Source organism: Leucopleurus acutus (genome assembly GCF_964270905.1).
Source record: "Leucopleurus acutus genome assembly, chromosome: 14".
Lineage (NCBI taxonomy): Eukaryota > Metazoa > Chordata > Mammalia > Artiodactyla > Delphinidae > Leucopleurus > Leucopleurus acutus.
The window spans coordinates 26,356,656-26,425,483 of record NC_139156.1 but is presented as its reverse complement, the minus strand read 5'-3'; the positions used below and the strand labels follow the sequence as shown (position 1 = coordinate 26,425,483).

Below are 68,828 nucleotides of genomic sequence, written 5' to 3'. Positions count from 1 at the left end.
GTTCATGGCACCAGTGTCCTCCCAGTTCCTCCAAACCTTAACATTGCCTTCCATCCTTCCCACCTACTCACTCCCCATATTCAATAAACTGCCAAATGGTATCTATACTCCTGCTTCTCTCCCCAGGCCCACCACAAACACCCTAATTCAGGTCTTTACTACTTCCCACCAGGATTTTGTCTCTCTTATGGTTAGTATTGGTTGTTATAAATGTAGTGTGAGTACATTAAAGGAAGTTTGAAAAATGGCAAAGAGAAGAAAAATCCACCCAGAATCCAATCATCTTATTCCCACCATTGTACTTTCTTCCCATGTATTGATACTTTTTCCCCAGGCAAAGACCTTTTACATAATTGCAGACATTTTGTATGATAATTTATCATCCTACTTTTTCAGTTAACATTGATCGTAAGTGTATTTTTCACATTCTTTTAACCTCTTGGTAAATATCTTTTTTTTTTTTCTTTTTTTCTCACTGTACGCGGGTCTCTCACTGTTGTGGCCTCTCCCGTTGCGGAGCACAGGCTCCGGACGCGCAGGCCCAGCGGCCATGGCTCATGGGCCCAGCCGCGCCGCGGCATGTGGGATCTTCCCGGACTGGGGCACAAACCCACGTCCCCTGAATTGGCAGGCGGACTCTCAACCACTGCACCACCAGGGAAGCCTGGTAAATGTCATTTTGATGGCTGTATAGCATTCCATTCTTAGAATGTCCCATAGTCAACCAAGCCATTCTCCTATCCATCACTTTCAGGAGTTTCCAAATTTTCTGTATTATAAGTAATGCTGTGATTCCCAGAAATGAAATTAGTGGGTCAAATGTTGTGCACCTTAATACAAGTTGCTTTTCTGAGAGATTAGTTTACTTAAAGTGTATGAGATTCTAGTCTCTTCACATCCTTTTCAGCATTGAGTAGGATCATTGAAAATCTTTGCCGCTTTAGTATGATTTTATTTACATACTTCAAAAACCAGGCAAAATCAATCATGGTGTTAAAAATTAGGACAGTGCTTACCCTTGCAGGGGAAAAATGATTGGGAAGGGTCATGAGAAGACTTCAGGGTGCTGGTAATGTTCTACTTCTTGATCTCAGTGCTGGTTCAGTTTGTGTGTTCAGTTGGAGAAAATTCGTCAAGTTGTATTTCTATGATATGTGTACTTTTCTGTATGTTACACTTCAAAGCATAGTTTACCAAGCGCACCAAAAGCATAAGCAACAAAAGAAAAAATAGATAATTTGGACTTCATCAAAGTTTAAAACTTTTGTGCTTCAAAAGACACTCTCTGTATTTAAAATTGGCAAAAAAAAAAGAAAAAAAAAAAAAAGACACTCTCGGGCTTCCCTGGTGGCGCAGTGGTTGAGAGTCTGCCTGCCGATGCAGGGGACACAGGTTCGTGCCCCGGTCCAGGAAGATCCCACATGCCGCGGAGCAGCTAGGCCCATAAGCCATGGCTGCTGAGCCTGCGCATCCGGAGCCTCTGCTCCGCAACGGGAGAGGCCACAATAGTGAGAGGCCTGCGTACCGCAAAAAAAAAAAAAAAAAAAAAGACACTATCATAAAAGCAAAAAGACAACCCACAGAATGGGAGAAAACATTTGCAAACCATACATCTGATAAAAGACTTGCATCTACAATGTATAAATAACTCTTAAAACACAGTAAAAAATATGAAAAAGAAAATATATATAATTGAATCACTTTGCTGTACACTTGAAACACAACATTGTACATTAACTATACCTCAAAAAAAACAAAACAATAAAAAGACAATTAAAAAATGGGCAAAGGATCTGCAGAGACATTTTTCCAAAGAAGGTATACGAATGGCTAATAAAAGATGCTCAGTGGGGACTTCCCTGGTGGCGCAGTGGTTAAGAATCCACCTGCCAATGCAGGGGACATGGGTTCAAGCTCTGGTCCAGGAAGATCCCACATGCCGCGGAGCAGCTAAGTCCGTGTGCCACAACTACTGAGCCTGCGCTCTAGAGCCTGTGAGCCACAACTACTGAGCCCGCGCGCCTAGAGCCCATGCTCCACAACAAGAGAAACCACCGCAATGAGAGGCCTGCACACCACAACAAAGAGTAGCTCCTGATCGCCGCAACTAGAGAAAGCCTCGCACAGCAATGAAGACCCAATGCAGCCAAAAATAAAAATTAATTAATTAATTAAAAGAAAAAAGATGCTCAATGTCATTAGTCATCAGGGAAATGTAGATCAAAACCATGATGAGATACTACTTTGCACACTCTAAGATGGCTATGATAAAAAAAAAAACAGATGATAACAAGTGTTGGGGAGGATATAGAGAAATTAGAACCTTCATATATTGCTCATGGGACTGTAAAGTGGTGCAGTCACTTTGGAAAACAGTCTGGCAGTTGCTCAAAAGGTTAAACATAGAGTTACCATATGACCCAGCAATTCCACTTGTAAGATTTTAAATACCATAGAAGAAATCAGAAAGGAAAAGAGTGAACAATAAAAAAAGAAAAAAAATGAAGAGTGATCAAGTTAACCACATATAGACTAAATTTATAACTTTGGTATATGTCTGTGTAAATAAAAAGGTAGATCCTGACTCCCTACCCCCTACATCCGCCAAAAAAAAATGCAGGTGTGCTGGGAAATACATTTGCGTAAATATGATGAGTTACAATCTTTTTGTACAATTAAGGTATATACCCAAGAGAAATCAAAATATGTATCTAATCAAATATGTGTACCCAAATGTTCATAGCACCATTATTCATAGCAGACAGAAAGTAGAAACAATCCAAATGTCCCTCAACTGCTGAATGGTTAAATAAGATGTAGTATATTCATACAATGGAAAATTATACTTGGCAATAAAAAGAAATGAAATACTGATACATGGGGTGACATGGATGAAACTTGAAAATATGCTGCTAAGTGATAGAAGCTAGGCACAAAAGGCCATATACTGTATGAATCCATTTATATGACATGTCTAAAATAGGCAAATTAATAAAGATATAAAGTAGTGGTGCAGTGGTTAAAACTCCACACTCCCAATGCAGTGAGCCGGGGTTTGATCCCCGGTCAGGGAACTAGATCCCACATGCATGCCACAAGTAAGACTTCGCATGCCATAACTAAGAAGCCTGCAAGCCTCAACTAAGACCCAGCGCAACCAAATAAATAAATAAATAAACATAAAAAAAAAAAGACAAAGTAGGTTAGTAGTTGCCTGGGGCTGGGATAGTGGGGGAAAATGTTGCATGACTGCTGCTGGGTATGGGTTTTCTTTTCTAAGTGATGAAAATGTTTTAAAATAGGTTTAGGAGATGTTTGCACAACACTTAAGAAATATACTAAAAGCCACTGAAATGTACACTTTAAATGGGTGAATTGTATGGTGTGTAAATTATATCTCAATAAAGCTGTTACATATTTTTTTAATTTACTAAAAGAAATCTTTGTTTAATAGACAAAAAAGAGCCATATTATTATTTTTTAATTTTTTTTAAATTTATTTTATTTTTGGCTGCATTGGGTCTTCGTTGCTGTGCGGGCTTTCTCTAGTTGCAGTGAGCAGGGGCTACTCTTTGTTGCGGTGCTTGGGCTTTTCATTGCGGTGGCTGCTCTTGTTACGGAGCACAGGCTCTAGATGCACAGGCTTCAGTAGTTGTGGCTCGTGGGTTCTAGAGCGCAGGCTCAGTAGTTGTGGCACATGGGCTTAGTTGCTCCACGGCTTGTGGTATCTTCCCGGACCTGGGCTTGAACCCGTGTCCCCTGCATTGGCTGGCGGATTCTTAACCATTGTGCCACCAGGGAAGCCCAAGAGCCATATTATTTAAATATACATTCGATTACTATATTTCTATGTATTTTAGTCTTAGTGCTTCCTCCTCTGAAATTGTCCTTTACCCTTTTATCTAGTGAGGAGTCTCTTTATTAAACTTATTTTGCATTAATTAATTGTACAGAAAGATTGTAACTCATCATATTTGTTACAAATATATTTCCCAGCACACCTGCTTTTTTTTTTTTTTTTTTGTGGCCGGTATAAGGGGTAGAGAGTCAGGATCTACTTTTTTATTTACACACACATATACCAAAGTTATAAACTCAGTCTATATGTAGCAAAATTGATCACTCTTTTTGGGTTTTTTTCTTTTTTTATTATTCACTCTTTTCCTTTCTGATTTCTTCTATGGTATTTAAAATCTTACAAGTTTATCCTATCCACACATACTTCTAGAAAGGTGATGAATAGTATTTCATCTTATTTTCATCTAATTTTATTTGCTTACATTTAATTCTTTAATCTTATACAATTTATTTTATGATAAGATAGGATCTTTTTGTTTTGGTTTTTTAAGTTGCTAGTAGCATGGGCTTCTCGGCCCCGTACTTGGTCCCCCTTCTCTAGTTCTATACACCACACTAAACCAATCTCACTTTAAAAGAAGTATCTAACTAGGTCACTTCTCTGTTCAAAAACAGTTGGTGGCTTCCCACTCCCTATAAAATTAAGTCTAAACTTATCAGCTTGGGAATTCCCTGGCCGTCTAGTGGTTAGGACTCCAAGCTTGCACTGCAGAGGGCCTGGGTTTGATCCCTGGTCAGGGAACTAAGATCCCACAAGCCGCGCAGTGCGGCCAAAAAAAATAAAATAAACAAACTTCTCAGCTTGTCATTCAAAACTCTCTACAATCTAGAAAGACTATGGAGGGCAGTTTTGCTGATTCCTTCTCTCCTATCCAGCAAAGTACCCACCATTCCTTCCCTTGACCATCCCATTTCAGTACCTTTCCTAAAGCCATCCCTCTACTAAGAATGTCTGTCGATCCTTGACAAAATTACCTGTCACAGGTCCACCTCCATTCCACAATCACAACCAATTTCACCTTCAGCAAGAAGTGTTCCCAGATCACTTTGGTCAAAACGAATTTCTCTCCCTGTAAGTCTAAAGCACTTCGCAGGTTTCTAATCCTGCTCCCTGATGTGTGCTTTTACTCAACATGTGGCTATGTCTGGCTTTCCCGTTTGGGGAGTTTCAGGAGGGCAGGGACCAGGTCTTAACCATGACCGCCTTAGACCCTGCAGTGACAGTCCATTACATTTGGATGAAATTCAAACACCTTGCTATCTTTGTGATCTTAGGCAAGTTGCTTGGCCTCTCTGGCACTTAGTTTCTTCATATTAATGGGAGATAATAACAGGACCCACAACACAGAGCTGTGCTCAGCTTTCGATGAGATAATAATTGATATAAAGCATTTCTCACAATACCTGGTGCAGAATGAATATTAATTGCTATTGTCATCATCGTTATTGACACCATGGCATTGTCCCATCTAGCCTCAGCCTCTCTCCTGCCACCACTTTCCTTTGCTCACCAGGCCCAGAACCCACTGGTGTTCTATTCTTCCAACCCACTAAGCACTTCCCAGCATCAGGACCTATTTCCTCCCCATGAAATCCCCCTCCCCATGCACATTATCTGGTGGAGTCCTCCTAATCCTTCAAGTCTCAGCCGATACATCACTCCCTTAGAGAGGCCTTCTTTAACACACCAGTTTAAATTAGGTCTCTCTCTGGGACTTCCCGGGCAGTCCAGTGGTTAAGACTCTGCGCTTCCATTGCAGGGGGCATGGGTTTGATCCCTGGTTGGGGAACCAAGATCCCCGCACGCTGTGTGGCACAGCCAAAAAAAAAAAAAGGTCTCTATTATATATCTAACCTGCACTATTCAGTTATATATAAATTGTAATTGCATATATATGTAACTGTTTGTTTAACATCTATTTCCCTACCCAACTCTATAAGTCATGTTTTCTTATCTACTGTTCCATCTCCAGTTCCTGGCATGTTGTAGATGCTCACTAAATGTAGCTTGACTGGCTGAATGAATGAATGGACAGAGTACTTTATATAGCAGGTACTCAATGAATGTTTGGATTTTTTTTTTTTTTTTTTTTTTTTTTTGGGCTACGTGGCTTGCGGGATCTTAGTTTCCCCGATCAGGGATAGAACCTGGACCCTTCACAGCGAAAGTGCCGAGTCCTAACCATTGGACCGCCAGGGAATTCACAATAAATGTTTGAACTTTAATTCAAGTTAACCCTAGATCCTCTGCCATAGTAAACGCACTCAGACCTGGGCTTCAGAGGTGGGAACATCAGTTTGCAGAGATCACACCGAAATATAAAACCAAGAAAAACTCTGCTCACATAAAATAGGGGAAAGGAATAAAAATGTTCATAGGAAGGCTCTTCAAGAGAGCAGAAACCATGATAGAAACAACCCAGATGTCCAGTGACAGGAGAATAAAGAACTGTGGTATAGTCACATAGTGGAATACTACACAGCCCTCAAAATGCATGAACTGCAGCAATATGAATCTTAGTAATATTAAGTAAAAATAATAAGCAGCCAAAAACTACATACAGCAGTATTCCTCTATAATAAGGTTAAAAAAAACTAAAAAAAAAAATTGGAAATACATAAAGCTAAGATAAATTTATAAAAAGGAAAAGAGAATGGTGGATACCTCAGGAGGAGGATGCATTTCAGTTATTGCCAAGGTCCTAGCTTTCATGTGATAAGTTCTATGACAGTACTATAATTAAATAAATGTGTCCTGTGCACAGGGCAATGAAAAGAGTGTGCCATGAAACAAGGGTATGATTAATCTAATTCTGTGCACCTGACATCCATTAACAGCAAGGGAGAGAAATTATGCCTACTTTCTCCAGGTAGCCTTATTTGTTTGGGGGAGAGGGGGAAAAGTTTCTTCCTTCCCAACCCTCTCTGGGACTTTTCTCTAGGTTCTCCTCCTGGAGAGGTGAGCTGGTGGCAGGTGCAGCAGCAGGGAGAGGAGTAATCCAGGGTTTAGCTACTTCAGGAAAAGTGTCCTGGAATTGGTGGAGTAGGAACCTGGAGGTGGGTCAGCTTCCATTACCATTCAGCTCCCCCCATTCCCTAGGCTAAGAACTACAGGGTGTGTTGTCTGTCGTTCATTTCCTGCTCTTCATTGAAGACCTCCGGATGGAGTGGAAAGAAGCCTAAGAGGTGCGTCCTGAGAGAATGGTACTGTGACCACATGGTAGAGTGTTGTAAGCATTCTGGGTACTGGAGAGCTGGGTCCAGTGGAGGTCAAAACCACCATCTTCAAACTTCAGTTTGGGGACTTCCCTGGTGACGCAATGCTTAAGAATCTGCCTGCAAATGCAGGGGACACGGGTTCGAGCCCTGGTTCGGGAAGATCCCACATGCCGCGGAGCAACTAAACCCGTGTGCTACAACTACTGAGCCTGCACTTTAGAGCCCACGAGCCACAACTACTGAAGCAGGTGCGCCGAGAGCCCATGCTCCGCAACAAGAGAAGCCACCGCAATGAGAAGCCCGCGCACCACAACCGAGAGTAGCCCCCGCTCGCCACAACTAGAGAAAGCCCGCACACAGCAACGAAGACCCAACGCAGCCAAAAATAAATTAATTAAAAAAAAATTCCGTTTGGAACTACGGGGCAGCTGACTCACAACTTTTTACACATTCCCTCTTTTCAGCCTGGCCCAGGACACGCCTGGGCCATCCTAAGCACCCTCTGCCCCTCATCTCCCAGTCTTCCCTGCCCTTTCCTTCTTCATCCTAACTGTAGCTCCTAATCCTGTACTCTCACCTCTACTTCTACCAATCCCCAAAATGAGACCCTACTTTGTGAAAAAAGGGATTGGGGGGAAGCTCTGGGAGGGCAGCTTCAAACTTTCCACCTTAGGGGAAGGGGCTTAAGGTCAGACTGAACTGGGCTGGGCTTGCTGTGCTGGCCTCTTACCTTTAGGAAAGGGGTTAGAGGTTAGGCTGGACTGGGCTACTGGTATAAAAGGGGCTGGAGATTGTGCAGGACTAGACTAGCAGTCCTAAGAAAGGGGCTAGAAACCAGGCTGGATTGGACTGGGTTAGGAAACATGGGGAAGGAGCTGGGTTCAGGATGAGCTGGGGGCCTGGAGGTCAAGGCCTGGACCTCTGCAGTGGGGCCTGGCTGGCATACACAGTTGGGCTGAAACAAGTTTCTCAGCATCATGCTGGGCCTGGGACTGGGCCCTCCCCTGCACCCGGAAACAGAGGACATGAGGGCTTTGAAGGGTTTACTTCCCCCACCCCAGCAATTCCTCCTGAACAAGGGCCTTCCCCAGAGGGGCCACTGGGGCAAACAGGGAGGAGCCAGATCTGGGGCTTCAGAGGAAGTCACTGGCCACCAGGTTTCCTGAGTTCAAAAAGTGGGTTCCCCTGTCTCTCTGGCCCATTCATTTCCCCCAGGGCAGAGTCCAGGCTTAGCAATCTACCTCTCCCCTGGACCCCCACCTCCCTTTCAGAAACATACACACACACACAATGTGAACCTGCAAATGCTGAAACCCAGTCACATGCCCGCCCTGGCAGCCCCATAACCCAACACAATCGTACTGCCAAGCCTTGCATTCAACAACACATCCTCATTTATGTACCTTTCGCTGCCAACTCACACCCAGTGGTCATGCCTCCTCTGCCTTGTTCAGCACCGCATCCCTAGCACATGGAATTGGGGCTGGCACCTGGAGAGGGCTCAATGAATATTAGCTGAATGAATGAATCCACCAAGACATACATCATAAACAAATGCATATACAAGCCCCCATGCCTATTAATACATGTATACGTCCCTTATATACACATATCCAAGCCCTCTCTGAGGTCAGAAGTTACTACATACACAAGCTCACACCCAGGCAAAAAGGTCAGTTGTACACCTAGCGCCAGACACAAACACACTGCAGATAGGTGTTACGTACGACTTCCAGGGCAAATTAGTGGTCACAGCTGGCTGGTAAATGTCCTTCAGTCAGATCAGGCCTGCAGAGGGGTGGGATATGTGTGTGTGTACAAATGCAGGCCTTGGAGTTCTGAGGTCCTGGAGCAACGAGGAGCTGGGCTGGCAGCAGGGCACGGCCGAGGTAACTGCATGGACTGGAAAGGGTGTGGGGTGGGCCATGCAGTCCTTTCCTCTGGTTTCTTCCTGCCAGCTTGGGAGGTGGGGGCAGAGGTGCAGGTCTATGAGGCCTTACTTGAGATCCAGAGACCTTAGTGAGGGAACAGTCTGAGGCCTCAGATTCCCCTGTCTGGGATGAAAATGAGGGAGACTTGGAATTCCCTGACGCTTTTACTGCCGTGGCCCGGGTTCAATCCCTGGTCAGGGAACTAAGATCCTGAAAGATGTGCGGCACAACCAAAAATAAAGAAGAAAAGAAAAAAAGAAAATGAGGGAGACTGGGTAGGGGTTTTTGCAGGTGCTAATACCCCTCCCCAACCCACTGCAGTATCTCCCTATCTTGCCAATCTTCTATAATAGTGGGGAAGGAGGGGAATCAAAGAGAATACCTGGAAAGGAGTCTGAAAAGTGCCCTATTCGTCCTACCATCTCTCTGTGGAGCTTCAGGCTGTCCCCTAGCAATAGTGCTTAAGCATCCTCCTCTCTCTGTGCCTCAGCCCAAAGTCAGCAAGGAGACAACCCCACTACTCTCCCACTTCCCCACCCAGGGACCTAACACCAGAGGAGACTAGTTCAGATCTCAGCTGGGCTGGTAAGCTAGAGGCCAGGTAGGGGTAGGAATCTGACAAAAACAGGACTGAGTCTCCCAAGAATTCTAACCACCCAAAGCTCCGCCAATCCAGTCCCCTCCTAGGCAAGGACCCCTTCCTCCACCCCTCCCCCAACAGCTTAATCCAGGTCTATCTATCCCAGGAACCCAGCCTGCAGAGGGCCACCACCTGTCTGGCAGCCCCATGACAGGGGTGAGGAACAATAGTCCTGGGAGGGGCTGGGAAGTCAACTTTTGAGGAATACAGGGCAGCCTGGGACACATCAAGAACACCACCAGAAGAGTGAGGGGAAATGTGAGATGGGAGTGAGGGGGAATTCACAAGCCCAATTCATGCCTCTTCCCCAATGACTGGTGTTAGGGACTGCAGGAAGGAGGGGAAAAAGACTGCCTTGGACTGAGTCATTATAGGCATCAATGACCAACCAAGACACTCTCAAACCAAAAAGTCTCTTTATTGAGCGGTACCATACATGACTCAAATGGCCCAAAAAAAAAAAAAAAAAAAAAAAGGCATTACAGCGGGCGGGGTGGGACATCCACCTTCCCTACCCCTTCCCTCAGCTCCTGACACAATATCCTTCCAAAAGTGGCAGCTGGAGTAGAGGAAACAGGATGTGGGGGACCCCAGAATCCAGAAGGAAGAGTGGGGAGAGAGGTGGTGCTAACACTTCTGGAACTGGCCACAGGAGAAGGCAGCGAAGCCACAGAGCTGCGTCCAGACTCATGGGACCCTGCTCTCGGCCTCACCCTGGGCCTGGAGCCTCCACATGTCCAATTGTGAAACAGAGCTGAGGATCCTGGCTGCCTCCCCTGTCCTTCTATGAAGAAGGGGAGAGAGGAGATACTGGGAGATGAAGAGCCTTTACTTCAGCTGGAGGACAAAAGCCTATTGCTCCCTGGTGGGCTCAGAGCTGGGACACCCTCAGTGGCTTCTCCCCCTCCTTGAAGGGCAGGGGAGGACTAGATATGCAGTCTGAGGAGTTGGGGAAAGAGAGTACTGGAGAGTGGATGAACCCCTCCTCCACCCATGCCTGCCCAACTGAGACAAAACAAAAACACAGTGACAAACAAGGCTGCTCCCTTCCCTCCACACTCCCTAAGGCAGGGAGCCTCCCCCTCACCCCATCCAAGACAGCTGCTCTAGTGGAGGACTTGTAAAGAATATACACACCGTGGAGGGAGGGGGTTGGGGGCTGGGATAGAAGGAGTCACAAGCACTAGGAGGGCAGGCCAGAGTCCTAGAGGATGGGGAGACAGAGACAACAGCAGGGGGCTGTCACAAAAGTGAGGCCATCAATGGCGCCCTACCCCCATGGCATGCCTTCCCCAACTCCAGTCACCCCAGAGGAAAAGAGAAGAGAGATGGCAAAGTGTCTCCTTGGTCTGAAGCTCTCCAAACTGTGTAAAATGGTGATGCACACCCCACTACCTCCACATAGGCCCTAAGCTCTCCATCTGCCAGGCATAGGGAGGTAGCTGGACCTTTAATAAGGGGAAATAGGGGACATGAGTGATTTTTTTTTAAACTTACATCTTTAATAATATTATTTTTTAAAAAACTTGGAGCTGGGATAGGTGGCAGAAGGGAGGAGCCCAAAGCTTTACCCCTCTACTACCAGCCACCTAAGGGGAGGGTCTGGAGGAGGGGCATTCAATCAAGCCCCATAACTTTTAAGTCCCTAAGGGCTGTGGGCATAGACAACCCCAGGCTTGAAGAGGGTGGAGTCAGGAGGATGAGGGAACCCAGAACCTGGGGTGAGGATGGAGGCAAATGCCCTGGGAGGTGGTCAGGACATTTCTCAGAGGCCCAGGGTCCACACAGGCATCCACATGAGTACCCCCTTCCCCAAAAGGCTCTGCAGAGGCCAGCCCCAGCCCAGGGCCACTGGGGGGGCAAATCTTGGCACCTGCCCCCAGTGAGTCCAGTTCCTCCCTGAAGCGGGTGGATGAGGCTGCCCATTTTAGATGCTCAGTCTCTTCATTCTGTCTTCTGCTCCCTGGGGCTTCGAGGGGTGGGGCAGACAGGCAGAGCGCTGGGTGGCGGTGGCCATGGCAAAGCCTTTACTGGGAGGCCTGTGACGTGGGGTTCTCCGATTTGCTCTCTTGGCTGGACGGAGGCTTGCTGTTCCAGGGGCTGTTGGCGCCCAGGGCAGGGGAGTTGTTAAAGCTGTCCTCGTCGTCAATGCCGTTGGCCGCGTCAAACTGGGTGTTCTCCAGACGGGTGATGAGCCTCTCGTCCTCGTCCCCGAACTCCCCGCCCATCAGGGTGGGCTCCCCCACCACCATCACATCCTGAGAGTGGCGGAGGTCCCCAAACATAATCGGGGCAGGGGCTCGCCCAGCCCAGGGCAGCAGATACCCCCAGAACCCCAACACCCAGCTGGGAAACTCAACCCCACACCCCCCAGCTTATACCCCAATTTAAAACCCCAACTCCTCTGATACCCTCCACCCCTGGAATACTTCCCACTGAATGACTGCAAAGCATCACAGCCTTTAACCTATATCCACTGGATTCTGGGAGAAGTCAGTCTACTCCTCTAGCTCCCTAGTCCATCTCTCCAAAATTTTAGGGGGCTCCTGAACTTCTGTCCAATGTAAGAGAGAAGGAGCAGATCAGAAACACCGGTGGGGAAACGTATGTGCATGTATGTATTCTAGATTTGCACACATTCAAGTCTGTGTGTCCCTCTGTCAGCGTGTGTGTCTCTCTGGTAGTCTGTGGGCCCCTAAGCTGTCTGTCCTTTATGTCCATACGTTCCCATGGCTGTCTCCGTCCCTTGATGTCGTACGTTGCTACGTCTGAGTCTGTGTGATCACAATCATGCACGTGACTGACAAGGACTGTCATCAGGGACAAGAGTCAGCCCACGATGGCAAAGTACACTGGGAAAAACTGTCTTTGTTTCTACGTCTGCTAGTGAGCTCAGGATGGGACAGGGTCAAGGGTCAGGGGCCAGCAGTGGGGCAGCCCAGAAGAGAGAAGAAAGCCGAGATGCTTACAGGTACCTGGCTGGAGAGGGCGAAGGTGCTGGCTGGGCTTTTCTTCTTGCTGTTGCTGTTGTTGGTGTTGCCACCCCCCGAGCTCATGGTGCTGCCCCCTGACATCTTCCTTTTCCGCCGCTTGCTGGGCTGCTGCCGTGCAGGCTCCGCTGTGCAAGGGAAAGGAGACTCAGGTGGGGTAGCGCCCTGGGACCCTTATTCCCCATTCTGGCTCCTAAGGAGCCTGAGCCTACCCTGATCCCAGTCTCGCAGACCCAGGAAAGAGGAAAGGGCTTTGTGAGGAGACAGCGATACAGCCTTGGGGAAGCAGCATCAGATACTGGTAAGAGCAGGTGCAGGTGCAAGGCACTCACCAGGGGGTGCTACCATGCGCTGCCACTTCTGGAAGAGGCAGGTCTTGAGACAGTCACGGGGGCTGAGGCTGTAGGTCTTGTGGCGGGACATGAGCTCCTGCATGGGCTCGAGTATCACACAGAGCTGGGGAGAGACCAGTTAGTGGCTTGTCAGGGGACAGACGTGGAGTGGAGACCAAATGGGATGGGGCAGAAATTGGGTGATCAGAGACTCACTCGGAGGTAGTTAAGAGTGGAATTGGACAGCCCACACCGGGTGATGTTTTTGGAGAGCTGATCCAACATCTGGGGGTCCTGGGCCTAGAGGAGGAGAAAAGTAAGAATACTAGCACCTGGGTTGCATCTGCTCACCTGCCCTATCATCTTAGCCTCGTGACACCCAAGAGAAGAGGGACTACTATATAAAAACCCATTTTTCAGATGGATAAACTTCAACCCTCTGTCTAGGGCCACTGGCGGGTAATGGCAGACCTCGTTCCACCCTTCCCGCTGCCTGCCCTCAGCCTTGTGGCTTAGGTTCTGTGCACAACTCACATGCATGGCAAGGATGCTGCGGGGGATGAGCTCTCGGTGCTGCCGGATGCTGAAGTGCCACGTCTTTATCCGCATCATGTCATCAAACATGAACTCCAGGTACAACCGGCCCTCCACACAAACCTGGAAACAAGCTTGTCACAAGTCTGCTCACCTCCCCACATACGCAAAAGTATACCGGTTCCCCTGTTTCCTCATGATTCTCCCACTACATACACTCCTGCCACCTGAACAGAAATCTGGGTGCATAACTGACATGGACCATCTCCTCATATACCTGCCACACCGGCACACACACACACACAGACACACGCACACACACAGACACACACACACACACACAGTAGAAACGCTTAACAGATTCTTGTCCTCTCCTCTTGTAGCTAGTAAAACACTCGTCAGCCATAAGCTCCATGAGGACAGGCTCTTGTTCACTGGTGTCTCCCTGCAGCCCAGAAAACTGTCATGTACAAACTCAATACATGTCTGCTGAATACTGGAGCATGCCTGCCATCCCTGTGCATCCTGCCACTTCCCATTATGTCTCCCTGGGGAAAAGCCAAGTACATTTTTGGGAGCCAGAAGGGGAATCAAACCCAGGTACTTCAGTGCTCCACATCCAGCTGGGTGCTAACCTGGGTGAACATAGGTTTGCCATGCTGGGTCACCATGCTGCCCTGGTCACAGTCAAGGGAAACAAAGTTGCTGTGGAATGCCTCCTTGGGGTGCTTAAGTACATAGTAGAGCTCCGTAGCACCCCCCTCAAAGATGCTGCGGAAGTAGCGTGGGATCAGGGTCCGGCCAATGGCTGCAGAGATGGGACAAACTCTTCAGAACAGAAGGATCTCAAAAGTGGTCAGGCAGATACCATCCCTGCCAAGACAGATCCCCTGGGACAAATACCCACGCCCAGATCTTAGAAGGACACAGGAGATGTACGCTCTTACGGCAGCACTGGCAGGACCCCCAGAGGTCACTCACTATATCTCTTTGGTCCATCCTCCAGGCAGAAAGTGATGGTTAACATGGCATCATCCTCAAAGAACTCAGTCGTGAAAGCATCCCACCAGAGATTGTCACACTCCTAAGAAGCACAGGGAGGGGTGTGTGTGTCAGAAGACATACCACAGGGGTGCCCAGATGGCCCTCTCCCTCCAAGCTCCTTTCCCTTGGCTATACCTCTGTCCAGTTTTGAAGCCGTTTGTTAAGCTCGAATATCCTGTAGTCAGTTTGGTTGCCATATGGTGTGTGCCTCCTGGGGGAAGTGAAGAAGGGAGATCAGTAGGAGCAGAGCCTCCCCCCACCACCCCCGCCTTCACCCCTGTAATGGAAAGCACCAACCTCCCCACTGGGCTCCACTTACCCAATCCCAGGCTCCAGGTAGGTAGGCGGGTACATGGGAGTTGGGCTGTGTAAGGGAAGAGGCTATGAGAATGGGGGTGGAAGACAGGAATTATTGGGGGGTGTCACTCCTTCCCCTTTTCAGGCAGGATGCCATCTGGGGAAGGAACAGGAAGTGGACAAGAAACTCACCCCACATCCCGATCTAGCATGGTGCCGGGATGGAAGGGGGGGAAGGCGTTGCCGTTCGGGGGCTCCTTGGGTGAGTACAGCTTGAATGACTTTGAGGAACAACCTAGAAGGGAAAGAAAGAAGGGGTCTCCTGAGTCCCTCTTGGCAGTGCTCCTGTAAGTCTGCTAGACTGTATGCACAGGGACTGGTCTTCTGGAGCCCCCGAGGGCACTAGGGGAGGGAGACTACCCTACGGAGCACCTATCCCAGTTTTTATTAAGAAACTAGAAGTTCTCAGCCCTAATACCCAAGACCCCATTTCTTCATGTGGCTGAGCCCTGGATGACAGAATTGAACCTGGGAAGAAATGTCAGTACCACAGGATAAATAAATATCTAAATATCAGAATCTAAAATTTTGATAAACTCCCTTTTCATCTACATTATTTTGTTTAATCATCATCACAACCTTGTGAGGTAGCAGGGTCGAGTGTAACATTCCCATTTTATAAATGAAGCAACTAAAAGTTCAAAGGGACTTACCAAGATCGTACAGCTACTAACTGGCAGAGTTAGAACTCAAGTCCTAGGGCTCAAGCCTAGTCTTCCGATTCCCATATCCTATAGTATTTACCCCTCTATTGCCCTCTGGAGACCAGGTTGGGGGAGGGTAAAGGGGGATTTTGCCAACTCCCTGCTCCTTCTCCACCCCCAGGGTCTCAGGAGGGCAGGGGATAGAAAGATAAAGGGGGGGGTAGTGCCTGCTGGGTGCCGCCCACCAGATAACCAGTTGGGCCTTCTGCCTCTCACACCAACGGCCACTCCCTTATCAGCCCAGCCCCCCCCCCACACACACACCATGGGTCTAGTATTGTCTGCAAACCAGAAACCCAAAGCCTCAACCCCTTTTCTCTCCTTAGACTTGCAGTGAGGGAGGGAGGTAGACGGGCCTCCAATGGGTCCCACTCTAGTTACATATAGAAAATAAGAAGCCCCAGGGAAGGAGCCTAGGTTTCAGGGGCTCAGTCTAGGAGGCAAGTGGTAACTAGACAGGGTCTCTGCTTGTGTGTATCTGTGCATGTGCTCATGTGTCCCCTCTCCACCTCACTCAGAAGCATACACAGTTCTACTCCTGCTCTACTATTACCTGACTGGAAGAAGTGTTACTTTCATAGCTAGGTAAGAGCCAGGTACCCTCACAATGCCACTTATCCCCTCCGCACCAGAGAGGAGGAGATCGTGAAGCAGAGTCCTAGTCACAGCTGCTTCCTCATGTCCCCCAAACTTGACTGCATTTGGAAGGGTAGCTGTATCGGCTGTATCTGAGCCCCATCTCCAATTTAGATACAAAATCTATTTTGTTCCTTGGGAGGAAGAGACAAAGGAAGACCCTGTACCAACATGTATCATTTAATTCTCTCCCCTGGGCCCCCTCCTCACAATATGGGCCAAACGAGGGTCCCAGAGAGGCCTACCCTCCACCATCCCCAAAGACTCAGTGCCAAGACTCAGAGCCTGTGTGTACCTGCACACGCGTGTGCCTCATCCTGCCTAGCAGGCTTGCACCCTCAGCTCGCCCCAACATGTCTACCAAGGGCTGGAACCCAGCAGCCCCAGGCAGGATCAGGGTGCCTGCAACAGGCCCTTGCCCCACGCATGAGCTCTCACAGGCCACATCCAAATGCTCCCAGCACGACATACACAGCCTTCACATGCCAGTCAGAACTGAATGAGGAGCATGTGTCCTCAGGAAAGAGGCAGTCCCACCCAACCCCAAGTCCCCCCACTCCACAGACAGGTGGACAAGGCCATGTAGGAAGTCAAAGCTCACATTAGCAACCAGAAGCCAGGCCTGGGCAATGCACCCAGTAGTCTAGATTATTAGACCTGGCTCTCATCCCCTACCTAGGCCCTCCTTTCCCCAAAAGCATTACTGCCCCTGCCCCTCAGTTTCAGGACCACTTGAAATGTATCAGCTCAAGACCCTAAAGAGAAGGGAGGCAAAACACCAGGGTTCCTCTCTAACTCTGAAAAAAGTTTCAGAGCTTCAATTTCTCACTTGAGAAATGACAGGCATTGCCTGGGGCTAGGTAACAGTACTGAGGAGCTAAAGCCCAAAGCTTTGGGGCCTCTATTTACACGACCAGTGAATGGACACAAATAAACTCAGCATCTCTCCAGAGCCACAGCAACTCCCAGTAGCCCCAGCACAAGGGCTGGGGAGTGAGAAGAGAAGGGGAGGGAACATCACCCAGACCATCTGTCCCTGCTGCTGCCTGTCCCCAGCAGCAGGGGTAGAGGGAGCAACGTGGGGGTGGGGGTGAGGGGATGGATGTGTCATCCAGTCTTGGAGTCAGGCAGAGTCCCGTCTCCCACCTCTAGCAACCTAGGAGCCCTTAGGAAGGGGGAGGAGAGAGGAAGAGCCCAGAACTAGTAAAGTTTTCTCAGAATGGAAGCTGCATCCTGTGGCCTAGGGGGGCACCTCCAGCTGGGTATTTCCATGGTAACCAGCCTGACCCGAGGGCAGGCCCCCTCCCTTTGGGGGCTGACCAGAGGTCAGCAGGCCCGAGAGCCCTCTCCTCTATGAGCTGGGTCACCTCTTTCACAGCCAGCATACCAGGCCCGGGCCAGATGGAGGACCTTCCACCCACCCCCAACAGGCTTGCAGGGTGCCCAGACTTACTTACCTGGGAGAACTGAGGGGGCCAGGAGAGGTGCGGGGAGCGGCTGCGAGCCCAGAGGGGCCCTGGCAGGGGTGAGGCCTGAGGGGGGGCCAACTTCAGCCGCTCATGTCCCGAGTGGGACAGTCAGGCCTGGCTGGGAGTTCCACTCCGCGGGCTGCACAAAGACTCGCACGCACGGCCTCGGCCCGCCCCACGGCGGCCACAGCCCCGGGAGAAAGTTACAATGGCCACTGGGCTGGGGACCCGGGGCCAGGGGGCCGGCCTGGGGGGCGGGGGGCCGCGGGGAGTCCGGAGCCTTCTTTGTTTGCAAGGTTTCCCTCAACAATGGCTGCTCCGCTCTTTCCTCCTCCTCCTCCTCCTCCTCCTCTGCTCTCCCCGCTGCCGCCTCTGCCTCTGCCTCCAAGCAGCCCGCCCGCCCTCCCCAGGCCAGCAGGCCCCTCCGCCGGGGCACCAGCAGAGGCAGGGCCCGGCACTCACACTCACTCACACTCGCTCACGCACAGACACACACAGCGCCCCGCCGGCTCCCTTCTTTTTCTCCCTTTCTCTCCCTCCCTCCCCGCTGGCTCTCTCAGAGCCTCTCTCAGAATGAGGCCCCAGGGCGGGCGGAGGGTGGAGCTGCCCCCACCGGCCCCGCCCCCTCCCTGCGAGGAAAGAGGAAGAGGGAGAGAGGGGAGGGAGAGAGCTTGAGAGAGGGAGGCAGGCAGGGAGGACTGCTGAGAAAAACAAAAGAGAGACAGAGACTGGGAGAGACAGGGGACAGGCCGGAGAGAGGGATACAGAGAGACTGGGTCTGGAGAGACCGGGATGGAGGGGAGGGCTGTGGGAGCCAGGAACTGGAATGCCGCTCCCAAGCCCCAAGCGGGGTGCTCAGGGGTGAGCTGGGGAGTCTAAGCCACAGGCAGGGATGGAGGAGGGCACTCGTCCTCTCTGGAGACTCCCAGTATCTTCTAACGGTCTCCCAAACATCCCCCAAATCTCTCTTCCTCTCCCTAGTGATCTCCGGTTGAAGGCTGGCCTGAGCAGCCACCCGTGGCTGGTGAAATCCCAGAGCAGCTGGGGGGAAGGCTCCAGGGGGTTATTTTTGACAGAGACACACTCAGACTTCAGCCTGTAAACACTGATTGGAAGGAGGGGGACACTCCAGGTTCCCTGCCCCAACCCAGCTTAGTTCCAAATGCTGACTACCTTTGCAGGAAGCCCCCTTTCCCCCACCCACCCATCATCATCACCACCACCACCACCACCACCACCACCACCACCACCACCACCACCACCGGAGGCACGTGGGTGCAAGGGAAAGGGGCTCTGTTAGAGCTCAGGAAGGCAAACTTGCCCATCTGAGGGTCCCCAGAAGGGGTCTAGTCTGCTGCTGAATCCTCCCCCAAACCCTAGGAAAAAATGGTATATGGTTACCAGGGTAGGAACCTGTTCTCCAATGCAAGGGGGGAAGCCCAAGAGAGGGGGCTTTTCTAAAACTTGGATAGTGGTCCAGGCCCTACTACCTTGACAGAAACACACACACACACACACACACACACACACACACACACAGTCTCTCTCTCTCTCTCTCTCTCTCTCTCTCTCTCTCTCTCTCACATGGGAAGTGGGGGGCAGTAAGGACTTCCTCCTTCTTTGCAATTTGAGTCTCAGCTTTGTATTCCCACCCCCCCAACCAGATTCACACACAGCCCCACAACAGGATGGCATACACACCAGCTGACTGTGCAATAATAATACTATTGCATCTGGCTCTGTGAACATCCTCCACACACAATTAACACAGCTCACTCTCACACAAATCCGTACCTGATACACACTTCAACCTGTGATATACCTCAAACCTCAAATAAACCCAAACCCAGGACACACACACATACACAGTGGGACCTGTGACGCACATGCCCCAAGCCCCAAGACACACCCCAAAACTGCATTATACCTCCTGAACCTTTGACAGACTGCTACACACATACCCTGACCATTTGTTACCCAGGGACTAACCCCACCCCCCTCTGAAATCTGCACACATTCTCCATCATGGCCTGGCCATATGATACGTCCTGGCTTTCATAAACCTATCGAAATCTATACTATTCAGCCAGAATGCCTACCATCATATTGCCTACCACCAGGACTTGAGATACTTGTCCTGACTCCCAAATTGACAGCCCAACTCTGGGATAACTACATTCCTCCCCCACTGACAGGACAATTCCTGTCATTTGTTTTGTGCCTTTAAACTTTCCAAAGCACATTCACAGGCAGTACCTCAAGAGATCCTAATAGCATCCAGGGCCTATTATCCTAACTTGCACAGATTACAGTGAGACAGGAGGGCCTGAGGCTGGAACCCTGGTTCTAACCCCACTCACACAAGCCCAGCCCTGGGGCACTGCAGCCATTCCTACTGCCTGCCCCCTCCAAGGAATGGTCACTCCAGGCCCCAAATGACTATCTACTTGGGGAGGGGAGATGGTTGTGTGCTCTGGCTTCAGCATCCAGTTCAGAACTCAGAACCCCCACCCAGTCTGTCTCCTCAAATTTCAGGGAGAAGGGCCCCTAAATACCCAGATGTATCTAGACCCTGGCATATCATTCAAAACGGGCCCTCTCCTAGTTCCCCTTCTCCAGCAAGTCCTCTCTCAGTTCGGACTTAATTCTCCCACTTGCACAGAGGCAGATGAGGTCCAACTAAAGAGAGCAACTCAGAGTTAGAAGGCTCTAAAATTGGTGGGAGGTGGGGTGGGGAGAAAGCAGGGAGCAGCAAAGACTGACAAAGGTGATGAGGGAGGGAAGAGCAAGAGCACCCCTGCTGGAGGTGGGAATTCTGAAGGGGAGCAGCCCGCCCCAGCCCACAGGATAAGGTACCAGCACTGCCCCCTGCCCGGGCCCCTGGGGCTCCCTGACCCAGGCCTCCAGTGTGCCTGCCCCCCTTCCTTTGTCTGTGCCCGGCCTCCCGTTGGCCTGGCGCTCTGCCATCCTCCTCTCCTGGCTCCCAGCCGCCACCACTGCTGCCTCCTCCCCGCCCCCTACTCCTCCCTACCTTAACCCTTCTGAGTCACATGCTGCCCCAGACAGGCCCTGGCCCCCTCAGCAACCTGCCCTGACCAGGATGATGTCCCTTAGCAGAGGTCCTCCCTGCTCCTGACCAAAGCCCCAGAAGCTACTACACACCCCAGGAGCACTATGAGAGCTAGATGTGTGTATGTGTGTATCTTGTAGTGTTTCCTTCTGCATGTGCATGTGTGTGGGTCTGCGTGTGCTCTGGCTTCCCTCAGTCACATGTGTGGGGCATGTGCTGTCTCTGCCGGGCTGGGGGAGGAGGAGCCGGGAGACAGCAGAGCACAAAGGAGAGACTCAGGCAGGCAGGCAGGCAGGCAGGCGGCAGGCAGGCAGCCTGCCAGGGCGCCTGGGCCCCCACCCCAGGGCTGCTCAGGTTGCGGGGGGTGGTCTTTAGGCCTGGACTGGACATGCTGCCACGGGGTCCCTGTGTTCAGCCATGTGCTCACACACACCCATGCAAGCGTGGTGCCCTCCCTTACCCCGAATCCTACCATTTCTCACCCCCAGGCCACTCTCATGCCCCTCCCCAAGTGGTTCTCTTGAAGACTAACCTCCATCCATCCTCTGTGGCACCAATCCGTAAGACTTCCTCACATTCAGGAAAAAGATTCCCCACTCTCGGCCATCTTAGGCCCCCTCTTCCCCAACCAGATCACCAGACACACAAAAGGAACATACCTTTTAGGGCACTGCCTTAAGTTGTCCCCCCTCACACATACAGGTCCTCTTCTGTACCCATGCTGCTCCCTGAGAGACTGAGAGGGAAACTTTCTCCCTTCTCCTACAGGACCAGGCACCCTACCTCAACTTCAAGATCAACCTCCCATCTACCTCCAGCCTGACAACCTTTCCATACTCACCTCCTGCTCGCTATTTGTAGGCACTAATAATCATATTTAAGACTCAGCCCTTTAGCTATGCTTATGTAGGGTGATGGAGGATCAAGGCCATGGGATGGACTCAGAGAATGGATGGATCTGAACAGGGTACTCAGCATGGGGCAATTGTAAAGAAAATACACAAACACACACACCAAGCTGGTAGGAGGAGGAATGATGGGGCCAGGAAGGATTCCAGCTTGGCAGGCTCTTCCCTCTCCTCCTCTCCCCGACCCTCTGCAGCAGGAGCCAGGGGTTCCCACACCTGGATATCCCAGGATTCTTAGGCTCTACTAGCCCTCCCTCTGGGCCCCATGCCCCTTAAACGTCAGCCTCAGCAGGCACTTTAATGTGTGCCCAGCCCAGCAGAGCTTTGGCCCGGGTCACATGATTTTCAAGGAAGCGTCCGCACTGGCAGCTTCCCTTGGGGATGTGTGTTGGGGGGAGGGGGGTTTCCAGTTGTGAGGTATGGGCCTCCCAGAGAACAGGGCATTTGGAGGGGCTAAGGATCCAAACCAGGCTAGATTCAGGAATACCTGACTTTCCAGAGAAAGCTAACTCCTGCCTGGGACAGAAGGGGGTCCTGCAGATAATTCAAGAACCCAGAGTCCTGGGGATGGATATAAACCGTGTTCTGAGGCCCTCTGAAGACCACCTCTCCAGTCACACGGCCCCTCTCCTTCTCCCTGGCAGCAGGTAGGAACTCAGACCCAGGCCTTCCTCCTCCCTAGGAAAGAACTCAGACCCAAGCCTTCCTCCTCCCTAGGAAAGAACTCAGACCCAGGCTGTCTGTCACTGGCAAGAGCTGATGTGTCTGGGGGAGGCAGGTATCTGAACCTAAGTCCTCTCATTGGGATCAAGCATCGCTCCCCTCAATTCAACTCTCACAAGTCACTCTTATTTCCTAGCTTGCCTGGGGCTGCCACATTCCCCCTCCCACTAGGGCGAAGATGCCAGACCCAAGGGCCGAATTATCTGCCCCCCACACCCCAGGAGGACCTCGTGTCCCTCAGGAGGGCCAACCTTCCCTGGCAACAGGCAGGATAATTTGGAGAGGGACAAGACGGCCCCCAATCAATCCCTCCCCCCAAACAGGGTCCTCAGAAACAGCCTGGAGGGAGGTGTCACAGAATAGGTAAGAGGGAATAGGCAGCAGGGAAGGGGGGGCAACCCCAACCAGCCAATCACAACTGTATGATGACCTGAGGGGGGGGGTCGAAAGTCCAGACTCACTTCTGATTGGCTAACACCCTGGAATTCTGGGAATTTCAGCCCCCCCAAAACCCCTCCCTAAGTAGCCTCCTCCACCAAAAAACACACACAAGCTAACCCCAGCGCCCCTTACCCGTGCCTCTGGGCTGCTGCGCATTTACAGTTGGGGAAAACCTTCCCCCGACTGAGGCCCCACACACCCCTCAAGCCTCCGACCACAGCCATGCCATCGACGCCCCACACACAAGTTCTCACCAAACAAGGGGTGAAGGATCGGCAGGGAGGGTTCGGGGAGGGGCCGGGCGGCAGCGCGCCCCACTCACCAGGACAGGCACAGCCCACTGACATCTTCACATCGCCCGCCGCTGGGGGCCCAGCCAAGTCACGGTGCCCGCCCCGCGCGGGGACAGGCCGGGCATGAGCCGCCGCCGCCGCCCGCGGCCCCCGCTGTCCTCGCCGCCGGCCCGGCCCGGCCTCGGCCCGGTGCAGGCGGCCCCTGGCTGCAGTGAGGGGCCTGTCAGGCGTGGAGCAGACAGGAAGGAAGCCAGGCAGGAAGGCGAGCTGTCTCTGCGTGTGTGCGCGCGGGTGTGCGTCCCCGGAGTGTGTGTCTGTGTGTGCGCGTGTGCGTGTGCGTGTCTGTGCGCTCCCGCCGCCCTCCCCGCCGCCAACGCCGCCGCCGCTGCCGCTCGCCCCCTCTAGCTCTCGCGCTCCCTCTCGCTCTCGCTCTCCCTCTCGTAGGCGCCCGCTCACCAGCCCTAGTCGGGCTGGGCCGGGCTTTATTAATATGCTAATTGCCTGCTAGTGGGCGGGGAGAGCAGTGTCAAAGTGACCCGGGCGAGGGCGCAGCTGGCGGCGACTTCCGTGCGCCGCGCGGCGGCGGACGGCGAGGGGCCGGCAGCGCTCCGAGTTCGGCGTGCTTGTGACGCAGCTTTTAAAAAAGGAGACCGAGGCAGAGACCCGGGAGAGGGCGGGCGAGGGGAAGGGAGAGGAAGCGAAGCCTCACGCTGGGTGTCCGTCCTGCGGGCGCCGCTGGGTTGGGAGCTTAGAGGAGCCGAAGCGGGAGCCGGGACTGGGGGAGGCGGGGCCAGGGTGGGCTTTGAGATGTAGCGCTCTCTCCACCCCCGGCCGCGCTCTGGGAGGGAAACGCGACTGCCGACCCCCCGCCCATGCTCTCTGCTGAAACCCCAATCTTAATCTGGAGGCCCCTGGTTATGCGCTCCCACCCCAACGTGGGTGGGGAAAGCAGCACTATCTTAATTCTAGTAGCAACCCCTGAATTCACCTCCCCCCTAAATTAATTACCCCTCCCTTGCCTGCTAAACCAGTTGGGACTGGCCCTAAAAGGGTTAATTAGGTGAGGTCCCGGCCCTCCCTCGCCTAATTGCCTGCGATCTGTGTTTTGCTGGGAGAAGGGCGGGCAGCGAAATGACCGCCAGGTTGGTCTGGGGAGGGAGAATCCGTACGCTGTCCTTTACCCTTGCAGACTCTTGACTCATCAGTCAAGATGCTCACCTCCCTTCCCCCTTTCTCCATCCAGTTTCAGCCTCCCTCCCCCCGCTCCCCCCCCCCCCCAATCGCCTGGAAGCTGCTTTCCTTTGAGGGCCTCAGAGACTGGGAAGAACAGGAAGCAAACCCCTCCAGTGCCCCCTACCCGCAGGGGCTGTGGCCTCAGTTGGAGGGGGTGGGGTGGAAGGGAGGATGATGTGGATGGTCAACGTAAGGAACACTCCTTCCCCAGGGAGGAGCTTCCCAACCTTCAGGCGCTCCTCAAGGATTCCCTAACCCAGACGGGGTGGGGGGCAACATCTCCATCTCCATCCCTTCCCAAAAGCCTAGCCTTAGCTGCCTCATAAACAGGAAATACCTATTAGCTGGGAGGAGGGAGGGGAGGGGAGAAGTCTGGAAGAGAGAGTTGGACCCCTCCCTTCTGGGGGGTCCCCAGCTGCTAGCTGCTCTTCTTTAAGCTTCAGGGTGGGCTACAGGAGTAGATGCTGGGGACCTGGCCTGGTGTCCCCTTCCTAGGGCGTCTGCCCCAGACTGGGTGAAGGGTCCTCCTTCCCTTTGTTACTTAGGTGGGGATTGATTGTGAAGGTTCCCTCACCCCTGCCCAGAGTCTGCACAGCTGGCTTGACTGGCTGGGGGAGGGCTACAGATGTGGAAGCTTAAGTGTTTATGAGACCCCTTAAGCTTTTGCTGAGGGAGCAAGAAACGAAGGGCAGATGCAGAGTCTGGGAGTTGAAAAGAGGGCCTGCCCAGGGATGCGCATCCCTCCCTTATGCTCAGGAGAGGGTGGGGGAAGGGAACTGTAAGCATAGCCTCTCACTAACTCCAGCATTCCGTCCACATTGTGGATTCCCCCACCCCTAGCTTTCCCTACCTCCACCCTCTGGGGGGCGGGGGGGGGGGGCGAGATAGAAGCCTGCAGAGGGATGTGACTGAAGCCATCCACACTTACACAGTTATTTCCTTGGCAGCATCCCCTGCCTGTGTCCACCTCCTCCCCACATTCCGCAGGGCAGAGGTCAGCACTACAGGGAGTAAAGGGAACCTAAAGCAATGGAAACTTAGCCTGGAATTTTGGATACCTCAGTTTGAATTCCAGCTTTGCCCCTCACTAGCAAATTACGTGGGACAACTGAAATGAGTTCCCCATTCTGAACTCTAGCTTTACCCTCTGTAATTGGTACCTGCAGCTTGATGAGAGTCAAATGAGACAATGTATGCCCAGTCGCCTAGCCCAATGCGAGCCATGTAGTCAGTACTCAATATACATTAGCTCCTTTCTGCTTTCTTTGAGGTTATCGGTTATTTCAAAAGTTTCAGGGGCTTCCCTGGTGGTGCAGTGGTTGAGAGTCTGCCTGCTGATGCAGGGGACACGGGTTCGTGCCCCGGTCCGGGAAGATCCCACATGCCGCGGAGCGGCTGGGCCCGTGAGCCATGGCCGCTGAGCCTGCGCATCCGGAGCCTGTGCTCCGCAATGGGAGAGGCCATGAACAGTGAGAGGCCCGCGTACAGCAAAAAAAAAAAAAAAAAATTTCAGAAGTGGGCTGAATTGGCTGGACCCCTTTCACTCTCTACTGTGTACGAATTTGCCTTCCCCCAATCCTGTAACCACTCACCCCTAAGGCCACTCATTCCAAATAACTAGCTTGGCCAGATTCCACGGTGATCACCAATCACTTGAGTGGACAAAGGGGCTTATAACCCACCCTATAGGGGACTTTGCCTCCTCTCAATCTAAGGCTCCCTTCTCCTAGATTACACATGTGGAAGGTGGAAGGCTGGGAAGAAGAAAAACAGCATTTGTTGAGTATACACTATGTGCCTGGTACTGCGCAAGGTGTTTCACACCTGAGATCTCATTTACTTTTAATAATGACCTTTGGAAGAAGGTGCTGTTACCTCCATTAAACAAACAAGAAAACAGATTCAGGAAGGCTAATAAATTCAAACTTTCTGTAAAACATTCTTCTCTGTCTTCTTGCCTACTAACTAGTTAATGCCTTTTAAACCTCAGTTACACCTTCACCTCCTCTGGGGAGGTACTCCTCTCACTCCCACCCCAGCTAATCTATTGGTCCTGTTTCCTTTAAGGAAATATTATCTCAGTACTGTTGAATGGGTGATTAAGTTAAGTGGATTCATCTCCCTGAACTTGCCCAAGGTCACACAGCTAACAAGTACTTGACCCAGTGCTCTTTTCTGCCTTACTTCTAGTTTGGACTAGGCCTGGGGAAGAAGAGGAAACCATCATTGGAGCAGCTCTGGAAACTGTGCTGCAGGCAAAAATGGGAGAAGTCACAGATGCCTGGCAGATAGCCCTGGGGTGTGGTAGGAAGGCAATGAGTCTATGTGGAAGGTCTTTAATGACAAGGTCCTGGAGGGTGGCAGGCTTAGCTGATGTGGATGGATGGATTTGAGCACCCAGTATTTTCTTTTTTTATGGCTGCGTTGGGTCTTCGTTGCTGTGTGCAGAGTTTCTCCAGTTGCGGCGAGCGGGCGCTACTCTTTGTTGAGGTGAGCAGGCTTCTCATTGCGGTGGCTCCTAGCTGCAGAGCACGGGCTCCAGCAGTGTGGGTTTCAGTAGTTGCAGCATGCAGGCTTAGTAGCTGTGGCTCACAGGCTCTAGAGCGCAGGCTCAGTAGCTGTTGCGCATGGGCTTAGTTGCTCCGCAGCATGTGGGATCTTCCCGGACCAGGGCTCGAACCCGTGTCCCCTGGCATTGGCAGGCGGATTCTTAACCACTGCACCACCAGGGAAGTCCAATATTTTCTTTTTTGAGGTGAAATCACATGACATAAATTAACCATTTTAAAGTGAATAATTCAGGGACTTCCCTGGGGGACCAGTGGTTAAGACTCTGCACTTCCACTGCAGGGGGCGTGGGTTCAATCCCTGGCCAGGGAACTAAGGTCCTGCATGCCATGTGACGTGGCAAAAAAAAAAAGTGAATAATTCAGGGGCATTCCAATATTTTTAAATACAGTCATTAGTGCAAGATGGACTCTAGACATGGGGATGAAGCAAAATGGGAAGTGAGAAGAGGTGAGGTGGTAAGGAAAGGAGAAGGGAAGAGGAGCCCCACAGAGAGGCAGACAGCAGAAGCAATGGGCTAGACTGCTTTAGGACAGGTGGGTTCCCTGCTTCTTCCAGCTCCTAGAACCTGTCCCATCCAACTTCTTCTCCTGACCTTGACCTTGGCCTTCTCTATTTTCTCCCACATTTCTCTTAGCCCTGAAACTCCCTCAAATACTCATTGGTATTGCTCTTTCTTTCAAGGACGAATCTTCTTTTTCCATCAAGATGGCAAATATGTCTTATTGATGGCTCTGTCCCCAGCACCTAAGAAGGTGCCTAGAACCTGATATGTGTCCTATAACACTTACTAAATGATTATAAGAATTCTGATAGGATTTATCTTTCCCTGCTCCAACAAGTGCTCCTTCCCTTCTTGTCCATTTACCATCACCATCACCATCACCATTTACCATTACCATCCTCTCTCTGTCATGTGCAGATTTGGCCAAATAAATATGTAGACGGCCCCATCCTTGTGTGGAGGAAACATTACGTCTGGAGGAAAGGGATCTAGGAATCTGCATTTTAAAGAAGTGCCTCAGTTGGTTCTTACACATGCCAATATTTGGGAATAGTTCCTTCTAAAAGGGTCCATGCCCCTTCAGAGCATGCCACCAAATGGGATGAAACCTATTCATTCATTCCATAAGCAACTGCTTAGTACAGTGGGGGATACACTGCTAAGAACAGAGGAACCAAAGAAAACAGTCTACTCTATTCACTGTGTGCCCCTGGGCATATTGTTTAACCCTCCCTTAGCCTCAATTTCTTCCTCAGTAGAATGTGGACAATAATCCCTACTTTTCTAATTCTTCTAGGGATATTGCAAGGAGACAGCAAGCTCAAGACTGTAAACCATTCCTCAACTGTGGGTTGTTTGGGGCTAAAAATAAAGCACTAAAAGGAATATTGCCTGAAAGTTTGCATCTCCCTGAAAGAATAACTGTAAACCAGGTATATTTATTACTATGCAACAAGATACCCTCAAATTCAGCACCTTAGACAACAAACTTTTGTTATCTCCCTTGGTTTCTTTTTATTTTTTATCTTTTTTCCCTCAGTTTCTGAGGGTCAGGAATCCAGGAGTGGGTAAGCTGTTGGTTCTGGCTCATAGTCTCTCGCAAGGTTGTAGTCAAACTGTTGTCCAGGTCTTCAGTCATCTTGACTGGGGCTAGAGAATAAGCTTCCATGTCCACTCTAGTGGTTATTGGCAGGCCTTAGTTCTTCAATGGCTGTTGGACAGAGGCTTCAATTTTTTGCCACATGGGACTCTCCATGGGGCTGCTCACAATATGGCACGCTGCTGTCACTAGAGTAAGAGATCAGAGAGAGAGAGAGAGAAACAAAAACACCTGGGCTAAAGCCTCAGTCGTTTTATCATCTAATCTTGGAAGTGACATATCATCACTTCTGCCTTATCTTATTGGTTACACAGACCAACCCTGGTACAAATGGGGAGAGAACTACATAAGAGTGTGAATAACAGGAGGCAGAGGTTATTGGGACCCATCCTGGGGGTTTTCAATGACAACAGGTCTGGTCCTTAGTGTTGCAGGTCTGGAGGTTTAATTTAGGAAGTTAATCAGAATTCATCAGATTCAGGAAACTGATTCACACAAATTAAATACACATGAAACATTATCTTGGTACTACTCTGCCTCTTTTCTAGAACTCCTTAGTTAAACTAGTCTTCCTTTTGAACACAAAAAAAGTGTTGTCGAACTTCCCTGGTGGTGCGGTGGTTAAGAATCCACCTGCCAATGCAGGGGACACAGGTTTGAGCCCTGGTCCGGGAAGATCCCACATGCCGTGGAGCAACTAAGCCCATGCGTCACAACTACTGAGCCTGCTCACCTAGAGCCCGTGCTCTACAACAAGAGAAGCCACCGCAGTGAGAAGCCCGCACACCACAACAAAGAGTAGCCCCCGCTCACCGCAACTAGAGAAAGCCAGTAACGAAGACCCAATGCCGCCAAAAAATAAATAATAAATAAATAAAATAAATTTATTTTAAAAAATGTGTTGTCACTTGAGAGCCAATGCACTGGCTGTTCTTCTTACCATAGAATGCTCTTTAGAATGCTCTTTGAATGGCTAGGTCTTCCTTGTGATTCAGGTCTTACTTCAAATATCTCCTCCTCCTTACCTGATCACACCGTATAAAATAAAATTGTCCCCTCTTACCTTTTACAGTCTCCATCCCATTTATTTTCTTTTTTTTCCCCATGCAGGATTTTAGTTCCCCAACCAGAGATTGAACCCGTGCCCCTGAATTGGGAGCACAGAGTCTTAACCACTGGACCGCCAGGGAAGTCCCATCCCATTTCTTTTTTCTTATTAATTAATTCATTTATTTTTGGCTGTGTTGGGTCTTCGTTGCTGCACGTGGGCATTCTCTACTTGCAGCGCGCAGACTTATTGCGGTGGCTTCTTGTTGCACAGCACAAGCTCTAGGCGTGCGGCCTTCCATAATTGCAGCACGCAGGCTCAGTAATTGTGGCATGCGAGCAGGCGGATTCTTAACCCCTGTGCCACCAGGGAAGTCCCCCATTTATTTTCTGATAGCCCTTCTGGTGCTCTGAAATTATTTTGACTCTTTGTTTACTTGGAGATTGTCTCCCCACTAGAATGTGAGCTCTGTTAGGGAGGGATTTTTGTTTCTGTGTGTTTGTTGGTCTGTTTTGCCACTGCTGTATCTTCAGTGCCTAAAACATTGCCTGGTGCATAGTAGGCACTCAATAAGTAAACCAGAATGTTGATTTGTTAATTCACACTGAGAAATATATGTCATGTGAACTGGGCATTTTGTCTCACTTGATCATCTCACTCTCCCCATAGAAAATGATATGGGAAATCAGTTATTATAATCAGATGAGTCCTTGGTGAATGTGGAGTCAGGCAAAGATGTGATTGACACCCAATATTTGGTGGCCTGTGTCTCTGAGGTTTTCCTTCCTAGCCCTTAGGAATGCACCAGCCAAGGAGACTAGTAGCCACAACACTCCTGTCTAGGTGGCAGTGGAGACCTAGAGATATATTCGTATCTTTTTTAGTAGATTCCATGCAGACACCACATGTAGGTGAATATTTTTTTATCATATGCTGAATAAAGAAAAAAGGGCACAGCTTTCTGCTTTCTTTAACATTAATCTTCTTCCCAGAGTCTAATCCTTATAATAATGACCATAATTAGTGCCCAAATCACCAGCATTTACAGAGCATCTCTTAGAGAATGTTTCTTCAACAGAGGAAGAATTGTGCCACCCTGTATTGGTTCTTACTGATTTCTCACTGGCAAATTATTTCTAAGTTTATTGGAAATAAACTTTATTGTTGCCCTCTCTATTTTATAGGGAGAATTGTGAACAGATTCACTTCACCCAAAAGGTTAGTAAGGTACTTCCCTGGTGGTCCAGAGGTTAACACCCTGTGCTTCCACTGCAAGGGGCATGGGTTTGATCCTTGGTCAGGGAACCAAGATCCCCCATGCCTCGGGGCAACTAAGCCAGGGTGCCACAACTACTGAGCTCGCGGGCCTCAACTAGAGAGTCTGTGTGCCACAAACTAGAGAGTCCACGCACTCTGGAAGCGGAACGCCACAACTACAGAGCCCATGCGTGCTGCGCCACAACTAGAGAGAAGCCCTCACACCATAACGAAGGGCCAGGGTGCCGCAATGAAAGATCCCGCATGCCTCAACAAAGATCCCACGTGCTGCAACTAAGACCCAACGCAGCCAAAAAAAATAAATTAAATAAATAATAAATTTTTAAAAAAATTAGAAAAAAGAAACTAACTAAAAGAAAGTTGTATTAGTCTTCCCAGGCTTCCTTAACAGAATACCACAGACTAAGTGGCTTAAAGAACAGAAATTTATTTTCTCACAGCTCTGGAGTTTGGAAGATTAAGATCAAGGAGCTGGCAGGGCTGGTTTCTAGTGAGACCTCTTTCCTTGGCTTGCAGGTGTCTCTTCCTCTTCTGCAACCATTCCTAGTGGATTAGACCCCTTGCCTTTATTATGTCATTTACCCTTAATTACCTTCTTAAAGGCTCTATCTCCAAATATAGTCATATTGGGTGTGGAGCCCTTCAACATATGAATTTTGCCCATGGTGAAGGGGGGACGACACACACAATTCAGTCCATAACAAGAGGTCCTCTCTTCTCATGAATTTTTGTGGGAATGTGTATTATTTTTTATTTTTTTAATACTTTGTGCCACACGGCATGTAAAATCTTAGTTCCCTGATCAGGGATTGAACCTGTGTCCCCTGCAGTGGAAGCGCAGTGTCCCAACCACTGGACCACCAGGGAATTCCCTGGGAATGTGTATTAATACAACCTTCCTGAAGGGCAATTTGGCATTGTCCACCGAAATTTCAAATGTACATACATATATACCCTTTAACTCAGCAATCTCCTTTTGAGGAAAGTATTCCATAGAAAGAGTGTACAAAAAGGCAAAGATTAAAAAAAAAAAAAAAGGGTATTCCTTGGGAGTCCAGTGGTTAGGACTCAGTGCTTCCACTGCAGGGGGTGTGAGTTCCATTCCTGGTCAGGGAACTAAGATCTCACGGCAAAAAAAAGGAAAGATACATGTACAAGAGTGTTCACTGTAGGGCTTCCCTGGTGGCGCAGTGGTTGAGAGTCCGCTTGTCGATGCAGGGGACACGGGTTCGTGCCCCGGTCCAGGAAGATCCCACATGCCATGGAGCGGCTAGGCCCGTGAGCCATGGCCACTGAGCCTGCGCATCTGGAGCCTGTGCTGCGCAACGGGAGAGGCCACAACAGTGAGAGGCCCGCATACCGCAAAAAAAAAAAAAAGAATGTTCACTGTAACTTAATTTGTAATAGTGAAAAACTAGAAATCACAAATATAATTTAAATAATGATAATGATATTAAATTATATATTCATTTAAATAATGATATATTCCTTTAATGGAACTGGTACTCACCAAGATCTCAGTATATATTGGTTAATGAATAGACAAACATATTGTTACATGAAAAAAAAGCAAGTTATAGAACCATACATGTGGGATGGTCCCATTTTTGAACAAAGGTCAATGTCTGTCCCTATACATTTTTTTTAAGGTTAAAAAAAACACTTCTGGGAATTCCCTGGTGGTCCAGTGGTTAGGACTCCACGCTCTCACTGCCGAGGGCCTGGGTTCAGTCCCTGGTCAGAGAACTAAAATCCCACAAGTCACGCGCGGAGCGGCCAAAAGAAAAACAAAATAAAACAAAACTTTTTTATTTAGAGGGGTTGGAATGATTGTATGCTAATTAAAACAGCTAGGTTGTATAACAAATAACTTGAAAATTCCCTATTGATATTCTCCAAGAGTTAGATTCCATTACACGTGACTTGTTCTTTCTTTGGGCCTGGAAAAAATATACACAACTGCTCCCGTTGCGGAGTACTGGCTCCGGACGCGCAGGCTCAGCGGCCATGGCTCACGGGCCCAGCCGCTCTGAGGCATGTGGGATCTTCCTGGACCGGGGCACGAACCCGTGTGCCCTGCATCGGCAGGCGGACTCTCAACAACTGAGCCACCAGGGAAGCCCTACACAACTGATTTTTGACGAATAATTTATTCCTCCCTTTCCCATGTTTTGAAATCCTTATGATCCCTCAGTTCCTTCTGGAACAAATTTTCCTCTTCTTCTCCAGCCAGCCCCAGTGGGTTCACCTTTACAAGCTCTGGGACTAGGACAGGAAGTAATGTTTGAATGTTTCTTCACTGGGACCTATACGTTTTTATATACATAGAAAAAGTGTGGCTGAATACACACCAAAGGTGACAAGGGTTAAATCTGGGGACTGGAATTTGTAGGCCAAGTATATTTCTTACTTAAATAGTTTTGTATTCTTTGAAGTGATTTTTAAATTTTTCTAATACAAAACTTTTTTTAAAAATAAGGAAACGGGAAAAAAATTGTCATGAAGAACCTAGGTGTAAGACAGGAATAAAGACGCAGACCTACTGGAGAACGGACTTGAGGATATGGGGACGGAGAAGGGTGAGCTGTGACAGGGCGAGAGAGTCATGGACATATACACACTAACAAACGTAGTAAGGTAGCTAGTGGGAAGCAGCCGCATGGCACAGGGATATTGGCTCGGTGCTTTGTGACAGCCTGGAGGGGTGGGATAGGGAGGGTGGGAGGGAGGGAGACGCAAGAGGGAAGACATATGGGAACATATGTATATATATATCTGATTCACTTTGTTATAAAGCAGAAACTAACACACCATTGTAAAGCAATTATACCCCAATAAAGATGTTTAAAAAAAAAAAAAAAAAAGAGGAAACGGGCTTCCCTGGTGGCGCAGTGGTTGAGAGTCCGCCTGCCGATGTAGGGGACACAGGTTCGTGCCTCGGTCCGGGAAGATCCCACATGCCGCGGAGCGGCTGGGCCTGTGAGCCATGGCTGCTGAGCCTGCGCGTCCAGAGCCTGTGCTCCGCAACGGGAGAGGCCACAACAGTGAGAGGCCTGCGTACCGCAAAAAAAAAAAAAAAGAAAAAAGAAAAGAAAACAGGGACTTCCCTGGTGACACAGTGGTTAAGACTCTGCACTCCCAATTCAGGGGGCCTGGGTTCCATCCCTGCTCAGGGAACTAGATCCCACAGGCATGCCGCAACCAAGAGTTCGCATGCCACAACTAAGAAGCCCGTGTGCCACAACTAAGGAGCCCACAAGCTGCAACTAAGGAGCCCGCCTGCTGCAACAAAGACCCGGCACAACCACATAAATAAATAAATATTTTGAAAAAGAAAACAATATGAAGTAGCTTCTAAATGGCAAATGAGTAAATAATAGACATAGTGATGGACTGTGGAAATACAGAGAGGGATCAAGGTTGGCTGGGATAACCAAAAAGTCTTTCCCGGATAAAACAGGGCCTCAAAGATGTTTTGAGGCTAAAGTTTTCCACAAGGCAGGAAAACACCTGTTGTATTTGGAAGATAGCAAGATGATCTGCAGTAGCAGGAAGTAAATTTGGTAATGAGACACGAACGTGGGTTTCTGAGTAGCTCAGAGAGACACCGATAATGCTGTGTTCTAAGATTAAACTCGCGGTAGTGCCGCAGTGTAGCGGGTGAGGCTTAGCTCCTGGAGTGCTGGTGCCCACGAGGGGGTGCTGTTTCAAAACACAGGCCCGCTTGGACTAAGGAGAAAGGAACGTGCAGCAGGTAAAACGTCAGACAAAGAGGGGGTTCTGACAGTTGGACAAATTGGGAAAATAAAAAGATACGCAATAGGTAATTATCCCCTTATTACCTCGCGCTCCCCAGCTAGGTCCCCGCGCGCAACACAAAATTATGCATTACAGTATGCCTCTAGCACGTGCCACTCAGACTCTGCTGAATGCGACTACTACTCCCAGGCTCCCTCGTGAGGCCAGTGCCCTCTTCCCGTGTGCAAATGGGTATCGCCGCTCAGTCTTCTGGGATTCGTAGTCTTGCAGTGTCTTTCGGGAGTTGTAGTTTCCTTCCTATAATCGGCTGGGCGAGGCGGCCCCGGCGATCAGAGCTGCGCCGGGTGTTCAGGGGCCAAGATGGCGGCGCGCCGGGGACTGAGAGACGGAGTCGCGCCGCTTCTGAGTGGGGGCTCCGGCCCCGACCCTGGCGGTGGAGTGCGCAGCAGCGGTTGGGGGAGTCGGAGCCAAGCGCCGTATGGCACTGTGGGCGCTGTGAGTGGCGGGGAGCAGGTGAGACTGGCGGGCGGCCCGCGGCTGGCAGCAAAGCGGCGTGTGCCGGGCGGTGACACGTGGACGCCACAGGAAAGGGAAGAAGCGTTCGGGAGTCGATGCCGGGTGGCTGCGGAAGACGGATTGGACCGACCGGACCTGGGTCGTTTGCTGGGGGGATGCGGGCAGAGGCGGGTCCTTATGGCCATTCCTCCGGAACGCCGGAGGGGCAGAGCAGGGTGTCGGAAACCTGGCCCCTGTGTGTGGGGGGACTCGGACTTAGAGTAAGACCTCCCTCTAAGGATGCCGAGTGGGGGCTGCCTGTAGCCCAGCGCCGCAGTGCTTTTTCGGAGCCACGTGGGGTGGGGGGAGCGATTTTCCCGGGATAATTTGTCTGCTTCCCCTCCCCCTCTAGGCGGCCCCGGCACCCACGTGGGTTGGGCGGGGGGGAGGAGGCCCTCGGGTCCACGTGGGGGCGGGGAGGGGATGTCCACGTGGCTCCCGCTCCAGGCTGCCGGGCATCTCGTATCGGCGCTGGAGCCGCACTGCCGGGAACTGGGTGTGTCTCAGCCGGTCCCGCCATCTCCGATCGGCGCTGGGGGCCCCAGGCTGGGAAGGAAGGAAGGTAGGGGCTGCTAGAATCAACTTTGTCCAGAGCCTTGGAGGAGTTTTTTTCTTTTTGCTTTGATCCGCGTTGCCTCTCGACAACGAATGGTAAAGGACTTTACAGGTGTGCGGGTAGTCTGTGCCCTGCGGATGGCGGAGTGTGTTGGGGAGGGTAGAGGGCTGAGGTTGAAGGGCTGTGGAGTGGCGGCCTCTTTCCGACCGGCTTGGGGTGGGTTGTGAGGCATGGGCACTGGCGTTTTTGTTGCCTGCAGTCCTGCCTCGTTCGTGATTCAAGGGGCATGGGAGGTTTCAACATTTACATGGCACAGGCTTAAGTAAGGAAAGGGAGTCCTCTCCTTCCCTCACTTTTCCTCAAGCATCGCTTTTGAGGAGGCAGCTAAGGCCTGCTCCTGTGAATTGATACAGACAAATTTGAGATGGTCTGTGTTTAAGCTTCTCTGGAATTTGTGCTGGGGATGGCAAAAGTTGGAGGCGATCTGAGAACTACTCAACACCAGTTGAACGTTTACTAAATGCGGGGGGGACATTCTTTCTGTCATACTCTTTTTTTCCTGGTCTTCAGTTCTCCATACTTAAAAGTGTTATCGTCCCACTCCTCACCAGGGCTTCTTAAAAGTTCCCACCCAGAGTGGAGGTCGGCAAGACTTCGTTTGAACTGTTATCTTGCTTAAGCAATTAAGCTGAGTCCTTGAAAGCTTTTTTTTTTCTTTTTTGGTTTCTAGGTGGGAGTTGGGCTGCAGGTTGCCAGGTAATATCAGTTCTAGCAGACCAATCCAGGCCCTGGGGGTGGGGGGTGGGGAGTGGCTTCTGGGGCTCTACTTGGGAGCTGCCCACCTGCTCTTCCCTTATTTTCTCAGAGGCCACATCTTGTGGGGCTGGTGCTGCCCACCCTTTGGGGGAGAGGCAGGAAGTATCCATGATCCAGCTGTAGTCCAAGTTAGGTAGTCATTTGGGGTTGGAGAGGGTCTTGTGGAGAGATTGTTCACCACAAACACACACAAAGATGAGTATGTGGAAGCTAGTCAATCAGCCAGGAACTTACTGAGGTTCCATTATGTTTAGACATAGGGGGATACTGTGGTAAACCACACATGGTCCCTGTCCTCCAGGATCTTATGTTTTTATCAGATCTTATGTTTTAGACAGACAATAAATAATGATGAGGACAGAGGAAAGTGCAGCATATTATATAATCAGCAGTAGTAATCTACCTTGCAGGGTCTGGGAAGAGACATTTTAAGGTGAGATTGTGGGGGGCGGAGGGGAGGGGGAGCTTTCCTCAGAGGGAACAGTATGTGAAGGCCTTGAGGTGGGAGAGAACATGGCTTATTGGAGAAACCCGTATGGCTGGTGTAAACAGAGACAGACAGAGTGGTGAGAGAAGACACGCTGGAGGAGTCTGGTGGGGAATACCAGGACCACTGTAAGCCATTTAAGGACTTTAAACCTAGTGCTAAGAGCGGGAAGATGCCCTTGGAGGGGATTAGAGAGTGTCTCAAGAGGTGATCAAATGTGTATTTTCACGTTTGTAGCTGGTTTTGAACCCTGCAGGGACAAGCCGGATATGGGAAAGCCAGTCGGGAGGTTGTTAAAGTTAAGAGATGCTGGTGGCTGGCACACTCTTAGCCTGGGCTTATCCTCTCCATGATCTTGGTACTCTGGGAGCTGTGCTGTTTGGGGTTTGAGGGGAGGGATGGGTGAGGTCAGGTAAAGAGGGGCTTCTCTGACTGGGGCTCCAGTACCTGCCTGATGGAAGTGGTGATGAGTGGTTCATAAAGCTGGACATTGTCTTGAGATTCTGGCCTAGTAGCTGGGTCAGGTAGGTGGCAGGGCAGGAGATGCAGCCTCTTTGCTCACCTGGGAGTGTTTGCTGAGCGAGGTGCTATTCAGTTGCTAGTTGTAATTACAGGATTGTGAAGGCTTGGGAGGAGTTAGTGCCTAAAACCTGCCACCTTTTACTTCATCTCTGGGCCTGGCCTCCTAAATTGTCCCTATCTATCCTTTTCTCTCGTTGGGCATTGTTACTCTTCAGCTTGATTAGGAGGGTGGGGGGGGGGTGCAGTCACACCTGTTGCTTTTTTTTTATTTTGGAAGAGGTACAGAGTTTCCCTTTGCTGCCAAAGGAGAGGTAAGACTGGCTTGTCCGTGTTTGTTCCTGTTCTCTGGACTTTGCATCATCTATAATTTCGTATAGTGGAGATACCCCTGCCTCTGGCCTTGCCAGCCCTTCTAGCCACTTCTGGCCCTGCCCACGCCCACACTCTTGACAGGCCTGGGCGGATGGCTCCCTGCCTGACAAGGCTGAAGATGTTAGTTCTCAGGGAAGAGGTGGGGTGGGGCGGGGCTTTTCCGTCCACAGAATCAAGCTTTCTCTTCTTTTGCTCTAACCTGGTTGGGGTAGGGAAGAGACTTGTCCCTTGGGACTACCTTTGAGAGGTTGGGTGGCACACTGTAGAGCCTTCAAAATAGAAGTTCGAAATAAGTGTGACTGTCAGCTGTGTATACTGTGATGCACTGTGCCAGGCATGGTGGGTGACCAGGAAGTATAAGCACAGTTTAAACCCTTCCAAGAGCCAAGAAAGATATAAGCTAATAGAATACAAAGGGTTATTTGCCCCAAAGGAACTTGGAATATAGTTTTAGTAATGATGCAAGGAATGTCATGGGGTAGGGAAGTGGGTAGGATGTGATTGCCAGAGAAGTGAGCGGTACAGGAACACGTATGAATTCGGGGTGTGAGGAGAGATGCGTTGGGGAGGGCTGAGGTGTCTTCTTGAGAAGGTGGGATTTGAGCTAAGCAGAGACGAGAGGCCTAAGTGGGATTTGAGGGAGGTAAGGTGGTTGTAATTGGAATTGCCTGCTTACTGACCTCCTCTCCTTTGGTGTGCCCCTGAGAGTGTCTGTCTTCATCACTGCCAGCAGATAACTCTTCTCAACAATCTTGGTCTTTTTGATGTTTTTATTCCCCAGTTTATCAATCTCGTGTGGTTCCAAGTGTTTCTGGATGGAGTCTAAACTTTTTTTTTTCCCAGAAGGTTCTTGAACACTGCCATCTGGTTGTGGCTGTGGCTCATAGTTTGTACTTCTCTCTGCCCAGCAAGTCCAGAGTGTGTTGGGGCTCCTGCTGAGTCTGAGGCCATTGGTGGAGGGCTCGGTACCTAGTTTACAGAGTGTGTAAATCAGCTGCCCCCGAGGGCCCATGCCCTGCAGCCTTCACTGTGCCTTCCTGACCTTATTCCCTTTTGCCCCAGGTGCTGCTGCATGAGGAGGGGGATGATTCTGGCTTTGTCAGTCTATCTCGGCTGGGCCCCTGTTTGAGGGACAAGGACTTAGAGATGGAGGAGCTGATACTGCAGGATGGGACACTGCTGGGGACCATGCACAGCTATATGGATGCCTCCCTCATCTCCCTCATTGAAGATTTTGGTGGCCTTGGAGAGGTGAGCTGGGGCTGAGCTTGGAGGTCTTCAGGCAGGAGCTTTGGCTCAGTGGCTCTGTTCTCTTAGCACCTTGGTTCCTAGATACTCAGCCTGAGTCCTTGAAGTGTGTTTTTGTTTCTCAGTGAGAGTTGGGCTACATCCCATGTAAGAGGATGCCCTGGCAGACTTGGATTATCATCCAAGGCCTTTCACCCTGCCTGGGCCCCTGACTTACATGTTCAGAGGGTTCTGATCTGTGTTTTGAGTCCAATTCCAGCTTAGCCAAGGGTTGTCTGCTGAGCATCCCACATCTTACCTGAGAGTGTAGGGAGTATGAAACATAAGTTCAAGACTCAGTTTTGACAGGTCTCTGTTGACACTAGAGAGATGGTGGATGGTAGTAAATAAGATTGGAACCCATGCCTCCTGGTACTAACATCTCTCTCTGGCAAATTGAGCTGAACTGAGCCTGGGAGAGGGATTCTCTTGGCATCCAGTCCTTCTCAGTGGCCTGGTAGGTCATAGGGATGGTGGTGGGACCTTCCTGTTGTCTTTCCTGAGCAGAGCAGGTTATCTCTGGAGGACCAGAATGAAGTGTCACTGCTCACAGCTCTAACAGAGATCTTGGACAATGCAGATTCCGAGAACCTGTCTCCATTTGACAGCATTCCTGACTCAGAGCTGCTTGTGTCACCTCGGGAGGGCTCCTCTGTAAGTGTGGGATGAGGGGAAGGGGGTGTGTGGTTGGTGCAAAGGTTAGAACCACATCCACGAGCCTACTCATAAAGTTCTGAAGCACAAACACATTTCAGGTCTTTTTCTCCCTTTTAGCTGCACAGGCTGCTCAGCCTCTCTCGGACACCCCCAGAACGTGACCTCATCACCCCGACTGACCCATTGGGGCCCAGCACAGGCAGTAGTAGAGTGAGTGGGGTAAGCCTGACCTAGGGAGCCTCATGGACTCCCAATGGGGAGGAATATATGGGGACATGTCTGGAAAAAGATATTCCTGGAGAAAACTCCTATGTCTTATTTTCTCTCCTGTAGGTTGAGATGTCTCTCACAGATCCTCCTTGGGACTTCTCTCCACCCTCTTTCTTGGAGACCTCCTCCCCCAAGCTTCCTAGCTGGAGACCCCCAAGGTCAAGACCCCGCTGGGGCCAGTCCCCACCTCCCCAGCAGCGTAGTGATGGGGAAGAAGAGGAGGAGGTGGCCGGCTTCAGCAGCGAGATGCTTGCTGGGGAGCTCAACAACTCTGTGAGCAGCATCGCAGACTTCCCCATGCACCTGGCCTGTCCCGAGGAGGAAGATAAAACAGCAGTAGCAGCAGAGATGGCAGTGCAGGCAGCTGGCGATGAGAGCATCTCCTCCCTGAGTGAGCTGGTGCGGGCCATGCACCCATACTGCCTGCCTAACCTCACCCACCTGACGGCACTTGAGGATGAGCTTCAAGAGCAGCCAGGTGATTTGACACTGCCTGAGGATTGTGTGGTGCTGGAAATTGTGGGCCAGGCGGCCACAGCTGGCAACGACCTGGAGATCCCAGTTGTGGTGCGACAGATCCCTACTGGACCCCAGCCTGTCCTCCTGGATAACTCGCTAGAGGCCAGTGCGGCCTTGCAGCTGCTCATGCCTACACTAGAGGCAGAGACAGAGGCTGCTGTGCCCAGGGAAGCCCTCTGCCCTGAGAAAGAGGGGTTGTCACTGGACTCAAAGGAAAAGCTGGAGTCAGCCTGCTTGTTGGAGCCCAGGGAGGTCATGGAGCCAATGGCACCCAAGGGGCCTCAGAACCCACCAGCCAACACAATGCTAAGTTCCCAGAGAGCTCGAAAGGGCAGGAAGAAGAAGAGCAAGGAGCAGCCAGCTGCCTGTGCAGAAGGCTATGCCAGGAGGCTGAGGTCAGCCTCTCGTGGGCAGTCTACAGCAGTTACAGAGCTGACCTCTCAGGGAGGCAGCTTGCCTCAGGAGGACCTTCAAAGAGAGGTTGTGCCTCCCCGTGGTAGAGGGAAGCCCCAGGCTTGGGCTCGGGCCTGGGCAGCTGCCTTGGAGAAGCCTGGCTCTGGGAACTTGGAGAGTAGTGCTGGACAAGCTAGTCCTGCTAAAGAAGGTCCTCTAGACCTCTACCCCAGCCTGGTTGACCCCATCCAAGCCAACCCTGTTTCAACCCATCTCTCACTGGTTGACTCTGAAGCTGACCCCATGCCACTTGACTCTGTTGAAGCTGATCCCACTGCGGTTGACCCTGATCCCACTGCAGTTGACCCTGATCCCACTGTGGCTGACCCTGTACCTGTTGACCCTAAACTGGTTGACCGTGCTTTAGCGAACTCAGAGCTGGTTGACCCTCTCCCAGCTGACCCAGTGCTGATTGACCCAGTTCTGGCTGACTCAGCAGCAGTAGACCGTGCAGTGGTTGTTCCCATCTCAGATGACTTGCCTTCAGTTGACCCTATCCTAGCCAAGCCAGTACAAGCTGACTCTCTTCCCAATGACCTGGCTCCAGTTGACCCTGTACTAGTTAAGTCTAGGCCAACTGATCCCAGACGTGGCGCAGTGTCATCAGCCCAGGGGAGTCCAGCCCCCCAGCTCCTCCTGGAGTCAGAGTCCTCAGACCCCCCAAAGGCCATCAATCCTGAAGTCAAGGAGGTCATGGGTCCTCTGAAGGGGGAAACTGGTACTAGTGCAACAGCCCAGGAAGCCAGGCCTCGGCCTCTTAGCCTATCTGAGTACCGGCGACGAAGGCAGCAGCGCCAAGCAGAGGCAGAAGAGAGGAACCCCCATCCCCCAGCTGGGAAGTGGCCCAGCCTCCCAGAAACTCCCACAGGGCTGGCAGACATCCCTTGTCTTGTCCCACCAGCCACAGCCAAGAAGACAATTCTGCAGAGAAGCCCTGAGGCTCCTTCTGAGGCTTGCTTTGCTCCTATGGGTCCCAGCCCTGCCTCTCCTAGTCCTGAGCCACCTGCAAGCAAACCTGTGGCCTCAACTCCCACTGAGCAGGTGCCATCCCAAGAGATGCTACTGCCAGCAAGACCTCCACCTCCTGCTGTGCAGTCCATGCCCCCCACAATGCCCACTGCCCTGCCTTTTCCCACGGGTGGGCTGGGCATGACCCCCATGCTGCCCCTTCCCACAAATGGGCAAAGTGTCCCCAGTCTGCCCCCACCACCCTTGCAGCCTCCTAGTGTTCCGATGTCTGTGGGGCCAGTGCCACCTGATCCCTTTACTCACTATGCCCCTGTGCCACCCTGGCCTTGTTATCCCCCCTTGTCCCCTTCTGGCTATCCTTGCTTGCCCCCTCCACCGACGGTGCCCCTAGTGTCTGGTACTCCAGGGGCCTATGCTGTGCCCTCCACTTGCAATGTGCCTTGGGTACCTCCTCCTGCCCCAGTCCCACCTTATAGCTCCAGCTGTACCTATGGGCCCTTGGGATGGGGCCCAGGGCTGCAACACCCTCCATTCTGGCCTGCTGTTCCCCCACCTCCTTTGCCTCTAACCTCTGTTGGAAGAGCTGTTCCCTCACCCAAGGTGGAACCCAGTGGCATCCCACCTGGCCCTCCTGATAGTGTACTGACTGTGCCGATGGCTCCTCCCCTCAGTCTTGGGGCAGCTGGTCAGGGAGCTCCACAGATAGAGCCCACCAAGGTGGAGGTCAAGCCAGTGTCTGCATCTCCCCATCTGAAACACAAGGTGTCCTCCCCGGTGCACAGCCCTCGGATCAAGGCTCCACCGTGTCTGCCTGCTGAGAGTGTGGCTGTTGAGGAGCTTGCATCAGAGAGGCTAAAGCCTGAGCCCCAGGAAGCTAGGCCCAGGGAGAAGGCACCCTCTCCTGTTGCCAAGGCTGTTCCCACATCTGCACCAAGGCAGAGCACTACCACCAAGCTGCCTGCTGTCCACCCAGCGCGTCTAAGGACACTGTCCTTTCTGCCTACCCCACGTACCCAGGGTCCTGAGGATGTGGTACAGGCTTTCATCAGTGAGATTGGTGAGTGCCACACAGTTCCGTTGGTGTGAAGAATGGCATGGGGGTTGTGTGAGGAGTGTCCTCCATAAAACAGGATAAACTACCTTGGTGGGGCTGGCCTTTGTTGGATTTCTTTGGAGAGTTCTTGAGAGGTAGAAGTCTGGGTTGGTTTGATTCTTTCTGCTTTGTGTTGCTGCCTTGGTTTACTTAGTACAGTGAGCATGGGGAGCCTAGGGAAGAAGTGAGGTGATTTGGGACTTCTGGGACCTGTGTACTCAGTTGATAGGGGCTGTGTTGTATGCTTCCACAGGAATTGAGGCATCGGACCTGTCCAGTCTGCTGGAGCAATTTGAGAAATCAGAAGGTGAGGAAACCTGGGTAGCTTTGCTCCAACCCTTTTTTGTTGATGTTTCCTTTGGGCCTAGCCCTGTAGTTGCTTAAACTGGGGGGAAGGAGAAGGGGAGTCTCAGCCACTAGAGTAGCCCCCTAATTGGAATGGGAAGACAAGATTTACCTGTGACACAATCTAAGCCAGGGAGAGTGGTGGGTACAGCATGGCAAGAACTATAAAGAGTAGATGGATGGGGAGATTCAAGTGTGTTGGGTTATTTGGGGAGGTAGCTCTCCAGGTGAGCCTTGGAAGACAGGAATTCAGAGACTGATGAGTAAAGGCAGAGGTATAGGAAAGATCGCATGTGGTGTATTTGAAAGGCAATGGATAGCTCAGCTTCTCAGTACAAGGCATGGATCTAGGTGCTGCGGGAGATATTATGTCCTGTTCTCAGATGAGCTTATGGTCTGACTGGGGAGAAGAATTTGCAGAAATGACTGCTGAATTGGTAACAGGTATCGGTAGTACAAGGCAAAATAGAAAATATAAGTGTAGATCAAGAGTAGGTTATAAGACTAGGAAGTTAGTTAGGTGGGTTATGTAGAGCCTGGAATGCTAGGCTTAGAAGTTTGGACTCCCCAGATTCAGTGGGGAGTGTGCTTGTTTCTGAGCAGAGAAGAGACATGATTAAAAATATACCTGGGTACCCACTGGAGGAGAATGGATCTCTCTGGGGAGACCCAAATGGAGTATGTAGGCAAAATGGATTTTCCTCCTTTGGGTCTCAGAGCCAGCCCTTCTGCACCTCCTCAGTATGGAACATCCGGTTGGGCTTTTAACTAGTATGGTTTCTTTGCAGCCAAAAAGGAGTGCCCTCCCCCGGCTCCTGCTGACAGCCTGGCTGTAGGAAACTCAGGGTAAGTATGGGGACATGAGTGAGTTACCCTACCAGCTGTTGGTCAGCAGCCGGCCGGTACTCCAGGACTGTCAACTGGATGCCTCTGTTACAGGGACATTTAGTCCGCTCTAGTCTTTCCCTGTTCCCCACCCCCGGTTCAGCCCATCACTACAGCGTACTGTCTTGAGTGGTGAAGGAGGAGGATATATATGTTCCATTTTCTGGCTTATTCCAGTCTGGGGTTCCAAATGGTGATGCCTTTTATTTTCTGGCAACTCGTGCTTTTGGGGATTTCTTTCCTTTATTTAACAGGCGTTAAGGTTGCTCAGCACTGGTAATGGTGTAAGAAAAAGTGGGGGAGGATATTCATGGCTAGGGCTCCCCTGACTCCTTGGAGGGCACAGGCATCCTGGACCTCCTTGTTCCCCATTCTTCCAGCACCAAGAGGCCTTTTTTTTTTTTCATGTTCACAATACCCCATCCTGTTTTGCCAAGCATATTTTCCTCCACATTGATTTTGGGTTGGTTTGAGCCAGGCACGAGAGGCTCCTGGCTTGGAGGAGGTGGGGGGTATTCAAGGTCATCCAGGAATTGGGCAGAGCTGAATTGAGACCCAACCTACATAAAGTTCAGTCACTAAGACCCCTTTTGTGCTGGAGGAGAATGATTAGGGCAGTTTGTGCCCCCCATTCCTCTCTGCACGCACCCCTCTCCCATTGCTTTGTGAGCAAAGCAGATGTACAAGATGTTGAGGAGGCAATGAACCAGGCTTTCCCTTTTCCCCCCGCCAGCAGCGTTGACACTCCCCAGGAGAAGAGGCCCCTAGACCGGTTACAAGCCCCAGAACTGGCCAACGTGGCAGGTGGGTTCAGGGTGGGGAACTCTGCCTTTGATTAGTTTATGCAGCAAATGTTTTTAGAGCCTGCTCTGCACCAAGTGTGTGTAGGTGTTGGGGATACAGAGATCTGATCCTCGTCCTTGAGGTTCTCACAGTCCAGGGGGCAGATGTCAGATGTGTAAACAAATGAGCATGTTGAGTATCAGATGTGTGTTAAAGAAGCCTGTGTGGCTTATAGTGGGGTCTGAAGAGGGACAGTCAGGGTAGGGTTATATAGAAGGTAATCCTCAAAGTGGAGGCTTGAGAAAATCACTGATACCAATCAGGTAGGTTTATGGGCATTCTAGGTAGATGGAATGGCTTGAGTGAGCTGGAGAAGCAAAGCCAGCCCGGTATGTTTTGGGAAATTGTGAGTGGTTCATTTTGGCTGGAGTGTAGTGGTTGATCAGGGTGCTGGGCAGAGCTAAAGGAAGAGAGAAAGCTGGAGTGGAAAGCAGGAGGTCAGGTTATGGGAACTTTGACTGCCATGTTAAGCTGGTTGGACTTTATACTGTACAGTGAAGAAGCAATTGTAAAAACGTTACCAGTTTGGTTTTTGGGTGCTCCCACCAGCAGGAATGTAGAAGACAGGTGGACAGGTGTGATGCCCGAGGTAGGAGGTTATTAGGAGACAATTACATGAGTTCAGGCAAGATGCAGCCCAGAAGTCAGGCAGTTCTGAGGGCAGGGGGTGAGTCTAAGAATGAAGAGGTAGGACAGACAGGACCTGGCCACCAGCTAGGTTTGAGCAGTGAGAGGTTGAACAGTTCAGGAGGACCAAAGCTGGTTGGGTTTCTACTGCTGGTCTCCAAGATGGGGAACTCAGGGGAAGGAGCAGTTTTAACAGTGGGAGAAGTTGGGCTGTTGATCATTGTTAGTATACTCTGTGAGATGAAGTGGGGATCCCTGGAGCCTATATTCACAGTGTTTAGAAGTGTAGAATCGGATCTCATCCTGCTATCTCCATCCTCCCTCCCCTCACAGGGCTCACCCCTCCAGCTACCCCTCCCCATCAGTTATGGAAGCCCCTGGCTGCTGTCTCACTGCTGGCCAAAGCCAAATCTCCTAAGTCCACCGCCCAGGAGGGAACCCTGAAGCCTGAAGGAGTTACAGAGGCCAAACATCCAGCTGCAGCCTGCCTCCAAGAAGGGGTCCATGGCCCTAGTCCAGTCCATGTGGGCTCTGGGGACCATGACTATTGTGTCCGGAGCAGGACCCCCCCAAAAAAGACGCCTGCCCTAGTCATTCCAGAGGTGGGCTCCCGATGGAATGTCAAACGCCATCAGGATATCACCATCAAACCTGTCTTGTCCCTGGGCCCAGCCACCCCGCTGCCCCCATGCACAGCTGCCTCCCAGGAGCCACTTGATCACAGGACTAGCAATGATCAGGCAGATCCCCCAGCCCCTTGCCTTGCCCCATCCACCTTGCTGTCCCCTGAGGCCTCACCCTGCCGGAATGACACGAACACTAGGACTCTCCCTGATCCCTCAGCCAAGCAGCAGTCAATGCGCTGTTATCGAAAAGCCTGCAGGTCAGCCAGCCCCCCAAGCCGGGGCTGGCAAGGCCGCCGTGGCCGCAGCAACCGTTCTGTCAGCTCTGGGTCCAACCGGACCAGCGAAGCATCTTCCTCCTCATCCTCATCGTCGTCTTCCTCATCCCGGTCCCGGTCCCGGTCCCTCTCCCCCCCACACAAGAGGTGGCGAAGGTGAGCTCTGATGGCCTGTTAGGTTCTCTCCACTTTGGAAGTTCTCTCCTCTGGTTTACTCTGAAAGCTTTAGCACATCGATACTTTCAGGCAGTAAGGCTTCTATTTCTGTCTTTGGCTTTTGTCTTCTCCCCCTTTACTGGATTCGAAGGAGGCAAGCTCTGAGAAGATAGCTTCTATCCCCTGTTGGAGATTGGGATATCTCTGAGGTCTCCTCCTTCCTGGAGACCTGCCTTGGGGAGACAATTAGGGTTTGATCTTGACCACGTTGATTCCTTTGCATACTGTATCAGTCCTTATTTCTGCTATTTTCCCGGTAGTATGTGGGATGGTGGTCTAGTGGGTTGTTAATGGCAAATGGTCCTTCCTTTAATCATCTGTTGAGGAAACAGTCTGGGACAGTTCCTTTGAGTGTCACTGTGGCCTCAGCTATTTTCTGGCAGTACCTTTTTCTCAGTAATAGACCCAAATTTTTCCACTTAATCAATGAAGAATTCTTGGTTTTTGATGGTGAAGCTTATCTTCAGAAATGTCCCCTACTACAGGTCTAGCACATCCCCTAAATGCCGTGTTCATAGTACTCCTGTGAGACATATGAGGGGAGCAGGATCCCAGAGACCCAGGCCTGCCCCCCTCTCCACCCGCAGCTAATTGTAAGACCTAGGGCCCAGCCTTTTATGTCCGAGTCTCCGTTATTTTTATTCTTTTTGATTTGTTAAATATTTTTCTATTTTTAATTGCATAATTGAAAATAAATATGATCTGTGCCCAAATACTCTAGAACATCTAAAGTTCATGAGGTTCTCAGTTTGGTCATCTGCGAAGAGTTCTTCTAGATCTCCTCTGCTCTGCTTTGCCTTTGGTCCTGAGCTTCCTGACAGGGAGGCAGGGCTGGGGCCAAGGTGAGGTAAGTAGAATATACCTGCACCGCTCCCAGCATTCCTGTGTGCCCCTTTGTTCTCCAGGTCCAGTTGCAGTTCCTCTGGACGTTCCCGAAGATGCTCTTCCTCTTCCTCCTCCTCCTCTTCCTCCTCGTCTTCCTCATCCTCATCATCTAGTTCCCGAAGTCGGTCCCGCTCTCCATCTCCTCGCCGGAGAAGTGACAGGAGGCGGCGGTGAGCGTGTTTTCAGGGAGTCGGTGCATCTGGGGTGCAGGTGCCTAAGAGTTCTGAGACTTGAGCTGCGTAATGTCTGGGGCACTGATGGCACCTTCTTCTCTTGTCAGGTACAGTTCTTATCGTTCACACGACCATTACCAAAGGCAGAGAGTTCTGCAGAAGGAGCGTGCAATAGTGAGTAGAGGAACAGCTCCTGGGAGGAGAGGGCTTGTCCCTGAGCCATGACATGAGCTCAGAGAGCCGTCTGCAGCTATGGCCTTGGCTCATAGTGTGTCAATTTTCCTTGACCTAACATAGGAAGAGAGAAGAGTGGTCTTCATTGGGAAGATACCTGGTCGCATGACTAGGTCAGAGCTGAAACAGAGGTTCTCTGTTTTCGGAGAGATTGAGGAGTGCACCATCCACTTCCGTGTCCAAGGGTGAGGTTGGGCCCTAAGGTCAGGATGTCCTGTCTCATTATCTATCTTGATGCTTCTTTGTTTCTCCCCCCTTGCTCTGGTGTCCTAGGCAATATAGGCACCTTCATTTCTACAGTTAGAGGGTTGGCAATTTGGGGAATGAGAAGAACCACCCCAGTCCATTACTGTACCCTGGCGAGCTGTCTCTTCTCCATGGCATGTGCCCAAATAGCCATGTCAGCCTCTGTCTCACCCTCCCCACCAGTGACAACTATGGCTTCGTCACTTATCGCTATGCTGAGGAGGCATTTGCAGCCATTGAGAGTGGCCACAAGCTGAGGCAAGCAGATGAACAGCCCTTTGATCTCTGCTTTGGGGGCCGCAGGCAGTTCTGCAAGAGAAGCTATTCTGATCTTGGTGAGTGGAGGGAGGCCCTGAGCCTTTGGTATCATCTCCTCCCTCAAAAGGTCCCCAGGCTTTTGAGAGGGGCGCTAGCTAGGCAGACTTGTCTTCCTCTGACACGTGAAGAGCCTAAGGGGTGGGATGAGAGGAGAAATGGGTGCTCACCTGTCTTTTGACTTAATATCCAGGTGATTTTAGCTCCATTCATTATAGACATGAGAGGTAGCTGGCCATTTGAGGACGCTGTGGTTGGGAGGTGTACTCAGAGACCTTGATGTTTGTCTCTCTTTACCTTTATAGACTCCAACCGGGAAGACTTTGACCCTGCTCCTGTAAAGAGCAAATTTGATTCTCTTGACTTTGACACATTGTTGAAACAGGCCCAGAAGAACCTCAGGAGGTAACCCTGGGCCCTTCTCCCCCACCCCCTTTTCTTTGGAGGTGCCCAACCTCCTCCATTCCCTCCCCCAGTCTAGGGGAGACAGCTGCTAGTGAGGAGATGACTGTTTTATAAAGAAATGGAAAAAAGTGAAATAAAAATGTGTTAAATCAGATTTTTTTAAAGTGGTATTTGTTTTTTATAATAGGCATTGAAACACATTAACTTGCATTCCTATGTAAGAAGGATGGGGTTGAGGGGTTCCCCCAGTGTTTGGAAAATCGAAGTCACTATGCAGACTAATAAACATGAACTAGAGGGAACTGCCAAGTGCTGTTGTGCTTCTTTCTATGGTAGTAGTGCCAGACAAGTCACTTTTCCTCTCTGAACACAACAGGGACATGCTTACCTCCATTTAATTCCTAGGACCCCTCTTTGGTCAGGTGTAGAATCCTGACCACTTGAAACTGCTCCTCAAGAGTGTTGTAAGTGAAATCAGTCATCTAGGAGTGCCTCTCAAACTTTAAAAGAGCAGTTGAATCATCTGGAGATCTTTTAAAAATGCAGATTCTGACTTCTGGGATGGGGCCTGAGATTCTGCATTTCCAACAAAGGTGGTGCTACTGGTCCAGGAAGGAATTTTAATATCAAGGACCCAGAGGACGCTCACACTGTTGCAAATAATGGTTTTTGAAACCGAGACTTGTGTGTATGTGGACCATAATAGCTTGAGCACAATGCTTGGCATTCAGCAGGTTCTCAGATGTTCAAAGAATGCATGCAGGTGGATAGACCTTTGGGGAAGAGGGAGTTGTAGGAATTATATACCAAGGACAGGGGAATGCCTGAGAAAGGCAAAGGAGAGGTGTGTCCCTTGAGAAAGTGGATCCTTACCTCCCTGAGGGGCATGAATGGGAAATAGTCAAGGGGTAGTGCATAGGACTGAAGGGATTGCTGTTTAATACGAACTGACATAAGATAGAACTTGGAATTAACTTGGCAGGCCTGAGCATTGATTGATAAATTTGAGTACTCATGACAAAAGGAGAGGCAGCTGAGGGGTTTTCTAGTTCTTCCACAGGGAGAGTTCATAGTGTGGGCTGTCCCCAGGAGGTAGAAGGGTTATTTTCAGGATTATAGGTTTGAAGAGATTGCTGCTGTCACTCAGGTTTGGTGCACAACCCCCCTTTCCCTTCATGGAGCTGACCTAAGGCTGTGTTATGTAAGAGGAAAGGGTTGTCTCATGGGCAAGTCATGATTGAGGTAGGGGCAGTTTTGAAGGTCAGCGCCTCACCACTACCACAGATAATCTGAAGTGTCCGCTGTAATAGAGATGGGAATGCAGAGGTTGGGGTGGTATCTTGAGAAAGGGCCTCCCAGGGTGTTGGAGGCAGTGAAGATGAAGAGTGGGAGTCCACGGGCAGCGCGAATAGGGTAGGTTGGGAGATCATGTGACCAAGTTTAGAGGAATTCAAGGTCAGCTCGGGCCCCCCGGCCCACTCATTACTCTGGCATCCAGATGCCAGGGGCGCGGGTAACCGCAGCACTGAGAAAAGGTGGCTCCATCAAAAAGGCAGGGCGCGGGAAATCCGAAGTTTTCCCGCCGTGGCTGAGGGCGTGGCCCCTGACGTCAGGGTTCCGCCTTCACAAAGCAGACCGGCGGGCTCCACCCTTACCAAGATGGCGACACTCGCGGGACCGGAAAGCGTCAGTAGATTTCGTCTTTACCCTGTCTCCGAGGTGTGGGCGGGGCTGCTCTGCGGAGTGCGCCCGCCCCTTCCGCCGTGCCCTGCGCGGCACGATGGCGTCACGCGGGTCCGCCCCTACCCCTCCTCTTCCGGGTTCCTGAGTCGCGTGCGTCGGCAACGGTAGTGACGCGTATTGCCGAGAGGATGGCGGACGCCGGCTTACGCCGCGTGGTTCCCAGCGACCTGTATCCCCTCGTGCTCGGCTTTCTGCGCGATAACCAGCTCTCGGACGTGGCCAACAAGTTCGCCAAGGCAACAGGCGCTGTGAGTCCCGGGCATGATTCGTGGGCTGGGGTGGGATGACCACAGGGCTCCGGGCCCTGACATGCTTAGGTTTGCAGGTGGGGAGGTCTGTGGGGTTCGCCCGCCCAGTGTCTGCCAGGCCTTTGTGCCGAGCACTCGGCGGTGGCCGGAAAGCCTGGAGTCTCGGCGTCTCTTCCACGATGTCTGACTATATGGCGCTGAGCTTTGTTGCTTTTTTCTGGTGAGTGGGGCGGCGGTGGCCGCGTGGGAACCTCGTGGCCTAGGTCACGTGGCTGGCGGAGTGCGGCGAGGCGGCAGCGTCGTGCCCCACCGGAGGCATTGGAGGCTCCTGGTTCTTTCTTTGGGCTTTATGTTGGCTGATGCCGAGCGTGACTTGACCTTAACTCTCAATCGAATTTACCCGGGACTCAAAAGATAAGTAAAATTGCTTTAGAAATAATGAAGGCTAGGATTTTTGTTATTAAAGAAGAAAATGAACGAGTAGAGGCAGGGTTCTGCTTTTCGTTTTACTGAAGCAGGATTGAGCATCATAGTTCTCTCTACAAAGCAGGCATAGCTGTTGGCTTGAATCTTTGACTTATGGAATCAGACAAGTCTAGGTTTGGGAACAGCCTCTGCCATTTTTGAAATGTATAATCCAGGCAGCTTGCTTAACGTCCCTGAATCTGTTTCTACTTCTGTGGGGATGTCATCATCCACTTTATAGGATTTTTGTGAGTAACATGATATGTACATATACAAAGTGGCAGTACTGATGCCTGGTGCTCAGGAAGCATCAGTGAGTGAAAGCTGTTATCTTAGTTATTGTACCTTAGGATGTTCCAAAAAACAAGTAAAAGGAAGATGACCAGGAATGTGAAAGGTTTGGAATCTGCATCTCAAGGAAAGACATGACTGCATGAGAAAACACCTTGAGGGTAGAGTGGAGTGGTATGGTAGTCCTTAGTGGTCTTAGTCTTTGACTAAGAAGGTAGGCTTGTTCTTTGTGGTAGAATCAGGCTATGCAAGTTGAGAGTCAGATCGGCCTCAGAAAGGGCTGCCTTAAGCTGGGGCAGCCTGCCATGTGATCTGATACAGCTGCTTTCATATTGGAACTGTTTTGACTGTTAGGGAGGCTGCAGAGAGTGGGCTGGATGGAATTGGGCCTTTCAGAATCAGAAATCTTTTTTATGTGACAAAAACTAATCTCTGGAGGGTTTACTAAGGGCAAGATGCTATTTCCAGATGCTAAGCCCCTTATATGCATTATTTCTTATCTTCTCAACAAGTTAATAAGATGTGTAGTGTCATCTATCTTATAGGGAAGGAAACAGTCTCAGAAAGATTAAATGATTTATTTTTCTTTTAATTTTTATTCATTTATTTATTTTTGGCTGCATTGGGTCTTCGTTGCGGTGCGCAGGCTTCTCATTGCGGTGGCTTCTCTTGTGGAGCACGGGCTCTAGGTGCACGGGCTTCAGTAGTTGTGGTAGCATGCAGGCTCAGTAGTTGTGGCTTGAGGGCTCTAGAGCACAGGTTCAGTAGTTGTGGCACATGGGTTTAGTTGCTCCGTGGCATGTGGGATCTTCCTGGACCAGGGCTCGAACCCATGTCCCATGCATTGGCAGGTGGATTCTTAACCACTGCGCCACCAGGGAAGTCCCAGATTAAGTGATTTGCTCGGGGTCACACATTAATAATTGGCAGAGGTGAGTTTCACATCTACTCATCTAACTTTGAGCCAGTATTTTTGTATATACTGTAACGCCTTGCCACTTTTTGGTTACCAACTTATAATCTATATCAGTGTAATAGCTGAACGCAATTATGTACTGAATATGTAACATAGATTTTTACTAGTCTTCTCTTGGAGGATGGTTTCCAGTGATTTGGAATTATAAACCACGTTGCCGCAATCATCCTCCTGTGTAGATGTTTGTTTCATGGGTAAGGATAAATTCTTAGATAGTACACTGCTAGAGTAAAGGGAATGTATGTTTTTAAAGGCTTTGATAAATAGGATTGACAGGTGGGGGAATAGATAGATGGTGCCAGAGACTACAAGGATAGCCCAAGTTTTTGATGCCAAAAACTGGGAAATACGTAAATAGAATATTTTTCTCCTAATTTATGCAAGTAGGAGAAGTCTTACAGAGATGTAACATTTATATCAAGTTAAAAATTTCTTACTCTGCTCTCTTTTCTCTTACAGACCCAGCAGGATGCCAATGCCTCTTCCCTCTTGGACATCTATAGTTTCTGGCTCAAGTAAGTCTCCTCTGTGCTAGTGTGGCTGTTTTCTCCCCCCAAGTAGGCTGGACTGTGTTCTTTGGTTTGGGAAGGTCCTGATTCCCCAGGAGTTAGCCTAATCTACCCCAACAGGTCCACCAAGGCCCCAAAGCGGAAGTTACAGGCAAATGGACCAGTGACTAAGAAGGCTAAGAAGAAGACTTCATCCAGTGACAGCAGTGAGGACAGCAGTGAGGAGGAAAAAGCCCAAGGGCCTCCCGCTAAGAAAGCTGGTAAGACCCAGCAGGGAGTTGTGGTTCCAGGAAAAGGATTTGGAGGCTGTCTGTGCTAAATTTCTGGTTCTTACTGGGACCTGTACTTTTGTTCAGCTGTACCTGCCAAGCGGGCCAGTCTGCTTCAGCATCCTGGAAAGGCTGCAGTCAAGGCATCAGAGAGCAGCAGCAGCAGTGAAGAATCCAGTGATGATGATGAGGAGGACAAAAAGAAAAAGCCTGTCCAGGTTTGCAACTTTGAGAAGGAAAGGGATTGCTAAGGGATTGGAAAGAAGAAACTAAAATCTTGGTTTTTAGCTTGATGGTGTTAGGTATACAACAGGTGATTACATGGTTTTTCAGGGAGGTTGTAGAAGTATGAGGTTTGGGAAGGATTATGTGAGGTTGAAGTTGAGCCCTGAATCTAGAGGAAATTCAACCCGTTCTGCTTGCCTGGCAGTATTGGGTTTCTCTGGAATACTGTCAGGGACTCCAAGAGTAAGAGAATATGTTTTATGGACAGGTACAGGGAACTCTAGACAGGGAGTGGCAGCGACAAGGCCTAAAAAAGGGGGCACCTAGGAAGCTTTTCTACCTTAGGATGTCCTTTGGGTGCCCTGAAACTCTTGCTGATTCTCCTGGTTGTGTGTTTTCTCACAGAAGGGAGTTAAGCCCCAAGCCAAGACAGTCAAAGCTCCTCCTAAGAAGGCCAAGAACTCTGATTCTGATTCTGACTCAAGCTCAGAAGATGAGGTGCCAAAGAACCAGAAACCAAAGACAACACCCGTGGCAGCTAAAGCTCAGGCTAAAGCCCTAGCCAAACCAGGTATTGTTTATGTTCCTAGGAGGCTGGACTGGGGACCAGGTTGCCCTGGGGACTGATGTGAAAATTCCTTAATTCAGCACAGGAGTGAAATGGCACTGGATGTTGAACTAGAAGTATTGACTGGTGTCATTTTTTTAAAAAAAGAAACATTTTCCTAGTAAGTAAAAAGTTTTATTGTTAGGGACTAGTAACTATAGAAATAGTCTGCAGTGAGGGAAAACATGTTTTAAAGACTTCAGAGGGCATATTCAAATAATTTGCATCATATCATTTTTTGGAAGACAGGTTTATTCCTGAAATTGGGCAAGAAATTCATCCTTTGATGTAGTAAACCACAGCATTCTCCTTCATGCTTCCTCCAGAGGCAAGAGAATTGACAGACTCCCAAGTTCTGTGCTAATAGGAAGGAGGTTTTTATGGCCTTTTAATGTTTTGATACTCCTTTTTTATTGTTGTTGATTAGTTCTTGTCTTTTATTAACCAGTATACGATTACTTATCTTTTGGTTTCTTGAAACAATAGATCAGACAACATTTGCCACAATAGTGTCTGTCAAAGTGGCTGGCCGTGGAAACTCCAGCACCGCATTCATCTGAAGGGCACTCCTGATGCAGGCGACTGATTTTGCCATTTTCATCCACCTTACAGTATTTCAGGACAGCCAGCTTAGCCTTCTTTCTCTTATGCTTGTTCTTCTTGGGAGCGGTGTAAGACTTCTTCCTTTTCTTAGCACCACCACGAAGTCTCCACACAGATGAAGAATGGACTTTTTTTTTTTTTTTTTTAATTTATTTAGTCTTTTTTTCGTTGAGTTGGGTCTCCGTTGCTGCGTACGGGCTTTCTCTAGTTGCAGCGAGCGGGGGCTACTCTTCGTTGTGGTGTGCGGGCTTCTCATTGCAGTGGCTTCTCTTGTTGCAGAGCATGGGCTCTAGGTGAGCGGGCACATAGTTGTGGCACACGGGCTTAGTTGCTCTGCAGCATGTGGGATCTTCCCGGACCAGAGCTCGAACCCGTGTCCCCTGCATTGGCAGGCGGATTCTTAATCAGTGTGCCACCAGGGAAGCCTTTGGACTCCTTTTGAATGTTGTAGTCAGACAAAGTATGGCCATCCTCCAGTTGCTTGCCAGCAAAGATCAGTCTTTGCTGGTCAGGAGGGATTCCTTCTTTATCTTGGATCTTGGCCTTTACATTTTCTATTGTATCTGAAGGTTCAACCTTGAGAGTGATGGTCTTCCCTGTCAGGGTCTTCCTGAAAATCTGCATCTTGGCGGCGGCACCACTGCCCATGGTGGATCCGAAAGCTGTCTTTGTACTCGCTTACATTATTTCTTTTTTCTTAGGTATACCAGCTCGTCCAGCACCTAAAGTAGTCAATGGCAAAGCAGCTGGTAGTAACAGCAGCAGCAGCAGTAGCAGCAGCAGCAGTGATGATGACTCAGAGGAGGGGAAAGCAGCAGCCGTATCTAAGAAGGTATGGACCTTAATATCTAGCAGGAAAGAAGGGACTGGGGACGTTGGTAATTGGGGGGTCTCCATTGCATGGCAGGATTGGTTGGGTCAGTATTTTCCTGTGGTAATTGATTTTCTCTGTGTGATGCAGACTGTACCTAAAAAGCAAGCTGTGGCCAAGGCCCCAGTGAAAGCAGCTGCCACTCCTGCCCAAAAGAGTTCCAGCAGTGAGGACTCCTCCAGTGAGGAGGAGGAGGAGGAAGAGCAGAAGAAAAAACCCATGAAGAAAAAACCAGGTGACTGGACACGGGGAGTCAAGCTGGACGTCTGTGACCAGGGCCCAATGGCAGGAGGACCTCTACAGTCACCACGTGGACCTTGGCATGTGTCAGCCAGCTTCTCCCAGAGAAAGGAGAAAGCCACGTTGCCTTTTATAACCTAGACTCAGAAATGGCATGCCATCATCTCTGCCGTAGTCTATTTGTTAGAAATGAGTCACTAATCCTAGCCCACCCTCAAGGGATAGGGAATTAACCTCCATTTCTAGAAGGAAGCAGTATCAAAGAATTTGTGTATATATTTTAAAACCACCACACTGTCCCTTTTAAACAGGTCCCTATAGTTCAGTTCCCCCGCCTTCTGTTCCCCCACCCAAGAAGTCCCTGGGAATTCAGGCTCCCAAGAAAGCTGCAGAGAAGCAGCAGCCTGTGGAGAGCAGTGAGGACAGCAGCGACGAGTCTGGTGAGTCACCACCTGTGGTGAGTGGGTCTGGGGAGCGTATGAGGAGTAGGGAGGGAAATGGTTCTGTCCCTTCTGCTTTTTTTTTTTTGGCTGCGCCGCGCGGCTTTTGGGATCTCAGTTCCCTCGCCAGGGATTGAACCCGGGCCACAGCGCTGAAAGCCTGGAATCCTGACCACTAGGCCACCAGGGAACTCCCTGCATCCTTCTTTTCGTTGCCCCTGGTTGGATTGGGACTCTGGACCCAGCCTAATGCCATAGGTTCTCTCCAGATTCAAGTTCTGAGGAAGAAAAGAGACCCCCAGCTAAGGCAGTCATCTCCAAAGCAACTACTAAACCAGCTCCAACAAAGAAGGCAGCAGAGAGCTCTTCAGACAGCTCAGGTAAGGCATAGGAGGCCCTCAGGGCAGTGGGAGCTCCAAGGGCTCCCCTCAGTCTGATGTGGGGAGATACTCACTCCATCCTCTCTGTCTAGACTCCGACAGTTCTGATGAAGCTCCTGCTAAGCCAGCCAGTACCACCAAGAATTCCTCAGGTAAGCCAGCTGCCACTCCCAAGCAGTCTGCGGTTAAGCCAGCTACAACTCCCAAGCAGCCTGCAGCCACTGGCCAGAAGCCTCTGACCAGAAAGGCTGATAGCTCCTCCAGCGAGGAGGAGAGCAGTGCTAGTGAGGAGGAGAAGACGAAGAAGACTGTAGCCACCCCTAAGTCCAAGGTGATGGCCAAAGCAGCTCCGTCTTTGCCTGCCAGGCAGGCCTCTCAGGGTGGTGGGGACAGCAGCTCTGATTCAGACAGCTCCAGCAGCGAGGAAGACGAGGACGAGAAGACGCCTAAACCCCCAGCCAAGAAGAAGCCACAGAAGGCAGGGGGAACTGTAGCCCCTTCCAAACCAGCCTCTGTGAAGAAAGCAAAGGCCGAGAGCAGCAGCACTTCTTCCTCTGAGGACTCCAGTGAGCAGGAGGAAGAGGAGAAGCCCAAGGCCAAGGGCACTCCAAGACCACAAACCGCCAAGGCCAATGGCACCTCTGCACTGACTGCCCAGAATGGAAAAGCAGACAAGGACAGCAACGAGGAGGAGCGGGGCAAGAAAAAGGCAGCAGTGGCAGTTGCTAAGCCAGGTCTGTATCCAAAGAACCTGCCTCCTGGGTTTGTCCCCCAGATCAGGATGGGCTCTACTCTTGGGGGTGGGATAGGGAGCCGAGGCCCATGACTGGCTTCCAGTTAGTTGGAGGCCCTCAGTGTGGGACCCTGGGAGGAGGGACAGGAAACTGGTCTCCTGAGTCTGGCCTTTTGTTTTGTAGGTTCAGGAAAGAAGCGGAAGCAGAATGAGGCTGCTCAGGAGGCAGAGACTCCTCTAGCCAAGAAGATAAAGCCCCAGACCCCCAACACGTTTCCTAAAAGGAAGAAAGTAAGTTGCCTTATTTTCCTCTCAGGAGCCAGCGTTTAGAGTAGAAAGAAAAATTGCAAAGCACCTTGACAGCCCTTTGCCTGGCCTGGCATACGTGCTGTGGGTGTAGCTCCGGAGGGCCTTCCTGACCACTAGGCCACTCCATCCTGAATTTCCTGCTTCATTCTTCTTCAGGGAGAACGAAGGGGATCCTCCCCATTCCGAAGGATCAGGGAGGAGGAGATTGAGGTGGATGCTCGAGTGGCAGACAATTCCTTTGACGCCAAGGTGAGGAGAGAGAGGGTCTTCACCATTCTTGAGGGGGTGGGGTGAGAGAGGGTAGCTTTTGGTTCTGGTTGGTAGGAGGTTCTCTGGGTTCGGGTTGCCTGGAGCAGGGAGAAGAAACTGACAGGGCCCTGACGTTGTCCTTCTGTGTGCTAACCACCTGTCTCTACTTACCAGCGGGGTGCAACCGGAGACTGGGGGGAGCGAGCCAATCAAGTTCTGAAGTTCACCAAAGGCAAATCCTTCCGGCATGAGAAAACCAAGAAGAAGCGGGGCAGTTACCGGGGAGGCTCCATCTCTGTCCAAGTCAATTCTGTTAAGTTTGACAGCGAGTGACCGTGGACCATCTGTAGCACAGCAGGGGTGATGATCTGAGACCACTCACTTTCCCCAGTGGACCTGGGAACCCTCAGCTCTATCGGGGGAGGGTCTCAGTGAGGAGAGCAGTTTAGATTAGGTCTGAAGGCTTTGCGTCGTAACATCCTCTAAGGTCCTTTTCTGTGTTTGTGGTTTTGTACAGATTTGTTTTTGAGTGTTGGGTAGCAAGGACAAGGTAAGGGGAGTGTTCTTTTTTAAGAAAAATTGTTTTAGTTGTCATTCTCCCTGTTTTGTGGAAGTTCTCATACTGAGAAATTTGTATATTTTACATTAGATTATTTCTTATTGATTTTTGTTGTGGTTTTCAGAGGTGGGTTCACAGATTAAAATCTCAGCTATCTTCCAAGATGTGGTAAAGGTCACATTATGAATTTTTATAATTGGAGAATTCTGTCTATGGGAGTGCTTGTGTCCACATTTCATCCTTTCTACCCCTCAGGGCCCTGGTGAGGGGTGGCTAAGACTGGTTAATGTATTTATCTGTTAAGCATGAACTATGTACCTCATTCGTGGGGTCTAGGACTGAAGTTTTCAGCCAGCATGGACTTACCTACTTTGGCGGATAAAATTTACTGTTTTGTTTCAGGCAAAATTCTGGTGTGGTGTGAATGCCGTGGGGTCTGTCTGAATATTTCGTTTGCTATAATTTTATTATTACATAATGTTTGCGATATGTGTTTTTTAATTTGAAAGCATAAACTTTTTTATTGTTCAAAGACAATTTTTGATTGGCTTGACCTTTAAGAGTGTCGAATACTAAATTGAGGGGTACATCTTATTTTTTTACATTTTAGAGAACAAAATAGCGTTAATTTAATCTGAAAAGCACATATCACTTGGTATTTCTGTCTTGGTAGCAGTGGTGACACAAAATTAGTTTCTTGGTTTCATTAACTCCTACATGGTTGGGAATCACTGATCAAGAAAGTGAAAGAAGAAAACCTATAATTAAAAACCTTAATCCTCAGTAGGAATTAGGTTACATTATTCAAGTGAATTTATAGGTAACCTGTAAATGGAGGATGAGAAGAATCATTACAAAGCATTTTATCTGGTAATACTTGAGTTAGACTGGTGTTGGGAGAGCATCCTAACAGGATTATTGTGTCTTGTAGTTGGTGCACGGGAGCAACTGATGTGCCCCCTTCAGAACCTTGATTCTCAGTAACAGTGGAGATAACAGTAAAAAACAGTGAGCAGAGATACGACTCTTAGGCCAAGCAGGCTGATCATAAAGCTGTAGGAGATGACTGTTGGCAGTGCTCAGCCAGAGTAAGATAGGGAGGAAAGTCGACGAGTTCTCCAAGTTCTCTGGGGCTGGTCTGTCCCTGTGTTGGGAAAGTGTGCCCTAGCTTTATGGATGAGTTGTAACTTAAGGATAGCTTCCCCTTGTTTGGGTTCCACAGATAACCTGGTTTTCTGTGTCACTGCCTCTAGGAAGAAAATGTGCTCTTCACGCTGACATACGTATTCAGTCTGCATGGTAAAAGTTCTACATCTTACTAAAAAGTAATAAGCTGGTTGGTTTATAATGTATCTTGGGAGTTTTATTAATGTGAGTCCAAAGCTCTCCCACCTCCACTCAAAACAGAACAACTTGGTTGCTAGTTGGAGGGCTGGGGCCCAGACTTGTGGGTTCAGTGTGGAGCCTTCTTGACTATTCCTTATCTCATGATACCTTGTCTCATGGTGCCTTGTCCAGGCAATAGACCAGCCTGTGCGTAGTCTAACTTGGGGATTGGCAAAGTGGCCCATGGGCCAGATCCAGTCCATGGCTTGTTTTTGTGTTGCTCAGGAGCTAAGAATGCTTTTACATTTTTTAAAGGGTTTAAAAAAAAAAAAGTGACAGACTTTATGTGACCACAAAGGATATAATGTTTACTATCTGGCGTTTTACAGTTTGCAAAACCCTGGCCTAAATCAGTGATTTCACAACACTGGCTGAAAATTAGAATTATCTGGGGATCTTTTAAAAACACTGATACCCAGGGACCCATCTGCTGATCGGTTGAGTCAGATCCTGGTGCTCTCTGGTGGATTCTGGGAGTTAAGATTTTTTAAAGCTCCTAGGTGATTCTAAAGAGCAACCAGAGCTGAAAACCACTAATCTAAGAGCATTTGAAAAGAAATGAGTTGGTAATTTTTCTTTCCTCCCCTTATGCTTTCTTTTTCAAATGTACTTGTTAAATCTAATAGTATAAAGTAAAAATTAAATTTCCGTTTTATCCCCGTTTTCTGGGACTTGATTCTTTTGTCTCTTTCCAGAGAGTTTCACTGTGTGTACTACTACATGCATCCTCTCCCCTTTCTCCTCACACATATGGAGTAGCTTGCTATATGCAGGGTTTCATAACTTTGGAGCTTATTTTTAATGACCCCATTGTATGGAAGTAGCATAAATTATTTTAAGTAGTACCTTATTGGTAGCTGTTCAGGTTGTTTAAGTGTTTTGTTATTATAAATAGTGCCATAGTGGATATTTTATATGTGAGACTGAGTATTTGTGTGGGTATTTTTATAGGAAATAGTCTAAGAGTGATTGTTGGGTCAGAGGATGTGTACATTTAACGTTTGTTCATCATTGCTCTCCAAAACCATTGTACCAACTTGTAGTTCCAACAACACTTTATGAAAGTACCTCTTTGCTTGCCCTCTTGCCAACACTTAAACAAGTTTATCTTTGCCACTTGGGTAAATGAAAATGCTCAGTTTTTTAAAATTGTGGTAAAAAAACACAACATTAAAGTTGCCATCTTAACCACTTTTAAGTGTATAGTTCATTAGTGTTAGCACTGACATTGTTGTGCAACAGATTGCTATGATTTTGACTACTTTAGATATTTCATGAGTGGAATCAGACTGCATTTGTCCTTCTGTGACTGGCTTATTTCACTTAGCATAATGCCCTCAAGGTTTACTCATGTTGTAACATGTCAGGATCTCCTTTTTCAAGGCTGCGTGATATTCCATGGTATGTATATACCACATTTAATTTATCCATTTCATTGTTTAGTTTCAGGGACCTGAATTCCTACCTATGCTGATGGGTTCTGGCAGTGTTGCTGAAATCCACACGTTAAGTGAATCACATACATGATGGCTCATGCCCATCTGCAGTGTACCTCATATGGACACAAAGCAGGAGACTTTCCAATATCCTTTTGTGGCTTTATGTTTCACAGGTTATATCCTCACTACTACCCAATCCTGTTAGGTGGATATTAACTAGATCATGGTGTCTCAACCTTAGTATTTGGGGGCTCTGAAATACTAAGAGTGTTTGAATGCCTGCTATGTACCAACCATAGAACTCCCTGAGAGCTCAGTGTCTAATAGGGGAAGTCAGAGATGGGAACAGTTCTGTACACCATGCTGAGTCCTGTCACCAAGGGCCAGAGTAGCACCCCCAAGGGGACAGCAACAAAAGACTGACCTTGGCCCAGGATTCTGAGGAGAGTAGCAGCTGCCAGGGGGGAAGAAGGCACATACCATGAAAGGAAGAAGAAATGTTCCCAGTGGGAGAAGAGAGCCTTTAGGATGGATCAGGTGGAGGATGTGTGGTAAGTAGGGGCAGGTTAATACTGTCTGAGGATTCAGTAGCAATGGCCTTTTGTACCCAAGTGAGGAGTTAATACTTTATTTTGTTCTCCTGAGTGTGTTAGGGGATTGCTAGTCCAATGCAGTGCTCCTGGCACTAAATACAGCTGCAGGGAAAGCAAAGCCCCTGCTGACAACTGAGTTCTTATCCCCCTGCCTCATGCAAAGCTGGCTTAAGCTGTCTGCAATTACTGAAGAGGCCAGTAGGTGGGGCCCTTGCACACTGCAGGGAGCTGGACTCTATAGTTGAAGCTTGGCATTGTGTTACCCCACTTAACATTCAACAAATTCGGAGCACCTGCTATGAGCCTTTGGATACAGAGATGAATAAGACGTAGGTCCTAGTTTGAGGACCCTTGGTTCTGGAGAGTGGAGAGGAGAGTCTGTCATCTATGAGAGGTCATCTGTTACCTGAAAACCAGCAACAGGCAACATGGCTCATAGAGGAACCCTGATGTTCATGTGGAACTCCCAACTTTCCCCTCAGGTCCAACAGGGCACTGGAGCTCCCATAAGGGGGGCCAGCCACAGGTCCCACTGCTTATGGAAACTGCAGACCTGTGTCCTTCCTATGCCTGGGAGCTCAGAGGCCCTGGTGCTCTCTCCTCTGTCTCCCCTCCTCTCCCAGCAGGATTGAGGAGAACATATGCCAGGCTTCCATCTTCTAAGTGTATTGGAGGGTAGGTAGGGTACAGAGTATTTCAATAAATTAGCCTATCAGACACAGAAATTCATCCATTCAGTAAATATGAGTGCTTACTATATGCCAGGCACATAATTTGTGAGATGTTAACAAAATCATGAATGAACAAAAAACCAGACACAGTCCCAGCAACCAAAGTTTACCCAATGAGGGGCAAAGATATTAATCCACACAAATAAATGTATAAATATAAACTTCAGTACAATGAGGGCAAGGTACGAAGAGCTGTGAGCACATGTGACGGGAAAGTAGCCCACATAGTGGTGAGACTTCCTCACGGACTGGGTAGCCATGTGATTTATCATCTAAACTGGGATGCTTTTTTTTTTTTTTAAAGATTTTTTTTTTTTTGATGTGGACCATTTTTAAAGTCTTTACTGAGTTTGTTACAATATTGCTTCTGTTTTATGTTTTGGTTTTATGGCCTCGAGGCATGTGGGATCTTAGCTCCCTGATCAGGGATCGAACCTGCACCCCCTGCATTGGAAGGCGAAGTCTTAACCACTGGACAAGCCAGGGAAGTCCCTAAACTGGGATGTTTTTGAGAATGAAGGGAGAGAGATTGATAATTAGGCTGAGAGGAACAGGTGTGGATTGAGACTTTCCCAGGCAAGTCAGGACATAGGGTCACTGTGGTAATAGATGTCTTCACTGAGGAAGTGATGTTTCAGCCCAGACTTGAAGGTGAGAGTTAATTAGGTGAAGGTGTTGATGTTACTGACTTGGGTCCTTGGACTCTTTAATCAATAAAAGTTGATAAGAGACCATACGAGGTATTCAGGCAAGGCTTTATTGGGACTCACGCTGTAGCACAAAGGAGGGAAAACAAGTAACGGGTTCCCTTGCTCGCTCTCCGAGGAGGGTGGGCTTGTTCCTTAAGCGGTGTGAGGGTGGGGGTGGATGGGTGGGTTAGGCTGAAGGAGTGGCTTAGGTGGTCTGCCCACCCGCTTGGCGGTGCTGGGATCATGCAGAGTACCCTGCTTTTGCTCCTGGCTCCTCAGAAGTGGCAGTTGGTTTGTCGTCTTTTAGTATCTTATTGTTCATAGTCCCTTATAGTTTCTTGGTATTCTGTTGCTTGTCTAGGTGCAAGCACTCCAGTAAAGGGTCCCAGGTCCCAGCCTGTCTCAGTGGTGCAAGATGAGCAGGGCTGTGTGTTTTTTTCAGTGAGAAGACACAGCATGTGCAAAGGCCTTTTGGTGAGAGGGAACATGATGGAGACCCCAGAAGGGGTCTGTGCAGCTGAAAGGCAGAGGAAGGAGGAGAGCAGTATAAGATGAGGCTTGAGAGGGAGGCAGGGACCGGGGCATGTAGAGCCTTGTAAGGCGTGTTTTATTCTGAAGGCAATGGGAAGCTGTTGAAGAGTGTGTGCGTGTCTTAGTCATCTGGGGCTACCATAGCAAAATACCATAGCCTGGGTGCCTTAAACAACAGAAATGTGTTTCTCATAGTTCTTGAGACTGGGAAGTCCAAGATCAAGATGCAGGCCTGTTTGGTTCCTGGTGAGAACTCTCTTCCTGGCTTTCAGAAGGCTTCTTGCTATGTCCTCACATGGCAGGGAGAGACAGAGTAAGCTCTCTGGTCTCTCTCTTTTTTTTTTTTTTTGCGGTACGCGGGCCTCTTACTGTTGTGGCTTCTCCCGTTGCGGAGCACAGGCTCCGGACGCGCAGGCTCAGCGGCTACGGCTCATGGGCCCAGCCACTCCGCGGCATGTGGGATCTTCCCGGACTGGGGCACGAACCCGTGTCCCCTGCATCGGCAGGCGGACTCTCAACCACTGTGCCACCAGGGAAGCCCCCCTCTGGTCTCTTTTTTACAAGGACACTAATCCTATCTTGGGGCTGTACCCTCATTACCTCATCTAAACCTAATTACCTCCCAAAGGCCCTGCTTACTGTTACCATCATGTTGGGAGTTAGGGCTTCAACATATAAATTCTGGGGAGCAGAGGAACACAAACATTTAGTCCATAACAGTGAGTGTATGTGTGGGTATCATTTTTTTTTATTAGGGAAAATTTCAAATATATAAAAGAATTACCAATACAGACAGTAATCAACTAACATTAAATATTCCATCAGTATCACCGAATGTGTTAAAGACTGGTGACAGATTTGCATGCTGAAAAGCCAAATGTGGTTAGCATGAGAATAGACTGAAGGGATTTGGAGTGGATATTTTGAGACCAGTTAGGCTACTGCAGTAGGCCAGGAGAGAGATCATTTTGGTGACCTGAATTAAAGTGGTGCCAAGATAGAGAAGATGGAGAGAGGTGGATGGATTTGAGAAATATTTAGGAAAAAAACTAGAACTTGGTTGGTGGGGTGGAGGTAGGGGAGCAGTGAGGAAGAGTAAGGCATTAAGTGACTCTCATACAAATAATAAATGCTGGAGAGGGTGTGGAGAAAATGGGACCCTCATACACGATTGGTGGGAATGTAAATTGGTACAGCCACTATGGAAAACAGTAGGGAGGTTCCTTAAAAAACTAAAAATAGAGTTACCATGTGATCCAGCAATCCCATTCCTGGGCATATATGCAGAGAAAATTCTAATTCAAAAACAGGACTTCCCTTGGGGGTGCAGTGGTTAAGACTCCACACTTCCATTGCAGGGGATGCAGGTTCGATCCCTGGTTGGGGAACTAAGATCCCACATGCTGTGTGCATGTGGCAAAAAAAAAAAAAAAAAAAAAGATACAATGTGCCCCAGTGTTCATAGCACTATTTACAATAGCCAAGACATGGAAGCAACCTAAGTGTCCATCAATAGATGAATGGATAAAGATGTGTATATATACAGTGGAATACTACTCAGCCATATAAAAGGATGAAACAATGCTATTTTCAGCAACATGGGTGGACCTAGAGATGATCATACTAAGCAAAGTAAGTCACAAAGAAAAATACCATATGATATCACTTATATGTGGAATCTAAAACACAACATGAACATATCTATGAAACAGAAACAGACTCACAGACATAGAGAACAGACTTGTTGCCAAGGGGGAGAGCGGGTAGGGGAGGGAAGGATTGGGAGCTTGGGATTAGCAGATGCAAACTAGTATATACAGGATGGATAAACAACAACTTTGTACTGTATAGCACAGGGAACTATATTCAATAGCCTGTGATAAACCAGAATGAAAAAGAATATATATATGTATAACTGAGTCAGTTTGCTGTACAGCATAAATTAAACCCAGCATTGTAAATCAACTATTCTTCAATTTTAAAAAATGTTGGGGGCTTCCCTCGTGGCACAGTGGTTGAGAGTCCGCCTGCCAATGTAGGGGACACGGGTTCGTGCCCCAGTTCGGGAGGATCCCACATGCCGCAGAGCGGCTGGGCCCGTGAGCCATGGCTGCTGAGCCTGCACACCTGGAGCCTGTGCTCCGCAACGGGAGAGGCCACAACGGTGAGAGACCCGCGTATCGCAAAAAAATAAATAAATAAATATTGGAACTATAAAAGTACTGGCTAATATGTCAAGATGCTTAAGAAGATCAAATTGGTGATTAGGTCTCTATTGCCACGAGATTGACACTTTCCTAGCACTTGATGATTTGCTTCACTCAAGGATAAGAAATTGATGACCTTTTCTTTTTGGGGTATTTAAAAACTATAGTCAAATGCTGTACCAGAACATAAAAAAACACTCTTCCAATTATTCGTTTTTCATCTCTCAAACTGAAATATTCAACCTTAGAATTTAGGATATGCTCATCAACATACTAAGGAACTCAAAGTAGTCTTTCCTTTTTTTAAAAAAAAATTTTATTTATTTATTTATTTATCTTTGGCTGTGTTGGGTCTTCGTTGCTGTGCACTGACTTTCTCTAGTTGCGGCAAGCGAAGGCTACTCTTCATTGCGGTGTGTGCAGACTTCTCATTGCAGTGGCTTCTCTTGTTGCGGAGCATGGGCTCTAGGTGTGCCGGCTTCCGTAGTTGTGGCACACGGGCTCAGTAGTTGTGGCTCGCAGACTCTGGAGCATAGGCTCAGTAGTTATGGCGCATGGGCTTAGTTGCTCCACAGCATGTGGGATCTTCCCAGACCAGGGCTCGAACCCGTGTCTCCTTCATTGGCAGGCGGATTCTTAACTACTGCGCCACCAGGGAAGTCCCAAAGTAGTCTTTCATCGTTGATAAATTAGTCTATAATTTCTGAGTCTAATTTAACCAGAGAGAATCATCTGACAGCCACTCAACACTTGCTGTCTTTCCAGATGCCTTATTCTTGTGAGTTAGAATTTTTGTGATTAGGAAGAAATAAAGTGCTTAAAAAAAAACCTAACTTAAACTGGAGCTCAAATTCTGTTTTCAAGCTAGATCTCAACTTGATGAACGAGTACAAAGCACATAACTCCTCACTAACATGATGCAATTAATAACATTCTTAAATTTTAAACTGTGTCTTGGGAGTTCCCTAGTTGCCAGTGGTTAGAATTCTGGGTTTTCACTGCCATGGCCCAGGTTCAGTCCCTGGTCGGGGAAATGAGATCCCGCAAGCCGTGCAAAGCGTCTTATTTTTACTACTGTAAACTGTGACATATATTTTAAGTGAAATTAAAATGTATTAGTTAATATTTAAGAAATGTAAAAAGGTATAAAGAATAATTTATTGAAAAATTGCATACCCATCTCTCAGCCTAATAAGCAGAATGTTGCCAGCACAGTTAAATTCCCTCTTTGTATGTATGTTAAGGCTGAATGTTAAGCCAGTATTAACATTAATAAGTACCAATTGTTAAAATATTGAAATATATTAATACTGGTTGGGAAATAGTTGCTGGCCTGTACCCTCTGAATATCTCCTCTCATTTCCAAATCCTTGACCTCTTTCTAAGACAACACACACCACCTCCCTTGAACTGTTCCATAATCCAACAAATAAAGGGTTAATGCCTGGCACAGAGGGGCCTTTTATATATATATATATATTTTTTATATATATATATTTTTTATATATATATATATATTTTATATATATATATCCCTAAGGAATATATAGTCTTGTTTTTAAACTTTATATAAATTGTACCACACTGTATCTATTCTCCTACGACTTGCTTATTTCTCTGATGTGTTGTAGTTCACTGTATACTTCCATTTCTTTACTAATTCACTTATTAACAGGCATTCAAGTTGTGATGCTGCTGTGAACACTCTTGTATCTATTGGTGTACATGTGCAAGAGTTCCCTGAATTTAAACCTAGAAGGGAAAGTGCTGGTCATAGGGTAAGTGCATCTTCAATCTTCCATGTAATGCCAATTTTCCAAAGGTATTTACTAATTTACATTCCCATCAGCAGCTCAAGAGAGTTCCTTTTGTTCCATAGTCTCTCCAGCACTAGGTAAGTCACGTCAAATCAAAATTTTCTCCAGTCTTCTGGGTGTGGGATGATATCTTATTGTGGTTTTAATTTGAATTTCCCTGACTACTAATGAGGTTGAACACCTTTTCATATATTTAGTGACTGTTTGGAGTTCCTTTTCTGAAGGTGTCTACTTAAGTCTTTCATCCATTTTTCTGTTGGGTTTTCTGTTTTTCTCTTATTGATTTGTGGGAGTTTTTTATATATTTTGGATACAGTTCCTTTGTTGGTTTTATGCTGTATAGATACTTTCTTCAGTTCTGTCTTGCCTTACTTTATTGTATTTTTTTTTTGATGAAAGAGAGCTTACTTTTTATTTAGTCAGATATGCCAGATATCTTGCATTTGTC

General features: G+C 49.2%; 4 protein-coding genes across 9 annotated transcripts; 2 read left to right on the top strand and 2 right to left on the bottom strand.

The window, feature by feature from the left end:
- Window positions 1–10,730: 10,730 nt before the first annotated feature.
- On the bottom strand, window positions 10,731–23,567 carry LDB1 (LIM domain binding 1). 2 transcript variants are annotated; one of them, XM_082853922.1, is made up of 11 exons: window positions 23,179–23,567; window positions 15,038–15,140; window positions 14,868–14,912; window positions 14,684–14,759; window positions 14,486–14,588; window positions 14,140–14,312; window positions 13,505–13,627; window positions 13,187–13,270; window positions 12,971–13,094; window positions 12,618–12,766; window positions 10,731–11,906 (listed from the first exon to the last, which is right to left on the bottom strand). In XM_082853922.1, exons 1-11 carry the CDS (start codon window positions 23,201–23,203, stop codon window positions 11,676–11,678), a joined length of 1,236 nt encoding a protein of 411 aa, XP_082710048.1. In that variant the 5' UTR covers window positions 23,204–23,567; the 3' UTR covers window positions 10,731–11,675. The 2 variants fall into 2 exon arrangements, with proteins under 2 accessions (XP_082710048.1, XP_082710047.1); XM_082853921.1 differs by having other exon boundaries at window positions 12,624–12,766; window positions 23,179–23,322.
- An 11,431-nt stretch (window positions 23,568–34,998) lies between these two features.
- PPRC1 (PPARG related coactivator 1) lies at window positions 34,999–49,424 on the top strand. 5 transcript variants are annotated; one of them, XM_082854276.1, is made up of 14 exons: window positions 34,999–35,152; window positions 39,010–39,198; window positions 39,742–39,888; window positions 40,009–40,110; window positions 40,225–43,159; window positions 43,449–43,502; window positions 44,329–44,386; window positions 45,162–45,229; window positions 46,229–46,952; window positions 47,918–48,067; window positions 48,178–48,244; window positions 48,368–48,489; window positions 48,734–48,885; window positions 49,171–49,424. In XM_082854276.1, the coding sequence occupies exons 1-14, from the start codon at window positions 35,000–35,002 to the stop codon at window positions 49,272–49,274; spliced, it is 5,025 nt and encodes a 1,674-aa protein (XP_082710402.1). In that variant the 5' UTR covers window position 34,999; the 3' UTR covers window positions 49,275–49,424. The 5 variants fall into 5 exon arrangements, with proteins under 5 accessions (XP_082710402.1, XP_082710400.1, XP_082710401.1 ...); XM_082854274.1 differs by having other exon boundaries at window positions 45,159–45,229; XM_082854275.1 differs by having other exon boundaries at window positions 39,739–39,888; window positions 45,159–45,229.
- Window positions 49,425–51,130: 1,706 nt separating this feature from the next.
- On the top strand, window positions 51,131–61,036 carry NOLC1 (nucleolar and coiled-body phosphoprotein 1). Its single transcript, XM_082854890.1, has 13 exons — window positions 51,131–51,261; window positions 53,453–53,508; window positions 53,623–53,762; window positions 53,859–53,989; window positions 54,402–54,567; window positions 55,908–56,038; window positions 56,168–56,312; window positions 56,629–56,757; window positions 57,027–57,137; window positions 57,230–57,871; window positions 58,055–58,161; window positions 58,336–58,428; window positions 58,603–61,036. The coding sequence occupies exons 1-13, from the start codon at window positions 51,142–51,144 to the stop codon at window positions 58,759–58,761; spliced, it is 2,130 nt and encodes a 709-aa protein (XP_082711016.1). The 5' UTR covers window positions 51,131–51,141; the 3' UTR covers window positions 58,762–61,036.
- LOC309971630 (ubiquitin-ribosomal protein eS31 fusion protein-like) lies at window positions 54,576–55,901 on the bottom strand. The gene is made up of 2 exons (XM_082854891.1): window positions 55,623–55,901; window positions 54,576–55,333 (listed from the first exon to the last, which is right to left on the bottom strand). Exons 1-2 carry the CDS (start codon window positions 55,852–55,854, stop codon window positions 55,059–55,061), a joined length of 507 nt encoding a protein of 168 aa, XP_082711017.1. The 5' UTR covers window positions 55,855–55,901; the 3' UTR covers window positions 54,576–55,058.
- Window positions 61,037–68,828: the final 7,792 nt, after the last annotated feature.

Coding starts and splice junctions, on each gene's coding strand:
- NOLC1 (XM_082854890.1), top strand. CDS start 51,142: ATGGCGGACGCCGGCTTACGCCGCGTGGTTCCCAGCGACCTGTATCCC. Junction 51,262..53,452: donor TCGCCAAGGCAACAGGCGCT/GTGAGTCCCGGG, acceptor TTTCTCTTACAG/ACCCAGCAGGATGCCAATGC. Junction 53,509..53,622: donor ATCTATAGTTTCTGGCTCAA/GTAAGTCTCCTC, acceptor CTACCCCAACAG/GTCCACCAAGGCCCCAAAGC.
- PPRC1 (XM_082854275.1), top strand. CDS start 35,000: ATGGCGGCGCGCCGGGGACTGAGAGACGGAGTCGCGCCGCTTCTGAGT. Junction 46,953..47,917: donor CCACACAAGAGGTGGCGAAG/GTGAGCTCTGAT, acceptor TTTGTTCTCCAG/GTCCAGTTGCAGTTCCTCTG. Junction 48,490..48,733: donor ATCCACTTCCGTGTCCAAGG/GTGAGGTTGGGC, acceptor CCTCCCCACCAG/TGACAACTATGGCTTCGTCA.
- LOC309971630 (XM_082854891.1), bottom strand. CDS start 55,854: ATGGGCAGTGGTGCCGCCGCCAAGATGCAGATTTTCAGGAAGACCCTG. Junction 55,334..55,622: donor GGAGTCCAAAGGCTTCCCTG/GTGGCACACTGA, acceptor AAAAAAAAAAAG/TCCATTCTTCATCTGTGTGG.
- LDB1 (XM_082853922.1), bottom strand. CDS start 23,203: ATGTCAGTGGGCTGTGCCTGTCCTG. Junction 13,271..13,504: donor GCAGCATCCTTGCCATGCAT/GTGAGTTGTGCA, acceptor CTCCTCCTCTAG/GCCCAGGACCCCCAGATGTT. Junction 12,767..12,970: donor GCGCATGGTAGCACCCCCTG/GTGAGTGCCTTG, acceptor TCCCTTGCACAG/CGGAGCCTGCACGGCAGCAG.